This window comes from Nyctereutes procyonoides, unplaced genomic scaffold, assembly GCF_905146905.1.
Source record: "Nyctereutes procyonoides isolate TBG_1078 unplaced genomic scaffold, NYPRO_anot_genome, whole genome shotgun sequence".
Taxonomy (NCBI): Eukaryota; Metazoa; Chordata; class Mammalia; order Carnivora; family Canidae; genus Nyctereutes; species Nyctereutes procyonoides.
This window is the reverse complement of record NW_026575147.1, coordinates 18,954,653-19,005,157: the sequence shown is the minus strand read 5'-3', so window position 1 is coordinate 19,005,157 and position 50,505 is coordinate 18,954,653. Positions and strand designations below refer to the sequence as shown.

The following is a 50,505-nucleotide window of genomic DNA, read 5'->3' as shown; positions in this document are numbered from 1 at the left end:
TTTCTACTCAGAGGATCGTTTTTATGCTTATACTTATGGATGGGTAAGCAGCCCTGAGGGGAGGCCATACCACTCATCGGCTCTGGAGTTTTGGAGGAAGAGACTCTGGAAAAAGAAAACCTAGGGTCCATCAGATTTGTCGACATTTCATCTATTTTCCTCAACAAAGCTTATGTGGGTCCAAGGATATCAAACTGCACCTGTCCCTTTGGCAATTAAGTGCCACTGATAATTTTATTTTTGAAGGGATAAGAAATGATTGAGACAGTGCCATCAGAGTGAGATGCAAGAGCAGAACTTACAATACTTTCCTCCATCTTGTCTCTTTGCTACCTCTGAACATCAACCTTCCATACACACCAGTTCAAAATAGCCTTCAGTCTCTATGGAGGTTTATAATTTTTTATAATTCCTGTAGGTCATGTTTCTTTCTTGCTTCTATAAGAAAAATCCAGGGTGGATTTTTGAGGAGCTGGTTAGCAGCCCAAACTAGTTCAACTTCCTGTATCATTTGTCTGGTTTAGGTGTTGCCAGAGTAGGCAGTTAGGTCAGCAATGAGGAAGTCATGGGCGGCTACTGGGAAGGTCAGAGGCCTGTCCTGACCGTGCTCCACAAGAAGCTGGATCAAAACAGACAGGCCCAAGCCTGGCGGATGCCATGACAGGAAACCTCTGACTAAAGTAAGAAAAAACATTGGGAAACCTGGCTTCCTACTCCAGGTAGTAAATATTCACCCCTTAGTTAACAACTGTCAATAAAAGATAGAAACCCATCCCTTAAGGCATGCTATTCCCTCTTGCTCTGGTTCTCACTGTCACTCTTCACTCTTTCTCTCCCTCTCTTTCAAGACTGGCTGGATTGAGGCCCCAGGGCCTGGGGTCTCCCCAGTTCACTCCGAAATAGTATGTCAAAAAGAAAACCAGGCCCAAATGGTATCACTTAGGTTGAGACCCCAACCCAGTAAGACAAGACTTACTACCTAACCTAATTGCAGTTCAACCTCCCAGAAATGTAACCTTAGACCAGTCAACCTGGAATTTCCTGGTCAATACTAGGAATTTCATTGAGAGACCCCTCTCTCTCTTCCTAAGGGGGCAGCCTTGCCCAAACTATGCATTTCTTGCTCAAAAATTCCTTTCTTTTATTTTTATGCCCTCTCTCTGTCTTTAAAAATATTTGTTCTATTTAAACTCAATGGATTAAATTTGGTATTTTTAACGGATTTGGTGCAGCATAGGGATTCAAAGTGAACTCTTGGTGACTTTCAGAGACAGTGAAAAACAAGCATGGTGTCCTTTGAGCTCAGGGTCTTGCCGTTTCAGAGGACTATGGGTAAGTCTCTTTTGCTTTGAGCTCCTCTTTTTTTTTTTTTTTTTTTTTTTTAATTTATGATAGTCACAGAGAGAGAGAGAGAGAGGCAGAGACATAGGCAGAGGGAGAAGCAGGCTCCATGCACTGGGAGCCCGATGTGGGATTCGATCCCGGGTCTCCAGGATCGCGCCCTGGGCCAAAGGCAGGCACCAAACCGCTGCACCACCCAGGGATCCCCTGAGCTCCTCTTTTTTTACTTGAGTTCGAGCTACTAAGAATCTAGGTAGCTTCCCAGCCCAAGAGTAACCAACCAGGTAGTCTAAACTGACAGGAAGCTCTGCCAGAGGGGCAGTCCTTAGCCCTTGGTTCAGTCCACTGGGCAGTTCCAGGTTGGAGTCCTTTCCAGTCCACAGTTTCCATTTGCTAGGATTGCAGGTTGGTCCTTTGCTCATTTTCTGTCCACTCTCCTTTTTACTGGAGTCTACTGGTTTTGCCCACGCTGGGAATTGCGGGTGGTGTGCAGGGCCTTCCCTTTGCCAGTAACTTCTTTAGGTTACCGCTGGTGTGTTGAGGTGCCCTGGTTTGTCTTGTTTTGGGTGAACAAAGGCTTAGCGGATAGGATTTTGAAATTCTGAAGAGTCAAGCACGCCACCTTCTGGCACACCTGCTTACTTTACATCTGAAAACTCTGGTACCAGGAGCTGTGTGACTAGCTGTAGAAATGGCAAAATTTTACTAAAAACAACTTGGGATTACAAGGGCCAAGATGTGGAACATTGCAAATAGGTAAGATAGTTTGAGAAGTGTATTTAAAAGTCAAGGTTGTCGATTTTTTGTAAGATTTTATTTATTCATGAAAGACACAGAGAGAGAGACACACACAGGAACAGAGGAGGAACAGACACAGGCAGAGGGAGAAGCAGTTTCCATGCAGGGAGCCTGACATGGGACTCAATCCCGGGTCTCCAGGATCACACCCTGGGCTGACGGTGGCGCTAAACCTCTGAGCCACCAGGACTGCCCGAGGGTTGTCAAATTAAACAGAATGGGATACCTGTTTTAATTGGCAAGCAAAAGCCTCCAGAAGCCTTCCAGTTCATTGAAAGATTCATTGCAAAGGGCTCATGGAAAATTAAGGATATAAGAGGTTCCTGAGGGCCACCTGGGTGGCTCAGTCGGTTGGGCGTGGGCCTTCTGCTCACGTCATAATCCCAGGGTCCTGGGATTGAGCCCCACATGGGGCTCCCTGCTCCACAGAGGGAGCCTGCTTCTCCCTCTCCCTCTGCCGCTCCCCCTGCTTGTGCTCACTTGCTCTCTCCTCCTCTCTCTCTGTCAAATAAATAAATAAAAATCTTTAGATAGATAGATAGATAGATAGATAGATAGATAGATAGATACCTAAAACAAAAAACTGTAACACTGCTGTAACTACTATACTATTATTGCTCCCGTCTATACTCCTTTGGGTACTCATTTTACTAATCCTCTGTCTGAATTGTTTTTCCACTCTGAAAACACTACACAACTGTAAATAAAAGTCCTCCAATTCGATGGCCTTATAGGCACTTCCATACCTACCTTCAAAGGGGGGCACCATATGGGCCCCTCCTAGAGTTGATGAAAATGAGTGATTTTCTGGTAAACTGCTATATTATTCCTTTAAACAGACCTGGGGAAACTGGTAGATACTAGAGCCTGCAGAGGGGATCCTGGAAAAACTGGCAGAAGCCAGTGAAGGGTGAAAATTCTTACCAGAATCAGTTCTGAATCTCTATATGTAGTGCCCAACTGAGAGAGGAAAAATAAAATTTCACATTGTCTCTTTCTTTTCAAATCCAAACCCATTATAGTGATCCTTTCTCTCCTTGGGATAGCTATTGTCTTCTTGTTCATCTTGTTTTGCTTACTGGGCTGGCTTTTTGTCTGCCTGGGGCATACAAGTTATTGGTTCTGTGTCTGGCTGCCTTTGAGAGTGACTTTGGATTTTGGAAAGGTAATATCCTTTGCACCCTCTTTAGGGACCCAGCTTACACCCAGGTAGGGTTATTCAATACTGCCAGAAATATTTAAAATTAAAACCCTGTACCCAGAGGGAAAGAAACAAAGCAGATAATGTTGTTGGATAGGTGGCTCAGCCAAAGGTGTCATTTAACTTAAAACCCAATCTTTGAGAAACTGATAGCAACTGTTCTTACCTTACGTATCTTTTTGTAAAACAAAAGTTAGTTTTAGAAGCAATTCAGAATTCACGTATTCCTTCCCAATCCCCACACTTCCCCTCTTTATCTCAAAAAGACTTGTAAAATATTTGCCTTAAAAAAACAAAGTCCTTCTTGGAGAAACTTAGGCTCTTTCTCTGTCCCTTGAAGTTACGCATCTTATGTCTTTGAAATGTAAACACAGCCCACAATCACCTGAGACTAAAGGAGAGAAAAAAAGGGAGAGGCCACATAAAATACAAACTGCCAAAGGGACCTGATGCCCGAACGTCTAGCACAGTCTCCATAAAATTAATTTCAGGGACAAATACAAATCATAAAATCTCTAGAAATATTAGTAACTATAGAGTCTTCGCACCCATCTGTGTGTGTCTGTATATATATTGTAAATGTCAAATATTTTTCTACTTTCGGATGGTATTGTTGAAATTAATTTAGTTTTTTAAAAGATTTTATTTATTTGACAGAGAGAGAGTACGCACATAAGCAAGGGGAGCAGCAGAGGGAGTACTTCCCACTGAGCAGCCAGCTGACATGTGGCTCTGTCTTAAAACCCTGAGATCATGACCTGAGCCCAAGGCAGATGCTTAACCGACTAAGTTACCCAGGAGCCACAGTATTGTTAAATTTAATTTATAAAAGAGCTCTATTTACTTGGTTTGAAAACCTAGAAATTGGGGTGCCTGGTTGGTGCTCTTGATTTCATCTCAGATCTGTCGCCCCCCCCCCCCCACTCAGGTCTAAATCTCAGGGTCATGAGATCAGCCCCACATCAGGCTCCATGCTGTGAGTGGAGCCTGCTTAGGATTCTCTCTCTCCCTCTCTCTCTGCCTTCAATCCCTTCCTCTCTAAAAAATAAAGGAAAACAAAACAAAACAAAAAAAAAAACTAACCCAAGAGTTTTTCAAGTTTATATGATCTGGAAAAATACTAAATTATAAAAGCTAGTTTAAGGTTGATGGTTTAGTTAAAAGAGACATCTTTAGAGTTACCAGCATTAAATATAAAACTTTTATTCTACTGGAGTTTACTAGCCAAATAAATTCATGTTGTGTCAGCTTAAATAGTTTTCCCAAATCTTTTTGGTAACCTTACAGTTTTGCTAAGTTAGGTTAAACAGGAAGTTAAATTCAATAAATATCTAGATCATTTCCAAATACGACAAAATACTAAAACGTTAATTCCTAAGTAGTAGATTTGTCTACTTTTGGCTTCTTATTACAGAGAAACTTATTACAGAGAAACTAAACTAAACTAATACTTAAATGTGTTAGCGTCATATTAGAAAATCTAAAAAGGCAAGTGCTGCTAGAAATTATAACATATATGTTTGGAAATCTAAAGAATGCTTGTGACACAGGGAGGCTGGGTCCGAGGATTCAGGGAAGGTCCCACAGGACCAACCAACAGCGACCTTGGCTTCATGCAGGACAGAAACCAAACATAAGCCAAGAGAAAGTGAAAACAGTTTATTGACTAGAGTGAGTGACAGGTGGGAGAATAGCAGACCAAGTGGCTGGGAGGTTGGGAAAGGACAGGAGAATCAGTCTCTTTGGTGCTTCCCAAATCCCCATTCGAAGGATTCTGTTAGTAACAGTCTGTATAGCCTGATGACTTAGATATTCTGGAAGTGTCATCAGAGGAAGACAGTCCTTGAGCCTCATTCAGAGCAATCTTACTAAGTGCTCCTGACTACAAACACTGCTGTAAAACTAGAAAGCTTTGAGCCTTGGGTACACGTCACACAGAAAAAAGGGTCCACCTGATACCTGTGCCTGGGAGATGCAGGAGATCTCCAAATCAAACTGATGAAGAAAAACAGCTGACGTCAAGGTAGACTGCTTCCACCCAAGACTTCATACTTTAACTAAACATGGTTTCTCTCTCTTTTCATTACCCTTCCTCTGGCATTGGCCTGGAAAGATAACACCTTCATCTTTATCCCCCAGGCCATTGCCAAGCGGGGGCATAACCTCTGAAAGAACAACCTTTTATTTCAGGCTAGGAAGAAAAAAATATAATTCCGCCCCCAGCTTTCCACCAGCAAGATAAGGCATCTCATTGGTGGAATCCCAATTTACATTGTGAGTTAGAGAGGACCTTTCATGATTCAGGATTTGCTCCTGCTGGCAGATCCCTACTTCGCTGATAAGGGATAAAAGTAAATGAGGCTATGATTGGGAACTTCTTAATTCTTAAAGTGATTATAAAATCTGCTGCTAAAGCAGTAGCTGCCCAAAAAAGATCCTTAGACTCTCCAACCAAAGTTGTTCTTTTTTTTTTTTTTAAGATTTTTATCCATTTATTTGACAGAGAGAGTGTGAGAGAGCCCAAGCAGAGGGAGTGGGAGAAGCAGGCTCCCCGCTGAGTAGGGAGCCCTATGAAGGGCTTGATCTCAGGACTCTGGGCTCATGACCTGAGCCAAAGCCAGAGGCTTAACCACCTGAGCCACCCAGGCACCCCCAAAGTTGTTCTTGATAATAAAATAGCTCTGGATTTTTTAGCTGATGAAAGAGATGTCTGTGCTGTGGCCAGCATCACCTGCTGTACCTGGATTAATGCTTCTGGGAAAGTTAAAATGCCAGATACTTTTTTCAACACCCTTCCTCTTCCCTTTTCTAAAAAAGAGGCTCTGTGAGCACACAGCACGGTGGGGGCTGCTTGTAAGCGGAGACAAGAAGCCTAGGTATCAGGATCCCTGGGTGGCTCAGCGATTTAGCGCTGCCTTCACGCCTTGGGCGTGATCCTGGAGTCCTGGGATCTAGTCCCACATCAGGCTCCTTGCATGGAGCCTGCTTCTCCCTCTGCCTGTATCTCTGCCTCTCTCTTTCTCAGATAAATAAATAAAATCTTAAACAGAAGAAGCAGCAGCCTAGGTATGAAGCTGCAGGGGAGTTAAACTCTTCCTCTACCCTCTTAGGGTCTGTGGCTGGGCCTGACAATTAGACTAACAGGAGAAAAGCTTAGAAGTATTTTACATGAACATGGAAGCTTTCAAGGAAAAATAAAGACCCAAAAAGTGTTAGGCCTAAGTGCTTATGCACTAGTTTGAGCCAAGAGTAGAAATCGTGAAAAAGTAACCAAAATATATGAGGCAAAAGACAGACAGGGTCTGACTTCCAAATTTTGATTGAGATCCTGTATCACAAAAATAATTGAGAGGATATGAAAGGAACCCGTTTCCTTTGTAATCCACACTTTGTAAGGCATCATTTGAAAAAAGGCACAGGGGCGTCGGCAGCCTGCCAGACACGCAGGCTCCCCGCAGGCTGCAGGTGCAGACCCCGCGCCCTCCGCCGCAGCGGGTGGGGGTGGGAGGGCAGGAGGGCAGGAGGGCAGGAGCGAGAGGCGGGCGTCACTCCCCCCACGGCCACCCGCCCGCCGCAGGGTCCGCGGGACGCCGCTGGAGGAGGGAGGAGTGGGCGGGGCGGATGGGGCGGGCGGGGCAAGGGCCGGGGTGGGGCCACTCCCGTGACGTCACAGACGGGGCGGGTCCTGTGTAAATATGGCCTCGCGCGGTTACCGCCCGGGCCCCTGCCGCCTAAATACAGTTTGGTGTCGGGTGCTGCGGGAAGGAGTCTGGGAGTGTTGGTCGAAGCTGCGTGTGTCGCGGGTGTGAGAGCCGAGGGAGGCTGAGAGGCGCGGGGAGCAAAGTGAGCGTGTGCACGGTGTAGGTCGCGTGAGGGTGTGTTGGGCCGGGGGGCAACGCGAGTTTTACTTACTTGGTTGGGGAGATACAGTCAGGGAGGTGGTTTTCCCAGAGCGAGTTCTATCTGTTACCCTCAGGATGTGCTGACCCCTGCGATTTCCTCAAATGTGGGGAAACTCGGCTGTATAATTTGTGGGGGGCTGGTAGTGTGTTGGCCCTTTCCCTTGGTTTCTACAGTACAAAGAAATAGAGCGGGAAGATACCTTTCATTTTCTGTTTTCAAGTAGATGCAGCTATTTTTTTTATGAGCCTAATTTTTTCAATATGCATATTTTTTATTGGAGTTCCATTTGCCAACATGTAGCGTAATACCCAGTGCTCATCCCGTCAAGTGCCCCCCTCAGTGCCCGTCACCCAGTCACCCCCACCCCCCGCCCTCCTCCCCCTCCACCACCCCTAGTTCGTTTCCCAGAGTTAGGAGTCTTTATGTTCTGTCTCCCTTTCTGATATCTCCCACACACTACTTCTCCCTTCCCTTATATTCCCCTTCACTATTATTCATATTCCCCAGATGAATGAGACCATATAATGTTTGTCCTTCTCCGATTGACTTACTTCACTCAGCATAATACCCTCCAGTTCCATCCACGTCGAAGCAAATGGGTATTTGTGTTTCTAATGGCTGAGTAGTATTCCATTGTATATATAGACCACATCCATCCATCTTTTGGTGGGCACCCAGGCTCCTTCTTGGTGGAATATTTTGCTTGCTGGTTTATGTTTCAGGTTGTTCACTTTAACCCCACGTGGAGAAGGTGGGGTTAAATCTAGCATTGTTCCCATATCTCAGAATTAGCTGTACTTCTCTACCCAGCTGCTTTTCTTCACAAGAGTTCAAGGAACATTTGCTGGGTTCTTAGGATAGGAGGCGCTCTCACTTCAAAGTGCAAGGTAGAAGCTGCCTGCAACGGGTCAATTTGTGTCTTGGGCTTTGTTTTGTTTTGTTTTGTTTTGTTTATTTATGAGAGACAGAGAGAAAGAGGCAGAGACATAGGCAGAGAGAAGCAGGCTCCTTGCAGGGAGTCTGATGTGGACCTTGATCCCAGGACCCCAGGGTCATGCCCTGGGCCAAAGGCAGGCGCTAAACCGCTGAGTCACCCAGATGTCCCATGTGTCTTGATTTACTTGAAATGTCACACACTCTCATTCTATGCAAGGAAGCAGCCCCTGACATCCGGATCTTGGACACAGAGTCCACACAAGTCAGACCTGAACCTTGGTTGAATGCCCTGTGATGCTTCCAGGAACATAAAATAGAGGGTGTTGGGAGTGAACCGTGACCAGTATCTTATCTGCTTATCTTGTGAGAGGTGCAACTAGGTTGTCTTTAAATATCTAATATTTAAATATCTAATATTGCCTTAGCCTTCATTTTTTAAGTATTAGCTGCCTTGCTTAATGTCTTGCTTTTACACCTTACAGCCATGGCTAGCCAGTTCCCAAGACAGCACCCACCCATCCTTCCTACCCCAAAGTAGCTTCTTCGTATTTCTGGCTTCGGTTTCCTCTTCCTCCCACCTCTTCTCTCAGGCTCTCTCTTAATACTTTCATATATAGAAAAATAGTAGCTCTTTCTAAACCTCCAGTTTGTACCTGACATACTTCAGTAGCTTGGCAAATTAGGAAGCTTCCTTAATATTCCTTCTTAAATGGCAGTAGGAATTGTAAATAACAGGTTGTTTTTTTTTTTTTTTTCAATTGTCAGAGGTAATTTTAGATTTTCCCTATCTGAAAATGCCCTTAAATTGAACTGGTTCAATGAAAACTGGTTCATAAGAAAACCAACCAGGAAAAAAAAAAAAAAAAAAACAGGTCCAGTGTTGGCAGCTACGGGCAGTTGTGTTTACTAGTCTCTTTCCCAGGGTGTTGTCTTACCTTGTTCACTTCCAATCCGCAAACCTTGTCCTGGCAAACAGAAATTACTTGGCCAAACAAAGTCATGGCCATGTCCCAAATGATTGTCACACCTCCCTATTGGCCACCTTAGGAACAATATTAAGATCTGTTCAGCCCAGAAGTTACTGAGACCACCTATGACACTAGGTGTTGGGAGTGGAGGTGGGGAAGAGATGGTACAAAAGGGCAGGTCCAAAGAAAACCAACTAAAAAGCGGGGAATGCCTATTGAGTATCCAGAACACTGAAAGAGAAAGTCTTACGTCCTACAGACTGATCTAGTTTGATGAAGAAGAGCCGGGAACTTCTCCCCAGCAGCAGGATAAACAAATATAAAGTGTCCAAACCAAGGGGTGCCTGGGTGGCCCAGTCTGTTGAGCGTCAGACTCATGATTTCGATTCAAGTCATGATCTCAGAGTTCTGGGATGGAGCCCAGTGCTCGGTGGGGAGTCAGCTTTAGGATGGTCTCTCCTCTGACCACTCCCTCCACCCCCTTCTCTGTCTCTCAATTATATAAATAAATCTTTTTTAAAAAGTCTGAACCAAGACTGAAGTCAACTTTCAGTGTGTGCCTTACTGATGAGAAAACTTGGGTTTCTAGAGTGTTAAATGGATTTCCCAGCCTCAGTTGTCAGCACCGTTATGCTTCCTGATCAGAATGTTTCTGAACAAACAGAAGACTGATACAGCACTTGGATATTGATTTCCAAGCCTCATCAAACACCAAGGTTGTTATTACAGACATATTAGGTTCAGTTTGTGGTTAGGAGCACAGGCTCTGGGAGGCCTCCCTTTCAGTCCTGGCTCCACCATTTATTTGCCTTTTGTTTGACCTTGGGCCAGTTCCTTCTGTTGCTAGGCCAATTTTGCAAATGTCATATGAAAATATTAAGTACCTCAAAGAAGAATTGTTGCATAGATTAAGTGAGATATCTGATAACGCACCTAGCTTAGTGTGTAGTTTATATTAAATATATCCTAATAAGCTTATCCAAAATAAGCTTATTTCCTCTTAATTATGAAATATAAAGAAAAATGTGTAGACTTCTGCTTAAGAGTTTTGTAACATTTGAGTGAATTTTGTATTTGTGAGTGTAACATCCATTCACAAAATAAGTTAGTATTTAAAAATTAAATTTTAAATGGAATTTATAAAACATGTGCCTAAAAAAGGAACATGTTTATAACAGCCCCCAAACTGGAAACATAACCATTTTATTTTTAAAGAGAGGGAGAAATGGAGTGGGATGGGCAGAGGGAGAGAGAGAATCTTAAGCAGGCTCCACACCCAGCTCAGAGCCCAACACAGGGCTCTATCTCACAACCCTGGTATCATGATCTGAGCCGAAATCAAGAGCCAGATGCTTAACCCACTGAGCCACCCAAGTGCCCCTGGAAACATAATTAAATGTCCATCAAGAAGTGAATGGATATAATTGTGATATAATCATACAAAGGAATACGACTCTTCAGTGCAATGGAACAGATTCCTGATAATAAGGCAATAATAAGAATCTCAAAAATATCATGCTGAGTACATACTAAGAGTACCATACATAAATGGTTCCATTTATGTGAATTTCTAGAACAGGCAAAACTAATTCATAATGACACAACTAGATCGTTGATTGCCTAGCATAAGGAACGGTGTGAGGATAGGCTGCAAAGGGACACAAGACATTTTGGAGCAATGGAAACATTCTTTTTTCTAGAACGGGGTAATGGTTACAGGGTGCACCCACTTGTCGAAAGTCATCAAACTTGAAATGAATGCATTGTATTATTTACAAAAATGCATCTTAAGAAATTTGATTTTAAAAATGAGAAATCATTCAAATTTTACTGTCTTAATTTTAATTCATTATTATTCTTGTCTTTAGCCTTGGAGAGTTCTTTTAGAAAAGTATCTCATGTGGTGAACAATTTGATTGAACATTCAACAATTCCTTCATACTTGTTTTGTATCTCTTTTCTTCAGTTAAGTTCATGCCCTATTAAATTGAATACTTTCAAAAAAAATAGACCTATAAGAGCTCAATTTTATAAAAGCATATTTATAAATATATCATTTTCACTATAAATATACCAAATGTAACTCCATTAATAATTACCTAATGTATACAAAGTTATTTCTGATTTTAAGATGTTTCAGAATTTTACATATATGCATTCTCTGCATCATTTGAATTTTGCCGTTTGTACAATAAACATGTATAACTTTTGCAAAAAATTAGAATAACTTAAAAAATAGATTTGAAGAAAAATAAGTAAAGATGGTAGACGTAGTTAATTCCAGGTGGTGGGAATAGGGGTGACAGCTTATCTTCTTTATGTATTTTTCGTTTATTTGTTTGTTTATTTTAAATAGGCTCCATGCCCAAGGTAGGAGTTGAATTCACAACACAGAGGCCAAATCACTTGCTCTATTGACTAAGCCAGCCAGGACCCCTATTTTTCATATTTTTAAATTTAAAAAAATGAACGTCCTGGAAGTGAAAGAACAGAATAGATATGGAAGAGGTATGGGGTAGGTGGGAGGAAAATGTTAAGGGGAGGAAACACCTGATTGTGGCACAAAGTGTGTTTAAGTTGGAGAGTTTGCAGGAGCAGCCATTAGGTAAGAAGGGTATTTGAGAGGCAGGGGGTGGGGGTCATAAGGATATTTAGGATAGGTTTATGCTTGTTGCATGATTCCCCTAGGTATTTTTTCAAAATAAATACACAGACTTGTATTTCTTGTCAAGTATTTTACCTTTTTTTTTTTTTTTTTTTTTTTATAATTAGGAGGAGTGTAAACATGGTGGTTCTGAGCCTGTCATCTGGAGCCAGGCTGTCTTGGGTTCCAATTTCTGCTTTCAAATCCCACTCACTGGCTGAGTGACTGGACAGGTTATTTCACCTTTCCTTTCTCAGTGTTCTCAGATGGAAAATGAGGATACTGATAGGAGATGGTCCTGTTGAAAGGAGTCAGTGAGTAAGCACATTTTAGCTTGTAGACCCTGGGAAATGGCACTTCGCATATAATCATCCATAGGGTGTCTTGTATTGGGGACGCGATACTACCTGAAGACTGGATGTGATGAAAACTGATTTTATTCAAGTGGCACCAGTGACACTTTTCAGTGGCTGTGGCCCCTCCTAGGAGAGTGAAGTCATGCTCTCTTAGCAACTGCAGTCTGGGCTGGGAGCATCTCGGACTTTATTAGCTCATCTGACCAGCTCCATAAAAAGGGAATAAGGATTCAATTTCTTGGTTCAAAAATACCCACATTGTACTTCCAGCTTAGGTCTCTGAACTATCAACCTCAGAATAAAACAGCCTCCAGAGACTGAGCACCCGCTTCACAAGCTGCCGCTCAGACAGTGGGTGCAGTTACAGGACGCGGCGGGCGCCCCTCGCGGTGGAGAGTTTAGAGGCCGCAGCTTCCGCCTCTACACCCCCTCTCCCGAGGCCCCACAGGTCCCACGGTAACCCCGACTCTGAGAAGCAGGCTGCGGGGTCCTCGATTCCTGAGGACCAGGCGGCAGAGCACGGGGGATGCGGCTGCGAGGGAGGGGGAGGAAGGGGCGCGCGGTCCCCTGGACTGTCCTCCTGGGACCGAAAAGGCCCGTGGACAGTAAAAAATCGCCCTTCTTCCGGTTAAAGGGAAAGGTCCCACCGAGATTTGAACTCGGATCGCTGGATTCAGAGTCCAGAGTGCTCACCATTACACCATGGAACCCATATGGGGCAGCCTGCAATCCCTTGCTGGAGGAGTGTAAGTACGGATTTAGCGTCCATACCCCCACACATAACCCCAAGTATTTTTCCTACTAACTTGACACGACTAGAGTACAGTTGACCTGGGTGGCCATCTGTCCTGCCTTCTCTCTGTCCCCTTCCTTTGATTGAATTCTCTCGTCACTTCCACCTCAGAAAACAAAGTAAATCCACTCTGAGCCTAGGGCTAGGGAAGAGCTCATAAACCACATATTCTGTCCTAGTTTTATCCAGAGTTTCCTGTCCAGAGGTGACATTTCTGCAAGTAGTACAGTTTTTTCCTCTTCCTCGCCTTCACACTTTTCTCATTGCCCAGAGAGGGCAGATGATTTGTCAAGGCAAGACTTGGAACTTCTTTGGCTACGTAGCACCCATCACACTCCAAAGCCACCACCGACTCCTAGGTATAATATGTAAAGATGTGTCAGCAGTGGAGTGGGACTGGGAGGCAGGAGAACCTTCCTTTTTTTTTCATACACTTCTGGTTTTTGTTGTTGCTGCTATTGTAAGTTTTTCTTATGTTTCTATATTCGTTAGATCCACAATACAAAGTAATCAGCCATGTTTAAGGTTTACACTGAACACTCAAACAAATCAGACCAAACTCACTTGCGTTGACTCAAAATCAACCACATGCCATTGAGGCCACAAGGCAGGGCTGTGACTCTTAGACACTCACAGACTGTTTTCTGAGAGTTTGGCCAAGTCAACTTCCTTCCAATTTCTCGATATATTATGACCTAGAAACTCCACGCCTTAAAAAAAAACATGTATCAGTGTACCCAAGAGTACCCATTACTGGGCCACAGGGTATGTGTACCCAAGGTGTCTTACAGTGTGTACAGTACTTATATACACAAAATACCACCACACTAAATATTTACACACATAATATATATAAATCCACATTGCATCTCAAAATAACAATCTGTGTATTTCATTCCCCTTTACCTCTTTATTTTATCCCAAAGCCATTCCTTCTCTTACCCAATACACAGAACAACAACAACAACAAATTGACATTGAAAGAAAAAAGCCACTGGCTGAAGAACAGAGTCAGAAAGATGCCCAGTGCTCTGGAAGTTATTTTGTTTCTAGAGATGGATAAGGCTTGAATCAAGGAAGGAGGCAAAGGGGCTACTCTTGTTAGGAAGAGGAAGGTGTTCTCCTCAAAGTTTGAGGAGAAGATGAAGTGGAAATTAACATAGGCCTGTATATTTAGCGCTGAACAAAAAAATGAAAAAGTTGAGAAGTAACTACCATCACAACGCATTCCTCCAGAACTTTAAGATGAGTTAAGGTTTATGACTGCAAGGAACAGAAATAGACTCTGGCTGATTTCAAAAGAAAAGAAATCTGTTGAAAGGATGTTGAGAGATCACAGAAGGGTGGGGAAACCCAGAGAGCCAGGCTCTGACAAGGAGTGGGGAGAGGAACAAATGAGGTTGGAAACTGCGATGGGTGGAGAGACTGTCCTTGTGGGGTCTGAGAGCTGAAGGTGAGAGGTGGGGATTTGGGGGCGCAGGTGCTGTTATGAACAGAATGGCCCAGGAACATAAGCCCTCTTCTGCCTCTATTGACTCCTCCTGCCTCCTCTCTATTCCTCCTCCAATTCTACTGCTGTATCTCTCATCTCTCCCATCTTCCTCACTCTCTTTCTCCTCAGCCCCTTGCCCCAGCCCGGGTTAACCCCTCACTGGAGTGGACCAATACCTGAAACCAAGGGTAGGCAGGGTTTCTTGCTCCAACATCAATGGTAGGTGACTTTTATTTCAAATGAGAGAAGTGACTGGGTTTTGTGCCAGTGGTAGATCATGATCTGCCTGCCTACACCCCTGAGGCAACCTGGAGTCTCCTACCCCACCCTGTAGAATTTGGAGATTGGGGTTATGTTAGGCCAGATTTTCTAGAGGCAGTTAAGAACCCTTAGTGGAAGTCTGAGAAAAACACCTGGTGGCATCTGGGTGGCTCAGTTGGTTAAGCATCTGCCTTTGGCTCAGATCATGAGCCTAGCTAGGGTCCTGGGATCAAGCCCCATGTTGGGCTCCCTGCTCAGCGAGGAGCCTGCTTCTCCTTCTCCCTTTGCCCTCCCACACCACCACCACCCCCATGCTCCTTCTTTCAAACAAATAAATAAAATATTTTAAAAACCTTGAAAAATGGGCAAAAGCTTGCTTTTCTTATGAGCCTCTGAGATTGTAAACTATCATGATAGCCCACACTTAGCTTTTAAGAAATGGTTAAAATTTCAGCTATTTTTCTTCTTCACAGCTTTTATGGCTGCCATATTTCCTTTTCTTTATCTGTGGGAGATGATATGGTTCATGTGCATGTGCCTCTTTGAAAGGTTTATTGTGCTTTGGACTTCAGTTTACCGAGTGGTTTTGCAATCTCATCTCTCTGGTGGACTCAACACAGGCATGCTTTGGTAGATCATCCAGCTTTATCTTGTCCAAGTAGAAACAACTTTCTCTTACACTTTTCTATCTCTTAAGCACATGTGGAATCACACTTTCTTTTTATGAAATCTTTGTCTTTTCATCTGCTTCTGAACTAATTTCCTTTTAGTATACCACATCAGTTCCTTCAACTGATGACAATTTGTCATGAGGCCATTAGGTGGGGATAATGAGCACCCTGAAGATCCTTGCAAATGAACAGGCCTGTATATTTAGTGCTGAACAGAAACCTTCTACAGACCAGTTGAAACTTAAAATTATCATCCACAGCTATAGTCGAGTTTTGGTAATGAAGCTCTTTCTCCTTAATTACCATACTTCCCTTTGTACAAGTTGGAGATTGGGGTTATATAGGTCAGATTTTCCAGAGGCTGTTAAGAGTTGCTGGGATTCCAGTTTGTGGTCAAATCAGGAGAACAGCAGAATGAAGATGACATTGTGGTTATGGAAAAAGGACAAAGAGACATAATATTATGTCTCTTTATCACCCTTAGATGAGATGCAATATTACACATCACCCTTAGAACAGTGGTCTCAATGAAATGGGAATAGGTAATTGAAATGCTTGTTTCTCCAAGCACGTGAGATTAAAGCTGGAAAAACTGGCTTAGGTGCTTATATGATTGTGTACTCAGACTGAATATGACGGTACCTAAAGTATGGACTTCATTGAAAAAGTTTCTAAGGTCTGAAGGTGATGGGAGGATGTAAGAAACTTTGTATCTTTTTCATCCAATTTTTTTTTTCCATCTTGCCTGATTTTGTGGTTCCCAGCTGCTCCGGGCATAAATATATGTGTAACTAAGGAAGGCAATGTCAGTGCAAAAGACATGATATTCATAGCATGAAATTGGATAATGCTTATTCTAAACATACTTTCCCTTATGTAACCAGATTAAGTGAATGCAACCTGGTTACTAAGTATTATATTAGTCTCCTTGGGCTGCAATAACAAGATAGCACAGGTTGAGTGGCTTAAACAACAGGCCAGAAGACCAGAGTTGGCTTCTGACGAGACTTCTTTCTGGCATTTGCAGAAGGCTGCCTTCTCACTGTGTCCTTGAATGGCTTTTTCTCTGTGCATGGAGAGAGATCTCTAGTGTCTCTTCCTCCTCTTACATGGACACCAGTTCTATTGGATTAGGAACCTGTTCTTATGACCTCATTTAACCATAATTACCTCCTTACAGGCCCTACCTCCAAATACAGTCACATTGAGGTTTAGGGCTTCAACATAAGAATTTGAGGTGACAGTGAGGAGCACAATTCAGTCCATAACACCAAACAACAAGGACGGTCCTGTCAAATCCTATAACACTTGCCTAGTGCTGGGGCTAAGTGTTTGCAAGCCTGCTGATATTACTGGTTCTATGATTAGAACTGCACAGCTGAGCTGGAAAGCATGGTCATACAGAAAAGAGGGTAGGTCAAATGAGAGAGCACAAGGCTGCAAGGACAGGAAGCCAAAGTTTTGCTGGCGTCACTAGAAGTACTAGTGAGTGGTACCACTCCTATTTCTATTCTTTGATGCCTGAACCCATGAATCCTGGCTATGGGAGAAATAGTACCACATACTGGATGCCAATTTAGAGCATATACAGCCTCCTGGAGAATCTTGCTCAACCCTTCAAGGTATTGCAACCAGTGGCACTGTAACTGAGTCTTCAGAAGGCCTTTCCACTGGTGTCTCAAGTCAGCTGCTTCAGGATGGTGTGGATCATGGTAAGACTAGTGAATTCCACCAGCATGGGCTCACCATTACACTTCATATTCTGTGAAGTGATTTCCTTGATCAGAAGTGTATTAATTTGGGGACACCTGGGTGGCTCAGTGGTTGAGTGTCTGCCTTCAGTTCAGGTCGTGATCCTGGGGTCCTGGAATCGAGTTATGCATCGGGTTCCCGGCAAGGAGCATGCTTCTCCCTTTGCCTATGTTTCTGCCTCTCTCTCTCTCTCTGTCTCTCATGAATAAATAAATTAAATATTTTTTAAAGTGTATTAGTTGGCTTGGGCTGTCATAACAAAATACCATAGACAGGTGGCTTAAACAACAGAAGTTTATTTTTCACAGTTCTGGAAGCTAAAAGTCAAAGATCATCATGGTACTAACAGGGTTGTTGGGTGAAGACTCCCTTCCTGAGCTGCCTTTTCTGTGTCCTCATGTGGACCTTTCCTCTGTGCATGGGTGTGCACATGCACATACACACACAAACACATACACAGCTAACTCTGGTGTCTCTTCCTCTTCTTATAAGGACACCAGTCCTATTGGATTAGGGCCCCACCTGACCTCATATAACCTTGGTTACCTCCTTAAAGGTCCCACCCCCACAAACAGCACATTGGGAACTAAGCATCCTCATCTGAATTTGGTGGTTGGAGAGGCACAATTCAGTTCATAACCAGAAACAATCCTGCATGGAATGCCATATGGGTGGATAAGCCATTCTACAAATGCATGGGATAGTATTTTGGCAGAAACATTGTGTGCAGAAAGGCAAATCTGCATTCAGAGTAAGTGTCTTTTCCAGTAAGAACAAAAGACTGTGCCATCCATAATGAAGTGGCCTAATGTAATTGATCTGCTGCTAGGTAGTTGGCTGATCACCCTGGGGAATGGTGACTAAGTGTTGGTCTGTGCTCCTGGCAGACTGGGCGATCAGCAGGAACTGTAGGCAGGTCAGCCTTGGTGAGTAGAGGTCTATGTTGCTGAACCTACACATAACCTCCATTTCTGTCACCATGGCCACTTTGTTCACGAGCCCATTGTGTGATGACAGGGTGGCTGGGGAAAGAGGTTGACTGCTATCCAGAGAACAGGTCATCTTATCCACATTATTATTAAAATTTTCCTCTGTTGAGGCCACCTTTTGGTAAGCATTCAACTGGGACACATATCTTCATGTTTTCACTCATTCTAAGAGGTCTATCCACACACTTCTTCTCCAGACTTCCCTGTCACCAATTTTTCAAACATGTCCCTTCTAAGTAAAATGAACAACTAGGTAGACTACTCAAAGTTCTACCCACCGGAAGGGTTGCCTTTCACTACTGTCCTTCAAGGTTGTCCCAGAAAGCAGGTGTGGTGCTATAGCTGTCTGTTTTTGGGTGGTGCCTGCAAGTCATGCAGAACCATCTGTAAACAAGGCTCCAGTCTTCTTTTTCCACGTAAATTGTAGGGAACTCCCCATGAGGCCATAGATGTGGGCTGTGGGAGAAAAGGTAGTGTAGCAGGAATGGGGACTGTGAGCATTTGTGCCACTTCTTCGAGTAACTTCCTTGTACCTTCAGGGCTTACTTGGCCCTATCTTTAAAGATTTTATTTATTTATTCATGATAGTCACAGAGAGAGAGACAGAGAGGCAGAGACACAGACAGAGGGAGAAGCAGGCTCCATGCGCCGGGAGCCCGACGTGGGATTCGATCCCGGGTCTCCAGGATCGCGCCCTGGGCCAAAGGCAAGCGTCAAACCGCTGCGCCACCCAGGGATCCCAGGCCCTATCTTGTACACACCATTTCTCTCCCTTTTTTTTTTTTTGGTAAAGATTTTATTTATTTATGAGAAACACAGAGAGAGGCAGAGACATAGGCAGAGGGAGAAGCAGGCTCCCGGCGGGGAGCCCAGTGTGGGACTCAATCCCGGGATCACACTCTGACCCGAAGGCAGATGCTCAACCACTGAGCCACCCAGATGTCCCTTGTATATACCATTTCTGTTTGATAATGGAATGAGCCAATCTCATTATACTTGTTAGTTTGACAAAAATGTTCAAAGGTATCATATACATAGTCCCCCCAGATACTTGCCTTTTCTAAGTGCTTGAGTAGGAATATTCAGTGATATTTTGCACATCTCTATTGCCACATCGTGCCATGGACTACCAGTGCAGTTTTTATTAGTGGAATAGAGTTTTTAGTGTTTTTAAGTTAATCAGATCAGAAGGCCAATTCCAGAAACTCCAGAACGAATTAAAAGACCTTATTAGGGGATGCCTGGGTGGCTCAGTGGTTGAGCGGCTGCCTTCTGTTCAGGGCGTGATCCTGGAGTCCCTGGATCGGGTCCCACATCGCGTCCCACATCGGGTTCTTGCAGGGAGCCTGCTTCTCCCTCTGCTTATGTCTCTGCTTCTGTGTCTCTCACGAATAAATAAATAAAATCTTAAAAAAAATAAAAGACATTCTTAGGATTCTGTTCCTCTAGAACAACTCCTTATACCAAGATGGCTTATGGGACTGTGGAAGCTTGATGTATCCAACCTAGTAAGACAGCACAACAGGCTGGAGACTCAGAGTTGTGGTTGGAGTCTAAAGGCAGCCTGCTGGTGGAGCTCCTTCTTGCTTGTTCTATTAAAGCCTTTAACTGACTGGATGAGACTCACCTGCAGTATGGGGAGTTTTCCTTTACTAAAAGTCCACTGGTTGAAATGTTATTCCTATCTAAAAAACACCTTCCCAGAAACATCCAGAATAATGTTTGACTAAATATCTGGACAGTATGGCCCAGCCACATTGCCACAGAAAATTAACCATCGCAGCATATAACATTCATAAAGTGCACAAAGCCAAAGACAAAGCATCTTGAAAGAAGCCTGAAGGGTGAAAAAAACACCTTATCTATAGACTAACAAGCATCAGTATTACATCAGAATTCTCTTCAGAAACCTTCCAAGCAAGAAGAGAATACAGTGAAATGTTTAAAGTGTTGTAAGAAAATCGCCACCAACTAGAATTCTGTATCCTACAAAAGTGCCCTTCAAAAGTAAAGGAGAAATAAAGAAATTGAGACAAGCAAAAATTGAGGACTTTGTTGCCAGTAAATCTGCCTTGCAAAAAAATGTTAAAAGAAGTTCTTCAGAGAAGAAAATGATATAGGTCAGAAGCTCATATTTGCATAAAGAAAGGAAGAACAAAAAATAAAAAAAGAAAGGAAGAACATTAGAAAGAAAAGAATGAAAAGGCATAAATGAAAATAAATAAAATATTTTATTTTTCTTATTGCTAATTGATCTAACAGATGACAATTTGCTCAAAATGGTAATATAGCAAAAATGCATTTGATGATTATACCTTGTAGAAAAAGTAAATGAATGGACAGCAACATTATAAGGGACAGTAGAGGGAACTAGGAATGCTGTTATAAGGACCCGTACTACCCATGAAACCTTATAGTGTTGTTTGCAAATTGACTTAGATTACTTGTAAATGTATATTGCAAACTACAGGGCAGTCACTAAAACATGTTTAAAAGGAACATAAGCGATATTCTAAGAGAGAAGAGAAAATAGAATCATGTAAAATGCTCACTTAATACCAGGGAAGGTTGAAAAAGAATGGAAAAAGAAAGAGACAATTAACAAAGGCAATGAATAGAAACAGTTACAAGTATAGTAGATATTAATTCAACTATATCAATAATTACTTTAAATATGAATGGTCTAAATACATCAATTAAAAAACAGAGACTATCAGAGTGGTAAACAAGACCCAATTATATGTTGTCTATAAGAAACTTTAAATATAAAGACACAGATAAATTAAAAGTAAAGACATAGAGAAAGATATACCATATTGATATTAATCAAAAGAAAACTGAAGTGGTTCTATTAATTTCAGACAGAATATACTTCAGAGCAAGAAAAAAATATTTTTAAAGACTTTATTTATTTATTCATGAGAGACACAGAGAGAGAAAAAGAGAGAGAGGCAGAGACATAGGCAGAAGGAGAAGCAGGCTCCCAAAAGGAGCCCAGCCTGGGACTCGATCCCAGATCCCAGAATCAGGACCTGAGCCAAAGGCAGATGCTCAACCGCTGAACCACCCAGGTGTCCCAGAGCAAGAAAAATTATAATAACAAGTGGCATTATATAATGATAAAGGGGTCAGTTATCCAGAAGGTATAACAACGCTTGATGAGTATGTGCCTAACAGCAGAACATCAGAATACATAAGGCAAAAACTGATAGAACTGTAAGGGGAAATAAACAAATTTACTATTAGACTTGGAAATTTCAGCATCCCTCTATTAGTAATTAACAAATCTAGTGGGCAGAAAATCATTGAGGATGTAATTGAACTGAATAGCATCAATCAAGTGAATCTAATTGGCATGTATATGTTACTTCATCCAACAATAGTAGAATACACATTCTTTTCAAGCTTACATGGACCATTCACCAAGACAGACCACATTCTGGACCATAAAACACATCACAACAAATTTAAAAGACTAGAAATACAATACACACTCTCAGATCACAATGGAATGAAACTGGAAATCAGTAACAGAAAAATAGCTGGAAAACCCCAAATTTGAAGATTATACAGCACACTTCGAATAATATATGGGTCAAAGAAAAATTCTCAAGAGAAATTATTTTGAGCTAAATGAAAATGATAATTCAGTTTATAAAAATGTGTGATATGGGACCACCTGGTTGGCTCAGTTGGTTAAGTGTCTGCCTGTAGCTCAGTCCATGATCCTAGGGTTCTGGGATCCAGTCCTGAGTCAGGCTCCCTGCTCAGTGGGGAGTCTGCTTCTACTTCTGTCCCCCCATCTACCTGAGTGCTCCCCTCCTCTCTCACTATCTCTCTCTCAAATAAATAAATAAAATCTTAAGAAGAAAAATGTGTGGGATGAAGCAAAAGTAGTGCTTAGAGGGAAATTAATAATATTGAATGTGTGTGTTAGCAAAGAAAGATCTAAAATCAATAATCTAAGCTTCCACTTTTAGAAATTTAAAAAAGAACAAATTAAATTAAAAGTAAGCAGACAAGAAGAAATAATAAAAATTAGAGCAGAAATCAATAAAATTAAAACCAGGAAATTAATAGAGAAAAATCAATGAAATCAAAAGCTAGTACACTGGCATGATGAATAAAATTGACAACCCTCCAGCCAGACTAAACAAGACATAGAGAAGATACAAATTACTAATACCAGAAATGAAAGAAGGAGCCTTAGTGCTGATTCCATGGTCATTAAATTATAATAAAGGACTATAATGAACAACTGCTCACAAATTTGATAATTTAGATGAAATGAACCAAATCTTCAAAAGACACAATTCTCCAAAACTCACACAAGGAGAAACTGATCATCTAAATAGGCCTAAACTGAATCAGCAATTAAAAAAAAAAGACTTTATTTATTCATGAGATACAGAAAGAGAGGCAGAGACATGGGCAGAGGGAGAAGCAGGCTCCATGCGAGGAGCCCAATGTGGGACTCGATCCCAGAACCCCAGGATCACGCACTGAGCTGAAGGCAGATGCTCAACCGCTGAGCCACACAGGTGTCCCTGAATCAGCAGTTAATAAGCTTTTGAAAACAAAACCACAGTTAGATTAGGTAGTTTCACTGGTGAATTCTACCAAACATTTAAAGAAATGATACCAATTCTCTACAATATCTTTCAGGAAATAGAAGACAAAAAAACATTTCTGGGCACATTCTATGAGGCAAACTTTACCCTAATACCTGTTTAAAAGCTAAATTCAACCAAGTACATTTGAAGATCCAATTAGTTTTATTATTAAACAATTCATGAATAGGCAGCATTCCATCTAGCAAGTAGAGAGGAGCTCCACTGAGTTGAAACAAAAGAAAGGTTTTGGAAGGAGGAGAGAGAGCATTAAAAAAGAAGGGACAGGGGGCACCTGGTGGCTCAGCGGTTGAGCTGAGCGGTTCATTTCATTAAAATGAAACAGAGGTAATTGGCAAGGGGAGGGGGCTATGGGCATGCTGGGTGGATTCTTGGGCTCCTTATCCCTGGTAACGAATGCAGGGCCTCCCTTACTTTTGAAAAGGTACTGGGAGTTTTACCACTGATTTATTGTCTCTGAGATGGTTAGGCTATTTCCTAGCCTGGTAGAGACTGTCAGTTTTTGCACTCCCTTTAATTCTCTTAAAATTCTTAACTACTGAAAGTTTTGCATTTCTTTGTAGTTCTGACACCTCCTAGCAAGTTCTCCGGAGAAGTGTGCTTAGGCAAGTGGAGAGGTAGGGCATCATAGATCACGGAAAATAGCCAGGAACACAAAATGCCTTCTTTTGTGTCAGGAAAGCTACCTCTAGGCTTTCTTTTTTCTGAGGACCCTCAACTCTTTCTGCTTACGGAATAACATGTGTTCCAGAAAGGGACTAGAAAAAGAAAATACAAAACACTTTTCCACATCTAAGGGTTGAAAGTGAAATTAATGAAATGTTCTGTGAATAAAACTGACCTTCAAAAATGGAATAGATTTCCCCATGAGTTGTGAAGCTTAATGAATTTTAATAGACACACACAGTGCTACAATCACAAAGAAAACTGGATTTGAAAGGAACCTGTTTCCTTTGTAATCCTAAATGTTCTACTCCACACTTTGTAAAGCATCATTTGAAAAAAAGGCACATGGGCATCAGTAGCCTGCCAGACACACAGGTTCCCTGCAGGCCGAAGGTGCAGAATTTTAGATTTTCCCTATCTGTAAATGCCCTTACATTGTACTGCAGTTCATAAGAAAACCAACCAGGTCCAGTGTTGGCAGCTGTGGGCAGTTGTGTTTGCCAGTCTCTTTCCCAGGATGTTGTCTTATCTTGCTCACTTCTGATCCACAATGTCCTTGTATCCCCTTGATAATTTGTGAAAAACAATAGATTTATATAAATTATTTTTTTAAAAGATTTTTAAAATTTATTTATTCATGAGAGACACAGGGAGAGGCAGAGACATAGGCAGAGGGAGAAGCAGGCTCCATGCAGGGAGCCCAATGTGGGACTCGATCCCTGGACCCCGGGATCACGACCTGAGCCAAAGGCAGAGGCTCAACCACTGAGCCACAGGTGCCCCAGATTTATATAAATTAAAATTTTTTTCAGTGTCTATATTGTGCTTTTGAATTTATACATTTTTGCCACTGTTTTCAGTTTGATCTCTTACTCCCAAGCTTTAATTTTACTTGATGTTCACTATAGGTTGCTAAACATTGATGAAGATCAGCTTTTACGCAACTCAAAAAACCAGGAGTCTTATGTAGACCTTGCTTCCATTAATCTAGAACTGCGGATATAAAGTGTGCTTTTTGGAAAAGCCTTGTCATTTTATTTTGGTTTTACCGGCTGATAACTATATTCCTTTAGAACTTTCCATATTTGGTTTCTTAAAAAGGGTGTCCCAAAAGCATCCCAGGACTTCACTAATAATAGGAGTTTGCATAAGATAGGATTCAACAAAGCTTTCTGGGATCCTGGGCCAACTTTTGCAGGGGACACAGTGGAACAGTGAACCCCATAAAAAAAAGGATAGTTGTAGAAGTTGCCTCAGTCTCTCAGCACTTGGAACTCTCAACCTTAAAGAAAGGAATGTCCAGCTGGCACTTACTATCAAGGAGTTACACATCCAGCAGGCCCAGGGAGCAGGGAAGCCCTAAAAGAGATGCGGTGGGAATTGTAGTTGCTGCAAGCCTTCCTGCCACCACATGTCCATAAGATAAACCAGCAGATAAGTTGCACGTGTGAGCTGGTGACGTCTGCTCAGTTTTAGAATATGGCAGCCACTTCTGTTTATTTCCACCTTCCAAATCAATATGTCCAGCTAGCGCAAAACTTTGCAGGGATGGGAAATCTGGGAAATGTTCTTCCAGTTTAGGAATGAAAACTGACACAAATCCACCATTGTTCACCTCTTGTGGACTTGTTGTCTGTGTGGTATTCCTCTTGCTCCTTTTAAAACCATTCTTAACTTTCAAATAAAGACAATAGGAAAATCATGCTTTCTTCAAACAATGAAAACAGGCCAAAACTTTCTCCAAAAGAGTAAAATCTTTTCCAGTTGAATCACATTCATTCCCCCTTTGATATCCTCATCTAAATACTTTGATTAAAAGTTTACTACTATCAACACATCTTATGTTAGCTGGTAGTGGGATGGAAGAAGAAAGAAAAACATTGAGTAATATACACATACACAAAAATATTTACATCAAAATAAGGAAGAAATAGTCATATCTATTACAGTCCTCACTTCTGCAACTGTCACAGGTATTTATAACTGTCTTCTTCATTCATTATTCATTCCATATTTCCTTTGCCCTCAGCAAGCACCATACCTCAATATTAACAGGTTTCTCGCCTGGTAGAGATTCGTAGGCCCTCATTCCCAAAGTCTCCAGACCATTTTCTGTCTTGCCTGTACTGGATTGTTGCAGTTTTCCATTGACTTTTAAGCAGAGGGCAATGAGTTCCAAAGAGTCCTCCAAGGGCTTTCCTGCATTCCTCAAATACTCCTCCTTACTTCCATTGTGTAGTAGCAACCCAGCTGGTCAGGATCAGTCATCCCACTTAGTAAAGTAACCTTCTTTACCTGTTGACACCCTGTCATGAGGACCTCCAATTGGCCAGGGGGCAGGCTCAGTGTCCACTTCAATACAGCCATTTTTGCACCTGTTGGTGAAAGCATTTTTCTCTTGGGAACTAAGATTTCTAGGTCAACAGATCCCAAAGTTACAGAGGTGGGTGGGAAGCAAAATGTTCACTAGTATATCCCTAGTGGTAATAGTGAGAGGAGCCACTCCCATTTCTACCTTCCAGGAACAGCTCCCTATATTGGTTGCTAATTTAGGGTATAGACCCTCCTGTGAAACATCTGGCTCCTCAAGGCATTGTCATCCAGCTGGCACTGAAACTGAATTTTCAAAAACACATTCCATCAGGTTAGCTTCTTCAGGGTAAAACCGGTGAGTGAGCATGAACCCAGGGCAACTGTCAAACGAACGAGTTCTTGGTCAGCAGCAATACTGTCTGGAGTTTCATGATATAGAAGAGGCATTCTGGAAGTACACACAAAATGGTTGTTTTAGTAGAACCATTGTAGGCAGAGAAGGCAAAACCATAATAAAAGTGAGTATTGGGACACCTGGGTGGCTCAGCGTCTGCCTTCCACTCAGGGTGTGTTCCCGGAATCCAGGGATTGAGGCCCAGATCAGGTTCCTTGTGTTGAGCCTGCTTCTCCCTCTGCCTATGTCTCTACCTCTCTCTCTCTCTCTTTCTCATGAATAAATAAATAAAATCTTTAATAAAAAAATAAAAGTATCTTTTCCAGTGAGAACAAAATTGCTGCCCCTCCCATGATGCAAAGGTCCTTTGTGATCAACCAGCTGCCCTGTGCTAATAACTTCCCTGCTTGCCAACTGGGGACTGATAACATATCATAGGCTGGTTGTTCTTTGCTCTTGACTGTTGGGCACTCAGTAGTGGTTGTAGCCAGATTAGTCATGGAGAATGGCACCCATGTTGTGGAAACCATGCAGAATCTGCATCTCTGCTTATTTGTGTGCCCATTGGGCAGTTCTAGAATTCCCATTTGATTCTTTTTTATGATTTCCATTTTTGTGTGTGAGATTCTTTATTAGAAAATAGAACCACTGGGTGGCTCAGGGGTTGAGCGTCTGCCTTTGGCTAAGGTCGTGATCCTAGGATCCTGGGATCAAGTCTTGCATCGGGCTCCCTGCAGGAAGCCTGCTTATCTCTCTGCCTATGTCTCTGCCTCTCTCTGTGTCTCTCACAAGTAAATAAAAATCTTAAAAAGAAGAACACAGAACAGGGGCTTCTGGGTGGAGCAGTTGGATAAGCATCTGATTCTCAGTTTTCGGCTCAGGTCGTGGTATCAGACTCTGCAAGAAGTCTCCTTCTTCTGAATCTCTCTCCCTCTCCCTCTACCCCTCTTACTGGTGTGCTCTCTCTCTCTCAAAATAAATAAATAAATCTTTAAAAAGAAAACTAGGATACTCAATGACATTGTATAGTCCTTCTGTTTCATGTATATTGTTTATATAATTATATAAAATATACATATATAATGCATACATATAATGTATGTTGAAGTCTGCTAAATTTAGTATCTGGGAAATCTGGGAGTTGGTTTCTTTTGACTGCTATTTTTCTCTTAAGTATGAATTAAATGGACCTCATTTTTTTCATATGTCTAGTACTTTTTATTGTTTTGTTTTTGTTTATTTTATTTTTTATTTCTTTATGGTTTTTATTGTTTATACCACACTTTGAATGGTACATTAAAAGAATCCAGATTCTGATATCTTTCTCCAAAGAGTATAAATATTTGTTCCACTGAGCAATTTTTTTAAAAAAAATTTATTTATTTATTCATAGAAACACAGAGAAAGAGAGGCAGAGACACAGGCAGAGGGAGAAGCAGGCTCCATGCAGAGAGCCTGAGGTGGGACTCTGACCCTGGGTGTCCAGGATCACGCCTTGGGCTGCAGGTGGCGCTAAATCGCTGTGCCACCGGGGCTGCCCCACTGAGCAATTTGATTACTAGCTGATGACCTCAAATTTGTGCAGCACTGGATTTATGTTTTGTTTAGGTAGATCTTTGGAAAGTCCAAGGTGTTTCTCAAAGCTCTCTAACTTGGTGTGACTCAACTTGGAAACCCCAGCTCCTCTGTTAATCTTATCAGGGCTTGGTTTTAATATTTGTTAGAGAGAGTCAAGAGTAAGCCTTACAGTAAGGTGTGGTTTTCACACCTAAAACAGCATTTCTGGAGTATCAGCTGAATGCTCAGAATGGTAGAGTTAACAAGGCCTGAATCCCAGTGTTGCCAGTGCCAATCTTTAAGATCTAGTCTGTTTTCCATCTTGTGGCATCTGTCATCTGATAAGCCTTGGATAGTAGCTCTCTGCGCATGAGTGGCCCTACACTCAGCAAAATGACCTATAGGGGACCCAATGCAGATTTCTGAAAACTGGCATCTAAATTCTTTTCTCCTTTCTGATGCTCTACTCTGAAGATTCCCTTCGCTTCAGCTGCCCTAATTTTGATCTCTGCCTTCGAAATTCAGTGTGAACACCATGTTCTGCTGAGATTCCGGCTTTCCCACCCCTCTCTCAGGGGATCACAGTCTTGCACTACCTCTGGCCACTGTCTGCAAACAGGGGCTTCACATATTTTGGGCATTTTTATGGTTGTTTAAAGCAAGAAGACCAATCTGGTAGTATTGCTATGTTATAGTTGTGGGTAGAAGCTCTGAATTCCTGCGAGTACCTTTAAAGATGAGGGCGCCTAAATGGCTGGCTCAGTTGGTGGAACATGTGGCTCTTGATCTTGGGGTTATAAGTTTGAGTCCCAAGGTGGGTGTAGAGATTACTTAAAAAGATTTTATATATCTATTCATGAGACACACACACACACACACACACACACACAGAGGCAGAGACATAGGCAGAGGGAGAAGCAGACTGCGTGCAGGGAGCCTGATGTGGGACTCAATCCCAGAACCCCGATATCACACCCTGAGCCAAAGGCAGATGCTCAACTGCTGAACCACCCAGGCATTCCTAAAAATAAAATCTAAATATAAAAATAAAATGAAGGATTTTAGGGGTGCTTGGCTGGCTCACTCAGTAGAACATATGACTCTTGATTTTGAGTTGTGAGTTTAAGCCCCACGTTGGGTATAGAGATGATTGTTTTTTTAATTAAATTTTTTTAAAAAGTGCTTTGAAACATTTTTAAAAAGATAAAATAGAAAAAAAGATAAAATAGATTACTGATTTCTAAATAATTTGAATAGTATTTTCCACATTTACAAATGACCTAGCCCTATGATTTTGTTTTTACTTTAACAAAAACTAAGAATAATCTGGGACTGCTGAACTCCCTTTTAGCATGGTGACCCCACAGCACCACAAGGAGATCTGAGCTACCTATCCTGTTCTCTGGGAATATTCCCATGCTTTAACTTGAAGAGTGGCAGGATATGCCACCCCAAAAATATGCCATCTTGACATAAGGATTGTTTTGAGCTGAAGGCACTTGGAAAACAGCAGGTTCAAGAAGAGTGATTTGACCTCCCCTTTCCTTCCTGAAAGCAGGAGATAAACTCCCATGTGAAAGATGCCCTCCCTCTAGAAGGAAAGAAACAGTTCTTGTCATGTGACACAGAAAGTCAGGGCCCAGAGAAATCTGTACAGACCTTGTTAAAGTAACTCCTATCTTCCTTTAATCTTCCCATATACTTTGCTTTTTCACAATTGCTTCAATTGTTCAACCTAGTATAAAAATACTTAGGCTTACCCACTTCTTTGAATTTTCCATTTTCCTATCGGACCTCCTATGTACATGTAAAAATCAATGTGCTTTTCTCCTATTAATCTATCTTATGTCAACTTAATTCTCAGGCCCATTTGGAGTCCCTGAGAGGGTAAAGATAAGGTTTTGCTTTACCTATAGACCACAAAAGAGAGGATCAGCAAAAGGACAACTGTAAGGTGCCAGACCTGGTCCTGGTAGAGGGAACATTGTGTGGGCCTAGTAGACCTAGTAGAAAATGCTAGAATTCCCAGAATCCGTTGGGTGGAAGAGTGAGAGGATGCCCTGAAAAGACAAAGGTTGGGAAAGGAGGCTCAGAAAGATAAGCTGTCCTTAGTGGGGACCAGTCCTTGGAATGTGTCTCTTTCTTCCCTTCTCCAATTTTGTCACTCTGTTCTGAATCTTCCTTCCCATTGTCTTCCCCACCTGAGCTCCTGGATGCACCAGTTCTTTTCTCCCAAGCATGCAGGTTTTAAACCTCTTTTCTACTGAGGACTCTTTTTGTGATCTGCTGAAACCTGCACATCCTTCTTGGAATAAGGCTTTTAAAGATTATTTGAAGGGGAAAGTAGCAGAGGTTGGAAGAATGTTAAGCAGACTCCTAGCTGAGCCAGGAGCCGCACACCAGGCTCCATCTCACCACCCTGAGATCATGACCTGAGCTGAAATTGACTCAGACCCTGGTGCCCCAGGAATAAAGCCTTTTAATGGATAGAACATTTAAAATTACAAAAGGAATTAAGTTAGTTTCAAAATTCAGTTGTCTTTGTGCCTTTTCCCATAGTTTTGATAGCCGCAGAGAGGTAGCATCTGAGCTTGGTATCTGAGCTGATGCAGTCAACCTCCCATGCCCCGACTCAAGACAATCCTAGAGTTGGGGGGGGACAAAAAATAAGAATCTTGGGTCCCGCCAGTCTCAGAGAAAGTGAATCAACTGGGCATCATTATTCTTTACGATCCAAACTGAAAAAAAAAAAAAAGGAGTGGTTCCCGGGAGCCGAGTTCCAAGGGACCGGGCGGCGCCCCCCGCCCCTAGTGGTCACGGCAAGGACCCGCACAGCACCGGCCACGGCGGGGACCCAACCCGAAGACAACCAAATAAAATGCGCTGGACGCTGGGCGATGCTCAAGGCCTTAAAATTAGAAGTCGTGAGCGCTACAAACTGAGCTAGCAGGACGACGCGAAGTAGATGCGCTTCTTTTTTCCCTAGCAGCTTGGGATCATTGCCCAAAGGTAAAATATCTGAGCCAAGAGCGTGTTGCTGATCAGGAAATAGGTTTGTAGAGAGTTTAATGGATTTCCCGGGGCCCACGGCTGATTGGCACTAACTCACAATCCAGGCCTACGATCTTCCTGCTTCTTGAGCTCGAGGAGGGACCAGCGGAGTGGACAGAGAGTGCTGTGCGGAGGCGGGGCCCAGCTGCGGCGCAACTCCAGCCCTCTCCGGCCTCTCCCGGAGCCGGTTCCCGCCCAGGCTGAACCCGACTTCCTTGGAGAGGACGTCCAGGATAAAAGGATTTTCACTCCATCCCGAGGGTGCCGCCGATCTCACCACGGATCCTCTCACCTCCTCAGCCCTGTTACCAGAATTTCCCAACCCTCCATGACAAAGTGGGCGCTTTTCTGCAAGCTCTTAAGGCACAGGTCAAAGTTGACGTGGCGCTGAGTGCACTTTCTGTGCCCCAGCCCCGCGTGTTCGCCTCTCCTTTGGGGGCTGTTGGGGAAATACATTGAGACTCCAAGGAACATACATAACAATAAATAGAATATTATAAGATACATTTATAAAGAAAAAATATCTGAGGGCATGCGTGCTTACAGGTAGCCCGCAAATGGGTACAAAACTATAGCGAACTTACAGCATTATTTATGTGGAATTCAAGCTACAGCTGTCCGCGTCCTACTCTCAGTACAAGCTTTACTCAGTTTATTCCAGCAATAATACTAGGATCAGTCAGTCGGCGCCCGCTCCTTAGAGTTCTTCATCAGCCTGGGAGAGCGGATCTACTAGATGTGCAGACAGACGGCTCTTCACGTCGGTCAGCAGCGGCCTGCAGGGCGCAGGCGCGGGGAGGGGCGGGTCCAGGTCCCCGGGGGGTGGGGGTAGGGGTGGGGGCGCGGGCTGCTCCGGGCTGGGGGAGAGGGGCGGGGCTGGGGAGAGGGGCGGGGGCGGGGCGGGGGAGAGGGGCGGGGGCGGGGGAGAGGGGCGGGGCGGGGCGGGGGAGAGGGGCGGGGGCGGGGCGGAAGTTTGCCGCAGCTCCTCTGTGCAGCTGTGAGCCGGGGTGATGGGCCCCCCAGCGGCCCTCACGCCCACTCTTGGGAAGTTGCTGGGTCCCAAGGGTGACCTCCAACAGCGGTGCCGTCTTTAAACCCAGCATTTAAAAGACGAATGTCTGTCTCTTCGGAGTGGAGAGCACCAACCGCACACGGTTGCGGAGCGGTGGCCGCCAAAGAGGAGGCCAGTGGCGGGTGATCGAAATGTAGGAAAATCGATATTTTCAGTTTCCTGTAGGTCGTTTCCTTTAGCGGCCGGAGTGCCCGCACTCTCCCCCTCGCCCGCCCGCCTCCTTCCCTTCTCTACCTTTCCCGGTTCAACCCTCCGCACCCACGCCCCGCACCGACCAAGCGGGACGGAGGCTACCGGGCGGGCCCGGTGCGCGCGAGTCCGAAGTCGGGGCTTTCCCCACCAGCTCCGGGACAAAGAGCGCGTCGCCTCTGAGAAACCTTTCCTGAGCCCCTCGTAGGACTAAGCGCTTCAAAGCCCCCACTGAGATCCTTGGCTCCCCGGGCCCCCACCTTGCACCACGGATCCTTCACCCAGCACGTAGCGAGCGGCCCCTAGGTGCCGGGCCTGCCCGGGGGCGCGGGGCGCAGCGCGAGCCGAGCCCGAGCCCCGCCCTGCCGAGTCCACATTCTAGCGGCGGGGGCCGAGGGGGCAGAGAGAGGAGCGCGGACGAGCTCAGCCCGAGAGGCTGCGGGCGGCACCCGGGCCGGAGGGCTGTGCAGGCGGCGAGGAGCCGGCGGGGAGGCAGCGGCTCGGGCGGCTCGCCCCCCGCGCTCCCCGGGACTGCGGCCGGTATTCACATTCAGACACGCCCGGTGACACCACCCTTTGGCCTCAGTGCCTCCCGCGCCTCCGGCCTCCGGGGTAGAAGAATGGGAAGGAGGCCCCCAGCCAGAGGCTGAAAAGCAATTTCTGAGACCAGGAAATGGGTTTAGGAAAAAGAGCTTCCGTGTCTCTGTGGCGCAATCGGTTAGCGCGTTCGGCTGTTAACCGAGAGGTTGGTGGTTCGAGCCCACCCAGGGACGGTCTGGTCTCTTTTACGAGCAGCAGCTTGCAACCTTGGGTTACGTGTTAGTGACCTCCTTTATCCTCGGAGCCCTCTGGCCTTCTGTCCGCTCTAAAGCACACTCCCAAGTATGCTGCCCGAAGACTGAAGTTGCATAAATGAGCCTAAAATAAGGAATTTTTCAGCAAAGGTATTTTTTTCAATAGCCCGCCTCTGGGCTTTATCCCAGAGGTGCTGCAGAATTCCTCAGTTCCCGAAGCTGAGTTTTTACAACTGCACATCCTGGAAACTAGAAAATCCCAAGAATTGAGAACAACAAACCCATCTTCTGTTGGGTGTGAAGCCTCTAGTTCCGGGTGGCAATTTTGGTTCTTCCATCACGTGGTTTGAACAAATCATGAATTTTCTGTGCCTCAATTTCTTTGTCTATAAGAGGGGACAAATAGGACTATTTCCTTCATGGATTAATTTAAACTGTAATGAGATATGCACATAAATCATTTGACCACTTAATAAATGTTTGTTAAATGTTAGCTACTGTAACTCTTTTCAATGGCATCTCATCACCACTTCTGTTATTCCCTTCATCTTAAACAAGTGCATATCTTTTCATGGTATGGACGGATTATTGTATATACAAACATTCCTTAATTGTTGGACACGGAGCTCAGGCTTCTGCTGCGGAAGAAGAACCAAGAACTCACCTTTCAGAGTGGGGCCTTCACCCGTGGTCCTGAGCCAAATAAAAATTGGAAAGGAGAGATGTTTAAAATTTTCATCAGATTGAGACTTCAGACGGGTGCCTCGGTAGCTCAGTTGGTTGGGCCTCTGCCTTTGGCTCAGATCATGATCCCAAAATTCCAGGGTCCACCGGGTTCCCTGTTCAGCGAGGAGTCTGCTTCCCCCTCTGTCCCTCACCCCACTCATGCTGGCTCCCTCTCTCAAATAAATATAAATAAATAAATAAATAAATAAATAAATAAATAAATAAATAAATAAAATCTTTTTAAAAAGGATTGAGACTTCAGATATTCAGATAATGGGTCTTCTAAAATTTTTCTTACATAGCAAGAGGAGAGACTGCATTCTCAGGATTTTATTTGGGGGAATTTAGTGATGGTGGCTATTCTGTTGATCTTGTGGAACTGTTTTAATACTGGTATGTGACACTTGTTATAAAATCTTGTCTGGTGAGCTGAGGTGAACAAGTAGCTAAAGGAAACTTCTCATAGAAAAGAGAAATAAGGGATGCATTCTCATATAGATTCTAAAATCTTATTTTGATCTTTTCAGAGGTTTTGGGTGGTGTCCTAGCTCTGGCTGCTATAACAAAATACCACAGATTTGGTGACTTAAACAACAGACATTTATTTCTCACAGTTCTGGGGATTGAAAAGTCAAAAGTAAAGAGGGTGGCAGATTCAGTTCTTGGTGAGATCCCTCTTTCTGGCTTGCAGATGGCTACCTTCTCAGAGGATCTTCAGAGGGCAGAGAGAGGAGAATCTGGTGACTCTTCATATTTTTATAAGGTCACTAGTTCCATCATGGGATGCCACCTTCATGACTCATTTAAGCCTATTTACCTCCTAAAGGCTTTACCTCCTAATACTATCACACTGGCGGTTAGGGCTTCAACATAGGAATTTGGGAGAAGGGCAGCCCCGGTGGCGCAGCGGTTTAGTGCCGCCTGCAGCCCAGGGTGTGATCCTGGAGACCTGGGATGGGGTGTGATCCTGGAGACCTGGAATCGAGACCCACGTTGGGCTCCCTGCATGGAGTCTGCTTCTCCCTCTGCCTGTGTCTCTGCCTCTCATTCTCTCTCTGTGTCTCTCATGAATAAATAAATAAAATCTTAAAAAAAAAAAAAAGGAATTTGGGAGGAACACAGACATTCAGTCCATAACAGGTGGGAACATAAAGAGGCATTTCCTGAGTTTTTAAAAGTCCCTTCATATAAAGTGACCAGATTGAAGACTTGAGAATACTTTTTTTTTAACTTATAATTGCTTTAATGATTTAAAAGAGCTCATTTACAAATAACTATGTTCAAGGACAGACTTACAGCCTACAGAAGGAGGCTCACATTGCAGGATGTAGACAAAGAGGCTCCCAATATTGATTTTTGGAAATCCTAAGCTGGCCTGCTTCTCCTCATATTTGGCTAGTTCCTGAAGCCCTTAAAACTAAGCTAAGATTAAGACCTGGATTCTTCTGAGAATTGGCAAAGATATCCCAGTCCACCTTTCACCTTATCCCACTACCTCTTATTTGGCCCCACTTACTTTCAAAAGTGAAAACACTGTTTAATTATATAAATCTGTGGCCATTTATATACTCATGAACAAACCGCGTTTGAAGTTTCTGGAATCTCTGGTCTGTCTGAAGTGAGCACGAAGTAGCCTGTGAAGATCTTCACTGGAAGCAGGTCACATTCAGCCCTGTCCATTCTGTGTGGTCAGCAATGGGGCCAGACTGAATTCAAAGACACAGACCACAGAGCCAGCTAAAAAGTTGATCTGAGGATTCCAATTGTGCTGCTAAAAAATCGTACCAGAGAAGTGGAAACAGAAGGCTTATAATACTTAAAAATGTCAAGTAAAAAAAGTTCTGGGAGTAGAACTTGTTCTGTAGTTCTTTGATCTTTTCCTCCTAGAGGAATTGTGTGTGTGTGTGTGTGTGTGTGTGTGAGAGAGAGAGAGAGAGAGAGAGAGAGAGAGAGAGAAAGAGAGAGAGAGAACAGGAAAGGGATTACAGAGAGATATATGAAAAAATTCTTATTTCCTTTGCTCAAGCTCCCAGTTCCCAAAGGCAAAATGTATACTAATGATTGTTTTTTATAAACAATTTTATTTTTCAGTAAAGTCAACAAGTATGGCTTTATTACTTTTATAACAAAGTAACCACCTATTTTGTAAGTATAGGTTAAAAACCTCAAATGAAACAGGCTATCTTTACATGTTATAACTCAAACTTGCCTATGGCTGCTGAAGCCACAGGGCAGGCCGTTAACCCACAATGACAGCTGGTCCCCTGACACCGTGGGCAAGCCACATTCTCCGGGAAAAAAATTTTTTTAAAGATTTTATTTATTTATTCATGAGAGACACAGAGAGAAAGGCAGAGACACAGGCAGAGGGAGAAGCAGGCTTCATGCAGGGAGCCCGACGGAGATCCAGGGTCTCCAGGATCATGCCCTGGGCCCAAGGCAAGTGCCAAACCGCTGAGCCACCCAGGGATCCCTCTCTGGGAAATTTTTTAAGCATCATGATCCAGAAGTTCTTAAAGCATCATGATCCATAAGTTCCACAGGATTTTTTCTTTCTTTCCTTATCGGCTTGTCTGCTCTGAGCTAAAAACAGATAGTAATATCCACCTCCAAAAAAAATCTTAAAAAAATTTCTGCACTTCAAGATTCTAGCCACATTGCCAGTATTTTTGTGGAAAAGAGAATCCAGTTATGGTAGGAAAAACATACTTTGTTTTAATGAAGTTGGAAAGCTCTCATAAGAAAACAGGGTTCTGACAAAGATGGGAGGAAAATTTAACCTAGGGTTTATAATGATCTAAGGGAAAGAAATACTTATATGGCTCCAGTCCAGACATCATAGAGGTCTAAAGAGAACAAGCAGATATGCTCAAATAAATGAAATAATTCAGGAGATACAAAATATTTTTTAAAAGATTTTATTTATTATTCATGAGAGAGAGAGAGAGAGGCAGAGACATAGGCAGAGAAAGAAGCAGCCTCCCTGAGGGCAGCTTGATGCAGGACTTGATCCCAGGACCCCAGGATCATGACTGAGCCAAAGGCAGACACTCAACCATTGAGCCACTCAGGTGCCCCAATACAAAATATTTTTGAAAAAAACTATCTGACACCAAAATTCAACTAATGATGAAATTATAATGAAAATTTCAGAAATATAGAATTGTACAATACAAAGCATGAGTCCTAATGAAAACTAGGACTTTTATTAATAATAATCTATCAGTATGGTTCAGTTGTAACAAATGTACCACACCAGTGCAAGGTATTAGTAACAGGGGAGCTAGGCAGATGGAGAGGGATTATATGGGAACTCAGTACTTTCTGTTCAGCTTTTCTGTCAACCTAAAACTGCTCCAAGAAATAAAGTCTATTAACTTGTTTAAAACCTCAAGAATGAAAAAGCCATATTTGCTTGGTATTCTGTATTTGTTGCTTCAGATCCATTCTCACCATTATCCACCTTACTATATGCCCCAGAAAGTTAATCTTTTTGAACACGAAGGGGCTCCTCTGCCCACTGGCTTCCTGTTAGCTACAGCCCATGGGAGGCATGGACTGGGGTTGGCAGGGCAGGAAAACTATGAGGTCAGGGTGATTATTTTCTGCAGGCTGACAGTGATTGTGTTTTCTGCTATGCCTCAAAAGCCAGAGCTGTTGTTTGGTGGCCCTATACTACTGCCTTAGCTACAACTATCACTTTTCCACGTTCCAGAAACATCTCTCTCCCCTTGCCCATTCAGGCCTAGTAATGGGTCTCCACTGTTGCTATTGCTGGGACACCACACCATCTTGTCAGTGATTACATTCCCCAGTGGGGCCCAGGAATCCTGCGCTGAGCTGAGCTGGGAAGTGCCAGGAAACCCCCTTAATTCTCAGCAGGGCTGGCTTTCAGAGAGCCTCAGAGAATGTGCCACAAAAGCACCTGGGAGCTCACTGCCAGAGATCAAACTGATTGGTTATTTCCATCTCTGGGAACAAATATGGTTAATTCTTCACTTTCTTTTTTAAAGATTTTATTTATTCATGAGAGACACAGAGATATACAGAGACATAGTCAGAGGGAGAAGCAGGCCCCATGCGGGACTCGATCCCAGGACCGCAGGATCGCGCCCTGAGCCGAAGGCAGATGCCCAACTGTTGAGCCATCCAGGTGTCCCAATTCTTCATTTTCTAGTTTTAGGTACTTTCTCTTCCACCTACTCCCTCTACAATTACCACACACACACATTTCCCACTTCCCTATCTTCCTAATTGTGATGATTAATTTTATGTGTCTACTTGGTTAGGCCAAGGTACCCAGATGTGTGGTCAAACATCAGTCTAGATGTTCTTGTGAAGGTATTTTTTAGATGAGATTAACATGTAAATCAGTCGACTTTGAGTAAAACAGATTTTCTCCATAATGACAGTGGGCCTCAGCTAATCAGTCGAAGGCCTTAGGGGAAGAAGACTGAGGTCCCCCAAAGAGGGAGGAATTCTGCTTCCAGACTCTGCTCCAAGATTAGAGGTACAACATCAGCTCTTCCCTGGGCCTCCAGCTTGTTGGCCTATCCTGAAGACTTTGGATTGACCAGCCTCCACAATCACATGAGCTAATTCTTTAAAATAAAAATTTCTCTCTCTCTCTCTTTCAAAAAATAAATATATAGATATATAGATACAAGTATAGAGATTTTATATACACATATATATCTCCTAGGTATGTATATATATTTATATAACTCATAATTAAATGTGATCAATTTCTGTATAACATTTTCTCCTGGCACTAACAATTACCTTATTTTTCCATTTGCTTAGTTTTCCATGCATTTGTTATTAGGTTATAACCGGTTTCTTTCCAGTTCTGTAAATCTCCCCTTGACACATTGAAACACACACAGTTGTGTTTTGTTTGTTTTTCAAGAAATCTCTCCTGACACATTCCTATCTCCTCCAGTCAGTCTGGACTGCTTTTTTTTTTTTTAATTTATTTATTATGAGAAACACACACACACACACACACAGAGAGAGAGAGAGAGAGAGAGAGAGAGAGAGAGAGAAAAGCAGAGGGAGAAGCAGGCTCCATGCAAGGAGCCTGTCGTGGGATTTGATTCCGGGTCTCCAGGATCAGGCCCTGGGTCTCAAGGATCAGGCCCTCGGCTGAAGGCGGCCCTAAACCGCGGGGCCACCGGGACTGCCCCTAGTCTGGACTACTTGACAGCTGTCATAATACCTCCCTTTACTTCACCATCAGCTTGGGGTTTCCATTGCCCCTCTTTTGTTAGGTCCTTTGCTTCAGGGGTTGCAAGTGGTCTCCTTTCTTCATTCCTTCCTTCCTGTTTATGGTGTATATTCTCCAATAACTTCTGTAGAGAAGTTGCTTAAGGACTAAACTCTTGGAGACATTGTATGTCTGAAAATGTCTATTATATCCATATCTGTATTATATCCATTAATTGATATTTTACTAAATAGAGAATGTTAGGTTGAAATCATTTTCCCTTAGATTTTTCACGTAGGCTGTCTTGTTCCCCTGTTAAAACTAAGAAACTTCCCAGAACACCAACATCAGATAAAATCACTCTATAATCATGATGAAGCAAAGCAAAGCAAAAAAGAAAGAAAGAAAAAAGAACTACTTCATGATTGTTCGGAGGCAGAAGAACTGTAAAGCATCCCCCAAACTGAGAAGGCACTTTGAGTTGGAAAGACAAATCAGACGACAGTTTACAGTTTCTATACTGGGTAACTTACTGACAGGGTTGGGGGGTGGGTAATTGGCCCACCAGTCAGCTGCTCAGCTATTCTCCACAAAAATCCAGACCTTCACTCAGATTGTAGAAGGAGATGGGACCTGAGGGAGACCCTAACAGTGAGATCCAAGTGTTCACACAATTGTGATCAGTAGCTAACATTACCAGACCTCCTGCCAACATCTGAGCATCAAGAGGCCAAAACAATGTTATCGAGGTTTGTGTAAGGTACTCTAGGTGCTCTTGTCTCCTCTGAGATCACAAGACATCTGGGGGAGCAGGGGCTTTTGAAGAACATAACAATAGAAAGAGCACCAAAAGGACAAATCAAAATGCCGGCCAAAACCGGAGTCAGTGTGGCCAGTATGCCCACAGTGATCATGTCTGAGCATGAACAGCACACAGTCCAAACCACATAAAATGGCCAAACTTCCTCTTCCTTTCTCAACCACTAATAGCTACTGTTACTTCTTTACAGTTTCACATTTGGCTCTGTTCCACTCCTCCCACTTTTTGAATACAAGTTACTAAGATTTCCAAAGGTAGAATTGCCCCCACAGTTCCCCATGGTGTATGTTGTCTCCTTTGTTACAATGGGCCAAATCCAACTTTGATTACAAGTTTGTTCTCTGATGGTTATATACTGGAGGGTATCAACATTGTAGGGAAGGCAGATGTCACTCTGATTCTTGACTATTTACATTAAACTGTTCTCTCATCTCCCTTCCCAAAAGCTTACAGCATCTCCTCTTTGTCCCTACTGTTTTGAAACTGTTTGGTCTATTTTTAGCCACTATACTGGGAACTTGAATGGCCCTTTCAATAGGGGAACTTGGATTTCTTGTGTATCCCTCCAGAGAGGTTTATGTATATACAAGTAAAAGTGTATATCTCTTGCAACTACCATTATTTCCCTTTTGATACAAATGATTGCACATTATAGGATCGTTCCTCACTTTGAGATCTTCACTTGATTTATGTCTCTGTGAGTTTAAGTTAGCTTTTGCTGTATAACAAGCCATTCCAAACTTATTGTCTTAGAATAACAATAATGTGTTACTTTTTAGTGCTTCTGTGAGTTGGAGTTTTTCTGTTCTGAGCCAACTAATTTGGGGGTGGCTGTTGTAGGATGGATGGCTCAATCACCTGTCTGAGGCATAGTTGAATTGACTAGAAGAGCTGGGATGGATCTTTTTCTCCTTGTGATCTCTACAGCAGACTAGCTTGAGGGTCTTCAGATCATGATTTTAGGATTCCAAAGACAGCAAAAGGAGGTTAATCCTCAAAGTGCAAGCATTTTTCAAGCCTGTGTTTGCATCAGGTTTACTGAGGCACCAACGTTGACCAAAGCAAGTCATAGAGCCAATCCAAGATACAGACGGGAGACAAATAAGCTCCACCTCCTGATGGGAGGAGCTGCAAAATATTACAACCATTTCTTTTCAATCACACCGCATTGGAGTATCAGGAACTTCCTCTTTTTTTTTTTTTTTTTTTTTTTACAGCTAGCGGAACCATATTTAGTTGTACAGTTGTACATTTAGTTGTATATTTGGTTACCCTCCCCAGACTGGTGGACATTTAGAGAGGTTTCCACTCTTTTATTTAATGAAAAGTGTTCCATGAGTAACCTTGTATATGTTTAATTTCAAACGTGTAGGTATATCATGGGATAAGTTTCTAAATGTGGATTTAAAAGTTTTTTTTAAAAAGCTTATTTAAATTTTTGATAGATGTTGTTTAAAAGGTACCCTGTAGAACTTGGACCAATTTACCCTTGAATGTTGAGTGTCTTTCCTTATGAACAATAGAAATTTATATTTTCTATTCTTATATGTTTGCTATTTTTATTGGGTTGTTGGCTTATTTCTTATTGGTTTGTAGTTCTGTAAATATTAGGAAAATCAGTCTTTTGTATATATGTATGTTCTAAGAATGCAGATGTTGGGTACGGTTTGGTGAAGTTGGTGCAGCCACAGGAGAAGAGAAACAGGCTTGAAAGGAATAAGTTTATTATACTCACAGTCCCAAAGAGGGGGGTCATGTTGTGCAGCACAGGGCCACATAGAGGCAAAACCAGCAGGGTGCTCAATTTCACAGGTGGAGTAGTAGAGACAGGAGGACCTGTGGACCTAAGTCTCTACTGGGTCTTGGATGGGGTCCACGGAAAGCAAACCAAGAGAGGTTTGGAGAGAATGGGAAGCAAGGTTGTGGGTGAGGGAGAAGACAGGAAGGGGAAGTTAGAGCCCAGCGGTTTGCGTTTGTTATCAAGGGGTTTCAACTGTTTTGGGATGTGAGTTCACAACTAGGGCAGTGAAAAGGATGTTAACCACCAATGCATGAACTTAAAATGGAGGATTTTTAATGCAGTGTGAGTTGCAAATATTTCTCAAATTTGTCGTTTGTGTTTGGACTTAGGTGGGTATCATTTGATTTATGTAGTCAAATGAACTGATATTTTTCTCAAGATTTCTGAGTTTATGTCATAAACAGCTTTTTTTCACACACACCCAACATGATAAATAATCGTTTCATGTTTCTACAAGAACTTTTATGTTCCTCTTTCTTATTTTTTCAAGTTTTTAATTCCAGTTAACATAGTGTTATATTAGTTTCAGGTGTATAATTTAGTGATTCAACAATTCCATACACAGCTGGTTCTCATCATGAGTGTTCATTACCATTATTTAAATCTTTGATTGATTTGGAATTTACCCTTCTATTCAGGCCATGATATTCACTGACCATTATTTTTCCCTAAACACCTACTTAGTTATTCAAAACTGATGATTAGAATTATTGGTTCAAGTTCAGACTTTGCGGAGCAAAACAAAGGTCTCCCGGCGAGCGCAACGCTGCAGAGCGCACGGCCGCACGCTCCGAGACTGCGCAGCCGAGACTCCCCCGCCGCCAGCTAGCTCGCGCCTGCGCCTCTCGCGGCCCCTCGCGGCCCCTCGCGGCCCCTCGCGGCCCCTCGCGCCCCCTCGCGCCCCCTCGCGCCCCCTCGCGCCCCGCCCACTCGAGCCTGCGGTCGGCGCACGCCCTCCCTTCCCTGGCTCTTCCGCGCCCCTCCTCCGCCTCCCCAGATCATTTCCAGGGAACTCCCTTTTTTCCCCCCCGGTTCGAGATCTTAGTAAACGAATTTTATTTCACAGCCCTTTGCGGCTGGTGAACGCTTCAAAACCTGAAAAGCAAAAGCAGATGCTCCCTGGCACCTAGTGGAGAACATTTTAACTAGCTAAGAAGGGCCTTCGAGAAGTGAATCCAAAATTTCCCACCACTGAGCGGAAGAGGAGGAAAGTGTTTCCATCCCGTCCTGTCCTAAGGCGTCGTCTCGGTGGAGCAGAGTCGCAGCAGGACGTAGGGGGACCCCCGGGGGCAGGAGCTCCAGCTCTTGACACTTTCGCCCCCGGAGAAGCCTCCTCTCCCCCCAGCAGAAGGTCAGGGATCCTTGTATCAATGACCAGGATCCCCGGTTCGGATTCCTTATTTTTCTTCAATTTGGAGGGAATAGAGAAGATTCCTGGAAGACCTTACGGAAGTTTAAAACAATAGTGGCCGCAATGACTTTTTATAAGTTCATCGTTGTTGGTTGTCAACAGAGGATTTTGATAGGAACTGAATAGGAAAAAAAAGTGCTCACGCCCAACGTGGGGCTCGAACCCACGACCCTGAGATTAAGAGTCTCATGCTCTACCGACTGAGCTAGCCGGGCGCTGGTAAACGGGCTTCTCTTTAGAAATATCCTTTCTTTGGAGAGACGGGCCGCGAGGTCCATATACTTGCTAGTTACTCGTTCTTTCAAGCCCTCTGGCTCTAAGATTTTGTGAACACAATAGTAGCTTTGCACTCCCAGGACTGAGGCTTGGAGAGAGTGATGGGGATTGCGCGGGGCCAGAAGACGGGGAATTAGGAGGCCTAAAATCTCCGTGTTTCCGCAAAGTCCGCGTGGACCGGGCTGCTTTGACAGCCGGACTTAAGGCGTGCGGACCCTTGAGGAGGAGGCGAAGAGCGCGAGGGCCGGGGATGAGAGGCGCAGACAGCCGGGGAGGTGGGGCGTGGGGACTCGCTCTCCCCGGACCTTGGGAATCCAGCCCCTGGCTTCTCGTCCTAAACCCTGAAGACCCAGGGTGGTGGGTGCAAGTGGGGCTGAGGGACGCATCACTGAGGACACGAATTTGTTTTTAAATACTAAAATCTTGTGTGGCTTAAGTAAAAGACTGTATTTATTAGGTGTGAACGTTCCAGCGAGATTTCAAGTCAGAGGGGAGACAGAGCCCCAGGCGATCTCACTTTGCGCTCCCAACTCTTGGTTTTTCCAGCGTCCGGTACAGGCGCTGAATTCAGAGTCAGAAGCGAATGATCCTCTCGTCTGCAGGCTTGGTGGCAACTCCGAGGCCCCCTACACCGCCCTGAAGCGCGTCCCTGCCAGAACTGGGTAGATGTGTCTGCCTCGGGTGGGCGAGCCTCGGAAGGAGCGGAACAAAAGCAATTCACCCAGTTCGTGGATTGCACTTCAGGGAGCCTGCTTAGGACCAAAAGAGAGTAAAATTGTTTTCAACCGTAAAATAAAAGCAAAGCACCAGGCTCGCCAAGGAGACACCATATGCCGTGACTCGGATTCGAACCGAGGTTGCTGCGGCCACAACGCAGAGTACTAACCACTATACGATCACGGCGCGCCACCTGCCAGGCGACACGCTGCGGCTTAATTTTAGCCCTTTAACAGGACCACTTACGAGCGGCCGTAAGTGCCCAATGCAAACGATCTGCATCGATCAAAACACCCAACAAATGTTTCCACTCCACAATTTCGATGTCTCCATCCCTGAATCTGGGTCTGCGTGCGGGCGCCAGCATCGTCCGTCGGCGGGGCAGCGGCAGGGGACCATCCCCAGCACCCCCACCCCCGAACTCCTCTTCCCTCCTTCCAAAAGAACCAAGCCGCCCCGAGGATTTCCCTGTTTGCACCTCCAGCTGGTGGCCTGGAGTAGAGGCTCCCGTCCCCAGAATGGTGGGACCGGAAGCGGCCCTCCTCTCGTTCCTCTCGCTGCCCTCGCCTTTCCAAGCGACAGGGCGCTCTCTCGGGAGCTGCGGCCTCTGGGGCTGACTTCTTTATTCTGATTTCTCAGTGAACCCGAGTCACATCTGAGGACTTAGGAAAACAAATCCGAGCAGTCTCTGTTTCAGACACTTCCCTAAAGGTCCCCAAAGGCTAGTTGCGGTAAACCGGTGCGACACCAGCGGCCGAACCCAGCACACGAGCTTGGCCGAGGGTTGCAGCCGCCAACATCCCGGAGGCTTTTTTTAGGAGAGACTCCCCCAAAACTAGTAATCTTAGAACGCGAGGATGATCAAAAGGCTTTCCTTTCCCCACCGCTTTACTGAATTGGACTTAGAATATGGGGGGAGTACAAAAAGAGGCGGCAGATGCGTTGGCCGGGAATCGAACCCGGGTCAACTGCTTGGAAGGCAGCTATGCTCACCACTATACCACCAACGCGGCGTCGGGGGTCCCCCGTCGATTTCACTATGAGGAGCCTCTCGTCCAGGGCTTGGTCACGCGATTCCCCGAGCGCTGTATTAGGAGATTACTAACCCAAAGCGAGAGGAGGACGTAGAAGAGAAGCTCTCTAGCACTTCTCCTATGATTACAGTAAAAATTCTTTGGCGGCTTCTTATGCATTCACATGTTTAAAAAAAAGTCGATTCTAGTCTTATCTTTTGTCGTTTGAAGGGGGCGTCTGAAATCCAGTTAAGGAGTGAAGGCTACCCTGAGGGAGTTATTAGGCGTTTCAGAGTGTTTTCACAGGGCAAATGCATTAAGGCAAAATTGCAAATGAGAAAGCATGCGCAGTTTAAAACTTTGAATACACATCGCCAAATTGCTATGTGGCGGTAACACCAGTTTTCGCTATTACCATATCACATCAGTCAGCGGGATCTCGTTATGCTTTCCACCTTCACAAAAGTGCAGGATAAAAAGTCTTATCTCAATTTGCTCTTATTCTATTACTATTGAGGTTGACCATTTTTCAGACTTACCAATTTTTTGTAGTAGTTTTGAGAATTACTAAGTCATATGCTTTGTCTATTTTTCTATTAATTATTTATATTGATATTACTGATTTATACTACTTTGTCATTGGACTTTTAATATTATTTATAGGAGTTTTAAATGGGCAATTTTCTGTTATGTAGTCTCACTTATCAGTTTTATCCTTTATCATTTCTGTTTTTGTTTTTGTCTTGGAAAAGTCTTCTATCCCATACTAAGATAACTATGCACTAATGTATTTTTCTTAGCTTTTTCATTGTTTCTGCTCTTGAATTTAATTCTTTGATTAATTTAGCATATGGTATGAGGTAGTAATTCTAATTCCATGAAATTATCCTAAGGAAATAGGGATAAACACAAAGATGTACCTACACAAATGTTCATCATTTATCGGTAAAGCCAAAATTTTAGGGGGTAGGGACTAAAATTCCAGAAATAGGTCAGATTAAATCCACTTTGAAGAAAACCCATATGAGGTTTTTTTGGTTTTGTTTTTGTTCTAATTCTATATACATTGTTACACTGCTGGTGGGAGTGTAAATTGGGATGACCTTGATGCAAGGCATACCGGCAATATCTATCTACAAACACACATATCTTTTCAACCAGTGTTTCAACTCCTGGGCATTTTATTCCACACATGCAAAATGACCTATGGACAGACAATGCCAGGATCTCCCCTATTGCAGCCACCCCCCTTCCTAGGCCAACTCCCACTCAGGCCAGATGATTACCCAAAACCTAGTCACTTACAGGAAACACTCAAGGGACAAATTCTGGTTTCTCTTTCACAAGCTGATTCACAACAAAGCCCAGCTCAAGTCCCAGGACCTCCGTGATCTTCTGTCCCCTTCTTGTCCCCCTTCTGGACAGATCACCAGCCTAATTCACACTGACCGTTCTCGCCTCTGATCACCCACAGAACATTAGACTGAGTGTATTGGGTTGGCTCTTTTATTAGGTATGTCCCAACACTGCCAGGCCCTGGACGACTGTCCAGTTCTTAGTGACCACCACGCTGATCAGAGGTGTGTGGAGAGGCAGGGGAGACGTGGTTATTCAGGAAACACTAATTGATCCCCCAAAAGTTCAAACTGTAGCTACATCTAACCACGTTTCCTCCACCTTTACTTCTTTCCTCAGAGCAGCTTTGCTCTGACTCAAAATGTAACCACTACTGAGAAACTGAGCCTTACCGTGTGTGGCTCCAGAGTTAAGTGAGGTGTACTCAAAAAAACAAAACAAAACAAAACAAACAAACAAACAAAAAAGATTATTTATGGCAGCATTGTTTGTAGTAGCAAAGGATTAGAAATAATCTAAGTGTCCATTAAAAGGAAGTTGATTCAATTAATTATGGAATATCATCAATACAATGGAATTGTGCTATGAGAAATAGTATGTGCTGTAAAAAAGAATGAGGAAATTAATGTCTAATATTCACATACAATCTGTCTAATATATTTCAAAATATATTGTTGAGTGAAAAAGGCAAAGCGCAGAAAAGCATGTATAGATCGTTATCATTTGTGCAAGGGGGGAGCATATTTAAATATATAAATATGTAGGCATGTACTTGTATTTGCATAAAATATTTACATCATTATAGTTATGAAACATAACATTGTTTGCCTTATTAGAGGGAAACAGGATGGAAGAGGTAAAAATTAGGTTTGTCAGTTATATCCTTTGCATATTTGAATCCTAAATTATGTAAATATATTACCTTTTCAAAAACTAAATTAAATTAAAAGACATTAATGACGAATGTTTATTTCCATTGGCAAGTGTTGGAAATATACTAACTTTAAAAATACCTGGTAATAAAATAGTCTGAATAACGTAATTCCATTTCTGTTTTTAAAATTGGGCGTCAACAGTTAACAGGTTGGTAGAATTGTGAACAACCTTCACTTTGTATATTTCTGTGTTACCTATATTTCAGCTTTGGACCAATGGGGGAATTGACTAGGAGAAACAATGCTAATTATCAAAAGGATTCTGTGGAATAGTTTTAAAAAGCTCCATTCCCTGACCGGGAATCGAACCCGGGCCGCGGCGGTGAGAGCGCCGAATCCTAACCACTAGACCACCAGGGAAGCTGGAGAAAGCTGCTGATAAAAACTATATAATGGTGAATATGTATTTCCATTTGATCCTTCTTGTTCTGTATGTTATTCTATCTGCCTTACTGGGCCTTCCTCAGTCGAAATTGCCTCTTCACGTTTATTTTTGGAATTTAGAAAACTCGCGAGAGAACCCGGAAGCTTGGCTCCTAGAGCTGAGGGATGATCATAACACCGTCACAGTCCCCGAGACCAGAGACAATTAACCACAGAAGAGACAGAGAGAAAAGAAACTCTCGTTTCGTGTGGTTGCAATGATTTCCTGAATTGTGATCAGGAGAAAAGTAAAGATCTTCAGCTGGACCTTTGTCCAATTGACCAGTAAATTTTCTTTCAGAAATAGAAAGGTTGTCTTGTGACTAAGCTAGGAAATCCTGATCTTACTGCAGCTTTACTCTTGTCTGTAAACTTAGACCAAATTCCTTGGCCAAAACAAATATTACAGACAAGTGAAAGTCACTGGGCCTTCCTTGGTGGTCAGCCCGACCCGAGCTTGCCTCTCCGGTGGGAGACTAAGAGAAGGGCATGGAAAAAAATAAATAAATAAAATAAATTTAAAAATTAAAAAAAAATCAAAAGAGAAGGGCATGGGTTTGGAGCTTTACAATTTTTATATGAAGAGAGTGGGAGGAAAGGAGGAAAAAAGAAATGAGGTGCATGCCTCCACTGAAAGAACTTTTATTATTTTTTTCTTATTACATATATGTTCTTTTTTATATATATATAAATTTTTCTATTGGTGTTCAATTTGCCAACATATAGAATAACACCCAGTGCTCATCCCGTCAAGTGCCCCCCTCAGTGCCCGTCACCCAGTCACCCCCACCCCCCGCCCTCCTCCCCCTCCACCACCCCTAGTTCATTTCCCAGAGTTAGGAGTCTTTCATGTTCGTCTCCCTTTCTGATATTTCCCACTCATTTTTTCTCCTTTCTCCTTTATTCCCTTTCACTATTTTTTATATTCCCCAAATGAATGAGACTTTTAAATCATACCCATCAATGTATGTAAATTATTATTTTAACTATATGAGAGAGAGAAAAGAAAGCAAATGTAACAAAATACAATGAATCAAGGTGAGGAGTAATTGAATGCTCATTGTTTTATTCTTTCAAGTCTTCTGTAGGTTTAAATTTAAAAAAAAATTGAGAAAAACAAGAATGAAACAAACAAAAGACTCCTCTCAGGCCTTTTTTTTTTTTTTTTGTCAGATGACTATAATGTGATTAACTCTTTGCACCTGAGTTAAAACAGAAATTTTTTAAAACAAATTTTTAAAAGCAATCTTCCTCCACATTAACATCAAAAAATACTTTTGATAATGAATGAAAAGGTGAATTTAAATATTGAATCACCAGCCATGTATGCATGTCAGCAGGGCCTGACAGAAGAAATGAGTGATAGGACATGGGGTGTTTGTGGGACTTTTGTTTTGCTTCGCTTTTAAAGTATCAGTGTTAAAATTTGTTAGTGTTTAAGAAAAGCATACAATCTCCACCTTTCCTATGGGTTTAAATGCCAGAATTTAGGGAGAAGAGTAACTAAATGCTAGATTTTTATTTTCACAAAAACTGTGTGAAATCCTGTTGTCACATGTCACATGTCACCATGGAGCCTAACAGAGCTCACTTATTTACTCCAGCTCTCTTCCCACTGAACAGCAACCTATTCCTCAAGGCTGAAAAAAAGTAACTTTCAGAGCAACATTTTGGAATTGCACCTGGGTTGGGTAAGATAGAATTTATTTCTTTATGTCAGAGGAAATCTACCTTCTTATGTTCTGGTCAATAGTCCATTTTTATCTATTATTCTGTCACTTGCTAGTAATTTTTGGTAACACATGAGAACCCAGGAAAGAAAGTATCAGCTCGAGGTGGTAGCCACCTTTCTCAACATCAAAATAGCAGGAAAGGCCTCATCATTCAGGACAGGCTTAAGCCTCCTCCTCTTCTGACATCATACATCTAAGGGTGGATGAGGGAGGAGGGCGATTCATTCAATTCACTCCATGTTCTATTTTATTTTTTCCTTTTTCCATACATTTACAGATCATGTGCCAGACTAGGTATTGAAGTCACAAAAATATACTTAATGAGCTCATAATCAGGGGGCACTTGGCTAGCTCCGTTGGAAGAGCATGCAACTCTTGATCTTGGGGTTGTGAGTTTGAGTTCCATGTTGGGTATAGAGATTACTTAAATAAATTAATTTTTAAAAAATCATAATCAAATGGAAAACCAAAAAAAAAGTGAATAAAAGAAAATGGATCAAGGGAGATTAAGTAGATGTACTTTTTCCTATTCTTCCTGCTAATACAACTAAAACGTTGAACATTGCATATGAAACAAACATAAGAGACTTGAAAGGCAGAGAAAAGGAGGCAGACAAGGTAGGGGCCTCAGAACCTAAGGAACCACACATTGGTGATTTCCCTAAGTGTTCTTTTTGTCTCATGTATCCCAGATATGGTGCTGAAGAAGCCAGCAACTTGGAAATGCCAGTGGGGACAGCCAAAGGAAACAAAACAAAACAAAACAAAACCAACAAAAGCTTGTTCTTTCTAGCCAAAGGACCAGGAAAGAGGCAGCCTAGCAAAACAGAAAACTTCTAGATAATAACTACTCTACTCCAGTCAGACAGTCAGACACCACAGAAAGAATGTGGCTCACTCCTACACACACTAGTAAAGGTTGAATGAAATGCCTAGACTTCTTTCACCAGGCCTTTTAGGAAGTGTTCCTTCCTTTCTCTGCTGGATTGCTTCCAGAGAAGACAAAGTAAAGAGTCAGCACTTTCTCCAGCACCCAGTGATAACAAGGCCAACCTCTTTCCCCACTGTCCGACGAGGCCATGTGGGGAGGAGTAGGAAGGCCTTCCTACTTCTCCCAGCAGGTTAGTGTCAGTGGAAGCCTAATGGGCAGCTGAAAAACTCCTGCCCTCCTCTAAGCTGTAAGGAGAAGCCCTGCCTGCAGGTGTCAGTGGAGGCTGAGTGGGGAACCCAGAAGCCCACACCTACCTAGCTGTAACGAAACACTCACCCCTACTTCTCTGCCAGAGTAGTATCAGAGAAAGCCAACTAAAACAGAA

General features: G+C 43.1%; 7 non-coding genes across 7 annotated transcripts; 2 read left to right on the top strand and 5 right to left on the bottom strand.

The window, feature by feature from the left end:
- Positions 1–7,244: 7,244 nt before the first annotated feature.
- Positions 7,245–7,406, top strand: LOC129501560 (U1 spliceosomal RNA). Its single transcript, XR_008662755.1, has one exon. It is a non-coding gene; the product is annotated as a U1 spliceosomal RNA (small nuclear RNA).
- Positions 7,407–12,785: 5,379 nt separating this feature from the next.
- On the bottom strand, positions 12,786–12,857 carry TRNAQ-CUG (transfer RNA glutamine (anticodon CUG)). Its single transcript has one exon. It is a non-coding gene; the product is annotated as a tRNA-Gln (tRNA).
- A 19,820-nt stretch (positions 12,858–32,677) lies between these two features.
- Positions 32,678–32,751, top strand: TRNAN-GUU (transfer RNA asparagine (anticodon GUU)). Its single transcript has one exon. It is a non-coding gene; the product is annotated as a tRNA-Asn (tRNA).
- A 10,127-nt stretch (positions 32,752–42,878) lies between these two features.
- TRNAK-CUU (transfer RNA lysine (anticodon CUU)) lies at positions 42,879–42,951 on the bottom strand. Its single transcript has one exon. It is a non-coding gene; the product is annotated as a tRNA-Lys (tRNA).
- An 892-nt stretch (positions 42,952–43,843) lies between these two features.
- TRNAH-GUG (transfer RNA histidin (anticodon GUG)) lies at positions 43,844–43,915 on the bottom strand. Its single transcript has one exon. It is a non-coding gene; the product is annotated as a tRNA-His (tRNA).
- Positions 43,916–44,667: 752 nt separating this feature from the next.
- On the bottom strand, positions 44,668–44,739 carry TRNAG-UCC (transfer RNA glycine (anticodon UCC)). Its single transcript has one exon. It is a non-coding gene; the product is annotated as a tRNA-Gly (tRNA).
- A 2,582-nt stretch (positions 44,740–47,321) lies between these two features.
- On the bottom strand, positions 47,322–47,393 carry TRNAE-CUC (transfer RNA glutamic acid (anticodon CUC)). The gene has a single exon. It is a non-coding gene; the product is annotated as a tRNA-Glu (tRNA).
- Between the last annotated feature and the right edge of the window lie 3,112 nt (positions 47,394–50,505).